Source organism: Melanotaenia boesemani, chromosome 7 (assembly GCF_017639745.1).
Source record: "Melanotaenia boesemani isolate fMelBoe1 chromosome 7, fMelBoe1.pri, whole genome shotgun sequence".
In the NCBI taxonomy this organism is placed as follows: domain Eukaryota; kingdom Metazoa; phylum Chordata; class Actinopteri; order Atheriniformes; family Melanotaeniidae; genus Melanotaenia; species Melanotaenia boesemani.
In genome coordinates, this window is record NC_055688.1 from 30,747,608 (window position 1) to 30,809,404 (window position 61,797).

General features: G+C 38.7%; 3 protein-coding genes across 5 annotated transcripts; 2 read left to right on the forward strand and 1 right to left on the reverse strand.

Moving 5' to 3' along the window:
- The first annotated feature begins 26,442 nt into the window (after nucleotides 1–26,442).
- On the forward strand, nucleotides 26,443–40,904 carry sncb (synuclein, beta). Of its 3 annotated transcripts, none has more exons than XM_041991008.1 (6): nucleotides 26,443–26,536; nucleotides 28,426–28,559; nucleotides 31,730–31,759; nucleotides 32,032–32,117; nucleotides 38,514–38,600; nucleotides 40,098–40,904. In XM_041991008.1, the coding sequence occupies exons 2-6, from the start codon at nucleotides 28,439–28,441 to the stop codon at nucleotides 40,125–40,127; spliced, it is 354 nt and encodes a 117-aa protein (XP_041846942.1). In that variant the 5' UTR covers nucleotides 26,443–26,536; nucleotides 28,426–28,438; the 3' UTR covers nucleotides 40,128–40,904. The 3 variants fall into 3 exon arrangements, with proteins under 3 accessions (XP_041846942.1, XP_041846941.1, XP_041846940.1); XM_041991007.1 differs by lacking the exon at nucleotides 26,443–26,536 and adding an exon at nucleotides 27,371–27,522 and having other exon boundaries at nucleotides 28,429–28,559; XM_041991006.1 differs by lacking the exon at nucleotides 26,443–26,536 and adding an exon at nucleotides 27,373–27,522.
- Nucleotides 40,905–43,120: 2,216 nt separating this feature from the next.
- LOC121643712 lies at nucleotides 43,121–47,443 on the forward strand. The gene is made up of 2 exons (XM_041991268.1): nucleotides 43,121–43,600; nucleotides 44,046–47,443. The coding sequence occupies exon 2, from the start codon at nucleotides 44,076–44,078 to the stop codon at nucleotides 46,206–46,208; it is 2,133 nt and encodes a 710-aa protein (XP_041847202.1). The 5' UTR covers nucleotides 43,121–43,600; nucleotides 44,046–44,075; the 3' UTR covers nucleotides 46,209–47,443.
- Nucleotides 47,444–47,591: 148 nt separating this feature from the next.
- Nucleotides 47,592–58,728, reverse strand: cdhr2 (cadherin related family member 2). Its single transcript, XM_041991269.1, has 30 exons — nucleotides 58,674–58,728; nucleotides 58,527–58,586; nucleotides 58,299–58,438; nucleotides 58,157–58,207; nucleotides 57,984–58,073; nucleotides 57,721–57,810; nucleotides 57,502–57,624; nucleotides 55,790–55,936; nucleotides 55,514–55,589; nucleotides 55,328–55,437; nucleotides 54,912–55,121; nucleotides 54,659–54,811; nucleotides 54,386–54,544; nucleotides 54,221–54,282; nucleotides 53,854–54,097; nucleotides 52,133–52,372; nucleotides 51,956–52,025; nucleotides 51,292–51,876; nucleotides 51,090–51,161; nucleotides 50,410–50,459; nucleotides 50,153–50,304; nucleotides 49,930–50,026; nucleotides 49,746–49,834; nucleotides 49,571–49,646; nucleotides 49,121–49,243; nucleotides 48,863–48,984; nucleotides 48,563–48,676; nucleotides 48,387–48,470; nucleotides 48,168–48,228; nucleotides 47,592–48,079 (listed from the first exon to the last, which is right to left on the reverse strand). The coding sequence occupies exons 1-30, from the start codon at nucleotides 58,726–58,728 to the stop codon at nucleotides 47,930–47,932; spliced, it is 3,855 nt and encodes a 1,284-aa protein (XP_041847203.1). The 3' UTR covers nucleotides 47,592–47,929.
- Between the last annotated feature and the right edge of the window lie 3,069 nt (nucleotides 58,729–61,797).

Below are 61,797 nucleotides of genomic sequence, written 5' to 3' on the forward strand. Positions count from 1 at the left end.
TACCTAGACGTTTAAATATTGCATCTGTTTGTTTTTGGCATGCTTCCACTGCCGTGCATTCAAACTCTACTTTGCAAAAGTGCATTTTTTGCAATAGCAGATCTCAGCTGTGTAGAAAGGTGGGTTTACGTGACACCTCATTGGCTGCCAGGTTTTAAAAAATCTAGATTTCTGTAGTGTAACATATTTTTCTCTTAAAATATTTTCATTGCTTCCAGTACAACAGCCTTCAAAGCAGCCTTATGATAGGACTTCCAGTATGTTTTTCTCTGTGTATGGTTTTCTCTTCCTTATTTTTCTGACTATAAACAAACTGAAGCACTACATTTCCAAAGAGCTGTATTTTGGTTTATTTTGTCTTTAGAGTATTACCAAAGAAGGATAGCTTATCTATGAAAGCATCTGCAAACACTATCTTTTTGTGCATTTCCTTCAAATGCTGATGTCCTCCTTTGCCTTCACTCATGGGGCCTTAGTTCAATGTGCAGCATGTGGCATGGGCAGAAACCACCACTCCACACTGCTCCAGGTCAGCCTGAGGCTTTTTATGTTTTGCGTGCTGCTTTTTCCTCCAATCAGCACCAATGTTCACAGTCTTCTCCCATGGGTTTGACTATGCATCGTGCCTCTGTGTCTTCTTAAAAGTTTTTAAACTGTAAAAGTTCCTGATAATATTAAAACACGCTGAGACAGGGGTTCCAAGAAAAATGAGTGATTCCTTGTAGCCTTTGAAATGTTCTTTTATAAAAGTGTTTCTGAATTTCGTGGACATCTCTCATCTTCACCATTAAGAAAGGGTGAAACAATCAGCCCCTTTCGATGCAGCAAAACTACAGGTTGATTCAGGTCACCGCAACTCTTCAATTCAGCTGCATGTAGGTTGTTTTTTTTTATTTACTTATTTTCTAAGTATGTTACGACTGATGATAATCCCGGCCACCTGAAACCTATCATCTATGTAAACCACTACTTGTCAGTGCCTCCAGTGGATTGGTCAGACCAGACACACCGTCTATTCCACCCATCCTATTGGATCCGGAGGGACCAATCACAACTCCTGAAGGCGCTCCTCCAGAAATAAAGCCTGGAATCACCATTCATTCGAGGAGCAACTGTTGACACAGGCAGTCTGCTCCCAGCCTTGAGAACTGCGGTGTTTGTGTGGATTAAAGCAGTGTCTTGGAATTTAGTGTTACCTCGGTGGTTAGTATTTGAATAGTTAGACTTGAGGGTTTTGTTTTGCGTGGAGTATTGGAATTGCTGACCGTTTGTCGGACACCTTTTGTTCATCAACCTTACTGGTTTATAGTTTTTTTTCTTAGAAGATGTTTGGTTCTGAGGATTGTTTAATTTAGTTCTGCTCACGATCTCTTAGTGATAACTGGTAATCATCAAGCCCTTTTGGCTTCGCCTTAAGTTGTGTATTTTCTAATTAGTATTTAGTGGAAAGTATTTAGTTAGAGTACTTGCAGTATATGCTGGGATAGATAGTTTACCTGAATTTAGGAGTTTATTGGAACTGCTCTCGCAGTTTTGTAGATTAGTAGGCCAGTTTATTTCACCTGTTTCAGATCACCTTGGTTTTGTTTTTTTACTGGCTGTGTTTGTGTTTTAGCGAGTGCTTGTTTTACTGTGTTCTTTGGTTTGAGCAGTTTCCCCGAACCCCGGCATTTGCTCTTTACTACCTTAGAGTAAGCAGAAGTTGACAGATTAAAGTTAACAGTTTAAAGTTTCTCCCTTAAGGATGGATAATGATTTGCGGTCTCACCCACCCTGCAGAGGACAGGATGTGGGGGTCACTGCTCTGTGTGATAAGGGTCATAAAGTGATGTATGCTGATGTGTTTCCCTGTTTGAACTTTGCTTGAACTTTGTTTGCTCTACTGAAGTGTGATAGCTGCTCAATAAAGAGGCTGCTCTGGGGTTGAGACTTCGGAGTTGACACCAGACACTCTCTGAGTGCTGAACCACCGTCTCTCCCCATCGCGATGAAGCTGACTTCACTCTGAGTGTGTCTTATTTTATGATAGAAAAATACCCATCATTTTTGGTGCCGTGACCCGGATCCCAACATACCCTTCGGTATTGTTTCCAGGTTCTGGTTGAGACAATAAAAGTCCTTGCTACCTTTTTTTTAACAACCTGTCTGCAGTGCATTTATTTTGTTGCGCCCTCCTTCATACCCCTTGAGAGTTGGGTCGTAACAAAGTTCATCAAATCAAAGGCATGCAAAATTGCACATACATTGTACATAGTTTAAACATATAGTTTCCAATCCATCATTTGAAAGCATTTTTGTTGTTCAGTCATTTTTAACCTTATGTAAACTGTCAGATTGCACAAACTTATCTAATTTTATGCATTTCTCTAGCTATTCGGAGTTCTGTACTTAGGAGTCACTGATGCTGATCAAGAATCTCTACATACACAATACTTTGCAAATATCTTGGGCCCACCTAATATCTTTATTGCCAATAAAATGGAAAATAAGGATACAGCTATTTAGTATGACATTGGCAAACAAATGAAAGAGTTTTTGCTTTTCTTAAGAGCTTAAAATTCAATCATTGGTATGAGCACCTTTATTCTTCAAAGTAGCCTAAACTCTCTGACAGAACAAATATTTTTTTAAAAAAAAAGCTTGCCAAAGTAGGTTCAGGAATATTTTTCCAGATTTCTTGAAGGACATTTCAAAGCTCTTCTTTGGATACCTTCTGTTATGTGTCAAGACGATACTTCACTGATTCAATAATGTTGAGGTCTGGGCTCTGGGGAAGACTCATCACTCTTTAAAACCTGCTATCACTGATTTTTGGTTGACTTCTTGTTTCATGTGGCATGCCTCAGCCTTTCTCCCTGTAACCCTTCATTAAAAATGGCTTCTTGACAACCATCCTTCCGTGGAGACTGTTTCTCATGAAGCTTCAGTGAATGGATCAACTAATGGGGCAACTGCATTTCTCAGATCCTGTGCCAGGTCTTTGCTGGATTTTTACCCCCATGTTGTCATGGACATTATTTTCAAATGCTTCATCTGACGAAGATTTTTTTTTATAAGCCAGCCACTTCGTTTGCCCTCCAGTTGTCCACTTGGCTCAAATTTGCTGCACAGCTGTCTGCCCCTCAATTTTATCATTTTTAACTGCTTTATGAACACACACCATCCAAACACCAGGAAGGGTGGAGGGCTTCTTCTTACACCCTGTAGGCAGAGGAAGGCCACTCTGGCTGCGGCCTTCCTCTGCCTCCTTCTGTCTTGACGCATTACCGGTCCTGCGGTGGGCTGTTTAGGTTCTGTTCTCTGCTGGTTGCCCTGGGCTTGGGGTCCTCTCGGTCTGCCTCTGATCCTTGAAGGTAGCGCAGTTGCATTTGCACGATCACTCAGCACAACTCACCCGTAACACCTACACATACACACATACACACCAACACACATACTAGTTACTGTTGTGTTTGTTGGTGTTCATGGTTTTTACAGTTTTTCTTCTCACAGGTGCCCCTATAGATCATCTGTTGTGTTCCCTGAGAAGACTTTAGGATGTTTACTGTTTCTTTCCAGGTGTTGCAGCTGTTTAGTTTCTATGCAGCTTTGACTGCAGTTGTTGTGGTTTGTTTTCTACCTTTTGTCTTGTTCTTCCCTTTTCTATCTTTTTCTCTTCCTATTTCCCCTCTATCCACCTTTTTCCTTCTTTTTCTCCAGGAGTTAAAAGCAAAAACATATTTTAAAATAATGATGATGAATAACATTTAGATTCAAGAGGAGCCCCATATCCACAAGGATTCTCTTGGCAAAGTAAATTTGTTTAGCACAACACGGCAGCCAAGCTATCATTTTCACGATGCTGAACAGGACAGGTTGAATAAATAAATTGTGGCTGTCTCTTTAGGAATTACCTCACTGACCCTCACTGGTCCTCCACTTTGCCTCCACTGGCCCTCAATGGGCCAAAAACACACAATTTTATGTCTGTCAAATTGTGTTATCTTTGGTATTATATTGGCTGCAACTAAAGAAAGGGGAAGAAATAAGGCATCTTTGTGTCAGGTTGCCAGAAACAAAAGTGGCTAAAGATGTCATGTAAATAGATTCTTTATCTGTCTTGTGTTAACAACATTGTTTCATCACTTGAGCTAGGTGTCTATTTTTATGCTCAAATAATTCACAAGTTAGTTCTCAGTGACTTAAAAAACAGACAAATAAAACATTATTTTATGAGAACTGGACTGAAAATGATTGAAAAATCAATAAAAGCCCAAATAAAAAATGTTGAAAGAGCTCAAGAAAACCTGGAAAAACATTGCTCAAGACCACTTAAAAAGATTAGAAAGGTGCTCTTAATGATGACAAATGAAGGAAAGCAAACATATGCTATTTCCATAATGTAATTCAAATTGTTCAGTGCTCTCATATCTAAATCATTCACACTCTGTCACACATCTCTTTTCTTAAGTGCTCTTCAGAAATATCAAGTGAAGTACAACACGGCTGAAGGCTGCTAGGCTGTGGTATGACTGACAGCACCAATTCTGTTTCTTATTCAGATTCACTTTTTCTCTTTTCCCTTGAGGTCACAGTGCACCATTTCTGCATCATAAATCTAAAATGTAATTTTATAATGAAATTTACAGTGTTATCATTTGCATTATACTATAACATGGAAGAGTACTAAAGGCAAGATAAATGGCAAAATAGGTTTAGTGTCACTTGGGGAGAGTAAAGAGTGGAACAACCCAACATTTCTGAATAGATGCACGCTTCGTCAAATTTTAATCACTCCCAAGATGTGCCCTCCTCCGATCAAATAAGCCCTTTTCCAAGTCTGTAAGTAATATTTATTTACAAAGCACCTTTCAAGATCACAAAATGATTCACAATAAAAAACAACACAGGAAACACAAAAACAAACAAAAACTAAGCAATGGCAAGTTTAAATATATGCATTTTTAGCTGCTTTTTAAAAGAGATCACCGAGTCCGCTGATCTCAGGCTGAGAGGAAGAGCGTTCCAGAGGGAGGAAGCCACTGCTGCAAAGGCTCAATGTACTTTACTTTTCAGCCCTGTTTCCTTCACAACCAGCAGACCCTGGTGCCTGATCATTTAGAGCAGTGGTTCTCAAACTAAGGGGGTAGCAAGATCATTTCAAGGGGTCGCCAGATAGTTGTAAAAATATATAGCCTACATTTATCACATAAATATGGGATTTTTACCAGGGCTGTCAAAATTAAACCATTAATGAAGAAATACATTTTTAACACATTAACACATAAACAACAAAGTTAGTACACATTAAATTATATTAAATTTATATTAAAAAAATGTATTAAAAATATATATAGGTATATAGGTGCCTTGTCACAGCGGTGAATCACCAAAAAACACACACAATTAATAACTAAGTCGTCAGGTGGGGAGGGGGTCGCAGTCACTAACATATATTATCTTGGGGGTTGTGGCTCAAAAAAATTGAGAACCACTGATTTAGAGTACTATATGTTAAAACAAGAATTTTAAAATGCACTTTGTAATGAGTGAAGCTGGATTAATAAAAGGGTTACTTGAATACTTAGAAGACTTTATTATTAGCCTTGCATCAGCGTTCTGGTCAACCTGAAGACGTTAAAGAGATTTTTTATTCAAACATGAGAAAATAGAATTATAATTGTCAGGACGCAATAAAATGAAGGCATGAATGATCATCTCCATCTCAGATTGTGGCACAAGTGGACTCAGCTTGGCAGTAATTTTAAATTCTATTCTACTATTCTATTCTACAGTCATTTAGCAGACGCTGTTATCCAAAGTGACTTACATTTGAGAGTAAGAACAACACAAGCATGAATTCAAACAAGATGGGACGTCATAATTAAGTGATAGTCAGACAGCTTTGAGTCCAGTTGGACCCAGGTGCTGTCATGATAAAAACAAAAGCGAACCAGCAATTTAATACGAGCATCCAAAGATAGCGCAGGGTCAAAAAAGTTACCTTAAGGTTCCTAACTGAGGCCTTAATAAATGAAGGAGGTGTCATGCCTGCTGAGGAGGCATGACCACCAGCACACCTGAGTCTCTTTGTCACGATCCCAGCAGCTGCTATTTAAGGAAGGGGTCTCCTCTTACACAGCACCAGATTGTTGTGTAGCTGACTTTGGTAATGCATTCAGGCCAAACTTGCACATTCCTGAATCTGTTTGACCAAGTCTGTCCTTTCCATTTTTTTATTTATTTATTTATTTTTTTGCACATAGCAGCATTACCAAAGATATTATATTTAAGTATTTAACATTTTTACTGGCCAATTGTGTCCATTTCTGACCTGTCAAAGACCATGCATCATCATTCAACAGCAAAAAATGTTTAGAAGAACTTCCTTTGACTTATTGTGATCTGTGTAATGTTCACGTTACCTGTAGGCCTCAGCCTGCAGAATCTGAGCAGAGTAAGAGGATTTAGAAGATGGGAGGATGTTAGATGTCCATGTGCATTGATTTGATATGTATTGATTAAATCCTGGAGGAGCTAGAGCTGCCATTCCTGTAAAGGACACAACTCAGATAAATCTGATAAAAGTTGTTGAGCACAAAGGGAACGTGACAACATAAGAATGAACTATTTCAAAGCCTTAGTGCCCTAAAGTGTTAAATATTCTTCCAATATTAGCAGAATGTCTTTTAGTAATGTTTACTTGTACACAGTATGTATTTAATCTATTTACTTCAAATATAAGCTTAGAAGAAACTGTGTCATTTTTCCTTAATTAAAGTCAGCAATGTTGCCTTTGATTAAATACCAATTACAAAACAGAAGATATTACAAAATGTAGATTAAGCAAGTGTTAGCCCAAACTGTTATCATCTGTTACTAGCATCACAAAGATTAGAAAACACACCAGACAGGTCAGGTATACAACTGTGAAGGAGTTTAAAGCAGTGTTAGGTTATAAAAAAAATATCCAAAGCTTTGAACGTCTCACAGCAGGGGTGTTGCTAGACATAGAGCTCTGGGGCACAGGCCCTCATTACTCAGATCACATTTTTTTTTAATCATAAACACCTGCTATGTTTATAAAATGAGCATGATCAATGTTCCATCTACTCCTCTTTGCTAATCTAACTGTTACAAATGAAATAATAATAATAATAATAAAATTGTAATAGACTGTGAAAAGGATCCTCCTTTTTGTGCGTTGTCAACCCAACGTGAAACACACAAATAGAGGCTTTGATATCTAATCAGATCAAATTAATATGGATTCACGTTTTAAAATATGTCTTATTGATTATCAGATTGTTGTGATAAATGCAATCTGGGGATGTAATTTTGATCTCGCTCCCTCTCAAATGAATTTGGAAGTGTGCTTAGAAAAACCAGCATAATAAAAGTCAAATAGTCAGACTTTACTCATATTTATTTATATTTTCAGAAAAATATTTTAGTGTTCCAACACATATAGTATGTTTAAAAATTATGATGGAAACTATTCTCTGGTAAATGTCCACAGAGTTGTGTTTTGTGCTGAACCTGCGGTCTGAATGGGAACTTCTTTTACACTGTATATTATAACATACAGGCTAAACACTTTTCTTGTGGAAGGTACGTCCTGAATCAGGTGAATATATTTGTTATATTTTTTAAAGAATATGGACCTAGCAGAGCTCAGGTCAGCTAGTCCAGACCAGAGTCCAGACAGAGTCAAGTGAAAAATTAATTTCTGATTGTAATTAATCAGTGTTGTCCCTAATTAAACCCTAATGTGCTGATGATATCAACTCAAAGTGTGTTTTTCTTTTTTTTTTTCTTCTTCTTCTTCTTCTTATATTACAGTCATTTAGCAGATGCTATCTAAAGCTACTTAGTGGTCAGGCAGTAGCATTAAGACCAGGTGTGCAGTTCATCTCCCTTCTCAAAGAAACCAGGAAGCAGCTGCTTCTCACTTCATTTTCTATTCTTTCTTTTTTTGTTTTGGTAGCCTGGTTTTTCTTTTTGGGGGATAGACATGACTTTTTTCTGCCTCCTGTGGCTTTTCATCGTAGGTTACTCGCAGACTACGTAACTCAGTTGAAACAGTCATTGCAGGTGAAAAAGCCATTTTGCGCCATTTTAAAGGGGTGAGGGGTTAGTTTAAGGTAACAGTCTTCTGTCCTTTTCACTGTTAAATCATCATTTTCCTCACTGCTGGATGGTTAACTCCTGTGTTAATTCCTGAGATTGCACCAGGTGCAGACCTTTTTTTTTTTTTTTGTAAAATAGGTCTTGTTTGGTAAGTCTGCACAACTGCAAATCAGGACACCTTTTTAAAGCCATTACATACTCTGCAAGAATAATCCTTTATATTGTTCTTGCAGGTATAATTTGGGAGTTCTCGACACATCAGAGCAGAAGTTTTTTTTCTTGAGTGGTGTTCAAGAACCGTTTGATTGATCAAAAATTTGAAGTGGATGTAGTAAATGTGGAGCAAAAGTTCTGTTCTGCTCTTCCACTGATACAAAAACCCAACAAGGCTGAATGGATAGTTTTAAAGAAAAGGGAACTGGCCGAGGCAGCCTTGTGTGTGTGTGTGTGTGTGTGTGTGTGTGTGTGTGTGTGTGTGTGTGTGTGTATATATTCTTTGCACCCATCAGTTTATTTTCATATGAAAGTCCATGGTTAAAGCTCTGCTTTAGAATCGTTGGCTATAATTAATAATGTAAATATTATTAATGAGTGTGCATTGTCAGAGCTACATCTCTGTCGTTTATAACAAACCAAACCCAAAAAATCGCTAAGAAACTGAGCAAGTTATGGTTATTTATAAAGTGCATGCACCATTAAAACAATGTTATATGTGAGCGAGCTGATTGTGGCAAGATGGCCACCAGTGCGGACAGCGCGGGTTAGTCATCTAGCCTATATTAAATATATCTATGTGTGGGCCCTCGGCAAGTAGATATAAATGGCTCGTTCTAAGATATTAAAAAGACAAGTTATTTTAGTTAGGTGATTAGATACCAACAGAAACAGTTTTTGACAATATATTAAATTCTTTTGACATTGATCTATGTTTTTGTTTTGTTTTTTTATACACACTGCACCTTTAAAGTAACTTTTTTACAAGAACTGTCATGCAAGTGTATTGGAGTAAATGTTCAGTACATTTGTTTCAAATATATGTGAGTAAAATGCAGTTTTCAAAAGCATATTGGTAAAATTTTCTCTCAAACCCTCATCTGATTTGTTTTTGTTTTTTTGTTTGTTTTGGTTTATCTTGTTGTTTTGTTTTGTTTTATTTATTTATTTATTTATTTGTCCATATTCTTTCTCAATCAATAAATGCAAAATCTAAAAGAAAAGAAAGAGAAGAATAAGCCCTTACAAACTGTGCTGTATTTAATTTTTGACTTTGTCTTGTTTTCTGAACAGTTAGTGTGCACCATGTGGCTGTCACTTGATCTAGAATACAAAACAATCTTTTTGAATAATTGTTAGTTGTGTACATCTCCTAACTGACAATGAGATGAACTCTCAAGACACAAAAACACAAAATTGACACTCAAGTGCTTCCCTGACCCAAGAAAACCCTGCATCCTGCCACTCAAGCTACACCCAGGAAAATGAGCCACATGGCCACTTGTGACCATGTAGCCACATCATACAATGTCAACAATCACATCTGCATTATGCAAAAAGTGGATAAACAACAGACTGAGGGACCCAAATTGGCTCAACACCAGCTGTCTAATTAGCTTTGTGCTGCTCTTGAAAAGCAAACAAACACAGAAAGCGGGACAGTCTGAAAGCCGGCCAGGCATTGGTTTTGATTGTTCTGTTGCCTCCAAATCAGACAGTGTTCAAATTCTGCTTGCACAGAGAGAGGAGGAGGTTTCAGATAAGACGCAGAGATTAGATCTTAAGTTAAGCCCCCATAAGGCCTTCGCTGTGTTATTTTGGAAGCACTGTAAAGACTCATAAGAGGCATGAGTAGAATTTACATTTTAATGAAGCCTTAGCTGATTGCTATTATGTAGAGTTCTTCAGAACAGCCTAGTAGTAAGCACACACATATACACAGAGAAACCTTTTAAAACATGTTCTCGCACTGGCCTGCAGATGCAAACACGCCCCACTAATTTAACACACTCCTGCAGAGAGGCTGTTGCAGAAACAAATTGTCCTGTATACACAGGGTGAGAGCAGAGAGGACACAAGGCTCTCTCATGACTAAAAATACATTCTCACCCAGCTCAGTGTGTCTGAACAAAAAACATTTACAATTATTTTCTTACAAATAATGACACTTTTGGAGAAGATAAGGCAAGGCAGAAAAAAAAGGTTGGAAGGGGGTTGGGTGTTTTTTTTTAATGTAACAGTGACAGGTATATAGCAGTGGCATCGTGATGAGCAGCAACATGAGGGGCGTTACTGACTAATTTTGTGTGGCAAAAGGCAACATGTATCATGTCAAAATCGTCACTTCACTGTCATTTTGCAAAGCATGTGTGGGAGTGAGGACAAATCCAGATTCCTGTGTCGTTATCAGGCACACTGCAGTCGGAGTTGTGAATAATGATAACTCATGTATAGTGGTTGCTGCTATTCACCACTCATTAATGAAACTACATATTCATGCTGGTAATGACATTTTTGGTGAGTTGCATCAAACACATGCTGTGAGAAACAAATCCAGCTTGTGTTGCAAGAAACCTAACAGTCCTAACTCTGCTTTAGAAATGATCAATCCCTCCCTTGTAAATGGCAGGGCCTCCTGGAACATCCAGTATAGGAGACATCTTATCTGCAGCACCCTTCTTATCGCTGAGCCCCAGTGGAAACTATTGCCAGGTAGCAGGTTGTCATATGACACACAGCTCGGTGACAAGCCACAGCTCAGCATAGTTTCCCACACCACTCACAGCTCCCATGTGATAATATACAGCAAAACAGTACTGTGGGTTCTCAGATAGCGCCGAGGGGAAATGTGAGCCCAGTGATGATTTATATCTGCCTTATTAAAGAGCTGACCTTGACCATGGGGAAAACTGGATTAGTCTGTTTAAAAATAATAATAATAATAATAAAAAAAAAGACACTGGATGATGTCATGCTGTTGAAATGAAGAGCCCCCTTCTTTTCATGCTATTTATTTTCCCCTCACTTTGTCCCCTAGCATCCAATGCTCATTGTCCTGTTTAACAAAAGAAAGGGCTGATGCAACGGTCCATGGACAGGCAGCCCTCCCTGGCACAATATAAACACAGCACACAATGACTCGGCACTTACCGTGGTGTAACACTGCTTGAGGAAACAACACTCATAATGCCACCACCACCTCAGTTACACACAAAGCTCGATAAAAGGATCCTGAGGATGATTGAAGGGATAACTACATCCACCAAATTGCAGCTTGTGGCAGGTATACATCCAGTCTCCCTTTCATACAGAAATACAGCAGCATGTAATTTTTTGACATTTGGAGGACTAGTGTGAGGAGGCTTTTTATCCAAGACTGTAATCATGTTGCTATCCTTTCAGGCATTTCATAAACATAATTAAATCTGGCTAAAGGATTCCCTCAGCTCCTTTTGACACCTTTGATTTGCAAACAGCTTCTACCAGCAGTAACCTTGGTGATGGTAATCCAGGTTGAGTTAAAATTCATTCGGAACAGAAGTAATTGCAAAGTAAGAAGTTCTTGAATGCATGAACTGCATGATTTTTACATCAACTGTGGGACACTGAATTGGCCTTTTATTATGTTACGTCCCACCTTTCTGTTTTCCCACACCTAATATTACTGCTCTTTTCCTTTCACCCTCTTAATATCCTTTCTTCTCTCATTTTCTCCTCTGCTGTCTATACGGCTCGCTTCTTTTCCCTTACCGTTAGACGTTATCTCAAAGACTGGATCACCATGGCAACAATTAGTCACATCGTCATCGCCCACACTTGTATTTGATGGCTGTTTTTATTTTTGAGGGTTTCTTGATGCACCCCTACCTCACTGGCAGATTGCCAACTAACCTGTTCTTCTGAAGAAGGAACAATGTTGCCATCTGTTGGATCCATGTGTGCACACTAGCAAGCAGCACTGAGAAACACACCAGCATCCCCGTGATGACTCATGACAAGCAATCACATGCCAATTAAGACCTTCAACTAGACCCAGAATCTGTGGGGCTCAATCGTAAATCACAAGTTGGCAACACATCTAGTCTTTCTTCTGAAAGGTCAACACACACCATAATATCTGTTTTCATTAATAAAATTGGAGACTAAAAACAAAGATGCTGACTCCATCCAACAGCCTCACACATGCACACACATTACGATGATATGATACAAGCCTGACTTGGATAAAAGAAGTAGTAGCTTGGTGACAGCTTGGTTAATTAAACATGGAGAATACTTGGGCTTTCAACCAGGATTTATTCATCATGCCGGCCATATTGTATATCTCCAAATGAAAGAGAGCTTTCTTGCAGCAGGATACCAACTAATATGAGAGATAATATATTGGCTGAGATTTTGGCCGAGTGCTACCCTTGAAATCTTGGACTCATTTCTATTCTCTAGAGGCACTAATTAAGTTTTTTGTTGTTTTTTTTTTTAACCAAGTCTTACAGTTAAGTGATGTGATACTTCATATTCACAAATAATTTCCCATTTGGGAAAGATCATTGCACTTATTTATTTTGCTAAACCAAATACTTGCCAAGAAGATCATTTTTAAATGCTTGCCTACAATATTATAATCTTCCTCATCAAACAAAAGGTAAGAAAGATATACCTCAGCCCTGAATTAAAGAAGCACAGAGTGAAATGGTGCAGTGCTGGAAAATGAGCTAAATTCTCTTACAGGTATTTCTACACTGGTACTCTGGGTGAGGACCCCTGATGAGACATGTCTGAGGCTACATAAATCTGTTGAGATTCATGAAATCCCCGGGCTTCATAGTCAGATTTACAATATGGCTGAAGATAAAGGTCCATGTTGCACTGACACAACAACTGCCACACAGCTGTGTTTGCTTTCAGGTCTTCATCAAGAAAAGACAGCAGCTTTCCAATTCCTGGACCGTGAAGCTTTTCTATGGCTTGACAGACTCTGGCAAAGAAAAGACAGAATTGGTGTGCAGATGCTCACTGGTCCCATGTAGAATGACTATCTTCTTTAGCTCTGCTCAGTGAATTTCAACATAGCTGTCATAAATAAATATGCAGCTTTGCAGCTACAAATATGCAAAATATTGGCAAAAAAGATGCAAGATGAAGCAGAAAATGAACACGTTCCTTCAAAATGTATGAATTCCCATGAATTCCTATTTAAGATTCTGCATCCTGCAGTTTTAATCATAGCTTCGTTGACATTTGGATGCAACATCACTCTTTAAAAAAATACATAAAAGATTGAAAATTCTTTCATTTTAATATACTGTCAAGTACACTGCATTTTTTTAAGTTTCTCACCAAATGCTGCTATTTTGGGCTGCCCATTGTAACACCCTGCCTTGAGAAAATAATTCCCCCAAAACCTTGGCTTTAAACTCTGGAAAATTCTGTATCTTTTGCTTTGCAAATTAATGCAAGCACATTGTCTCCCCTCATTATTAATTCATTTGAAGCAAATGTTTTCCTCTGTCTTCACAAAGAAGCTTAATTTCCTCTTCAATAGACAAAGTTACAGTATTCCAGGTGTTATTTCCCAATGTAAAAAAAGAGACACTTTCTCATGTTACATTCCACTTACTGCCTTGTCAAATACCTGAGTAATAAATCTTTACCCAGAAGAATCATAATAGTTTTCAATTGTTGTTGGGTTTTTTTCTGTGAGACAAAAGAAAAGTGAGAAAAAAAAAAAGAGTAGAGCAGCTGGTCCTCCACATCGAGAGGAGCCAGATGAGGTGGCTCGGGCATCTGGTTAGGATGCCTCCTGAACGCCTCCCTGGTGAAGTGTTCCGGGCACATCCCACCAGAAAGAGCCCCCGGGTGGGATCGCTCGGCTGGCCTGGGAGCAACTCGGGATCTCTCCAGATGAGCTGGTGAATGTGGCCGGGGAGAGGGAAGTCTGGGTTTCCCTGCTCAAGCAGCTGCCCCCGCAACCCGACTCCGGATAAGCGGAAGAAAATGGATGGGTGGATGGACAAAAAAAAGTTGGTTTTTTTGTTTTTTTGTTTTGTTTTGTTTTGTTTTGTTTTGTTTTGTTTTGTTTTGTTTTGTTTTGTTTTGTTTTGTTTTGTTTTGTTTTGTTTTGTTTTTTTCATGAAAATCTTGGAGATTACCAAGATTACCAGCACAAAAGTACTTTTACTGTTGATCACTTGTCAGTCTGTGCTATTCAGGGACCCACCTCAGATATCTTCAAATATCCAAAATACAATGCAGGGTTATATCATTGTGATATAAAATCTAGACAGCTTTTAGTTTGATTTTATTTAGGACCCAGTAGGTTGCAGATTTCTTTAATGTGTTAATTTAAAGAAAAAAAATAACATAAATCTTTTGCAATACATTTTGTTTAATGTGTAGAAACTTTTGTTCAAGGGCTCTTGATGAGCTCTTTGTTAAATTTGCATTCCTAAACACTCTTGCTGTCACCAATTAGCTCAAATAACACATAACACCATCACCAGACTTGACACAGCTCCATTTAATTAATCTTGATCAAGATCCTGACAGGCTGCACTCATTGTTAAAGCCTTTCCAGAACCGTTAAATGTCTGTCGTGCTAGACGTCCTCGAGATGCATTGATTCCCTCAGGTACATTAACCTATCAATGCAGCAGGTAGTGTGCATTATGATTAAGCGCATAGAAAATATCCACGCTCCTCGTTCTGAGGTCAGAGAAAGGCAGCTACAGTAAACCACAGCACAACATGAAGTTGCGTCCTGGCATTAATATTAATGAGATGGAGTCTCTGCTGTGCTGTACTTATCATGAAGCAAAGATACTCTGATTAAGTGTGGCCAGCAGTATTGTGGGGGCTATAAAGCTGATGGCACATCTGGATTATATGAGTGCATCCAAGGTATTGATAAGGACACATGGTTAGGTAAGCGAGGTAAGTGGACAAGGAAATTGCCAGTTGCTGAGATGCGGCATAATTAAAGTGCAGGGGTGCGCTTCGTGACACTGGTGGGCTCCTTGCCACATTTCCCATTGACTTTCAAGTGGACGAGGAAGGTCAGCAACAAGGTGTTTAGAGCAATCTCCACAAATTGTTGGACTGAGGCTTAATAATCTCCAAGGCTTTAATGGATCTCAGATCTGTTTACTAAGTGAGTGCACCTTACAAAGTCATTTGGCAATTGTTTTACCCTCTAACACAATAATAGAACTGGAATTGGATTTTTGATCAATGACATCAGTGGTTAAGTTGATATATTCAATAAGCACGACAACCTTGAGCCTCATAGAATTTCTCTGTGTGTCTGTGTGTGTGAGAGTTAAAGGCAAATGTACTGTACTCTTTAACTGTGCAAATGCATAAATTTCATTCAGGAGGCATTTGTTTTATTTTTTATCAGTAACTCGTTGAATTGTTTAAGGTTGCTCCTCTTTAGAAGAATCACCCATTGAACACTTGTTAGTAAATATTTCTATACACAGCAGAGTGTAGAACTGTCTGCTCAATGCTGCAAGTTTATCTCAAACTACCCAGACATGCAGGCATTATTTCATCAAACGTAACCATAACTGAAAGGCTGAGGGTACAGTATTTGAATGGTGAAGAGGAGGATATGGAGCGTTCTGTACTGTCTTGCCATGTGTGAGAATGACTGAATTTCCACCAAAGCTGGGCAACAGAAGCAGGGAATTTGCATAGGAAGAGGGAACCCGCATGGTCTATCTGGCTGAGAGCTGATCTGAGGGCTGTAATGTTTCCTCTGGTTTCCTCCCAGGCATTAATGGTTGAATGGATTGGGTTGGACATGCCCAAAGACTTTACCAGCCTCTAGTTTAGCTCCCAGCAAATCTCAACAGTCTGTATCATAAGCTCAAATAAGCACAGTGGTCACTGCCCTGCCGATAATTTGAACAACTCCCAAGAAAGCGCCTCTCTCATTTGTAGCTCATTTATCTGATAGCCAAGCTTGTGGTTCACTAAGACAGTGGCTGCAACAGAGTGAGATGACAACTATACAATCACCCTTACATAATTCCACTTTCACAGCAACAAATTAGAGCCTAAAATACACATTAGACAAGAAGCCTCATATTTAATACAGATGGTTATTGCCTATAAAATTGCAAAAGTTCAGTCTCTCAGGCGGACACATGGAGAGGACGAAAGAGTAATGAGCAATATGGTTTTAGAAGTCTTTAAAAAAAAGCTACTTATGACTTGTAACGCCGCATTGCAGCTCAGATGCAGTTGTGAAATATCCAGCCTTTGGAGCCCTTTTTAAGACAAGATCCTTTTTTCCTGCCATTCCTTTATCATTTTAATTTCACTGCAGCAATATCCATAATTCACAGTGATTTTCCCAGTCTCCTTGTCTTTCCCATGTGAAAGAAAAAAAAAAAAAAAAACGAGATGGATTCCCCCTAAGTTTCACGAAAAGAAATTGTCACATTCTCAGGCGAACAATGAGAACACTATTACAGGACTTGGCACAGAAAAGCCTCAAAGGCCTTGGCACAAAAGCCAGTACAAATTGAGAAGATAGAAGTGCAAACTCATTAGCTTACCAGGTTTCCAATCACAGCATTTTTTTATATGCTGCATGTCTTGGTCTGCAGAGCGCTCATCTGATGAGAGCTGTTTTGCATGACTTCAAAGGATACAGCTCTGCTTCAGAACTTCAAGCTGATGTTTTCAGCACTTATATGTTTTGTCAGAACATGTATGGCAATGCATGTTGAAACTTAGAAACTCCTCTGTGATTGTTGATGAATTTGTCCCAAAACTTGCTTGAGTATGAGTTCACTTCTTAATGCACATATTGTGTAAAACAAATAAATAAAAAGAAGGCCTTATCTGAACTGATAAGTTCACTTGTTTTATATTTGACCTCAGAATACTTGCAATATTACATGCCAGGGCTATACAAAACAAAAGCTATGTTTGTTGAAGTAGGTTTAGTAAAACAGATTAATGACATGGATAAAGACCTTGTAGACTCTTCCAACTTATCACATCATAGCATATTTGATATTTGCTCTGATCTTTGTTTGCTCGCTGCTCCATTTATATCATGTATTTAATCTGCAGTTTGAATATTATGATTGCACTCAGTCCTGGATTCATTTACGTAAGTGACTGGATTCAAAACTGCATCAACACGCAGACACATTCATTGCACCCCGGCAAACAGTGTGCTCCACTTTTACCATCCCTCTGGGTACACCATATGGAGAATATTGAGAGATATACCACTGTCATTAATGATTTTCTCTTCTTTTTTTGGAACATGCTACCTTGTACAATTACAGCATAGGTGAGATATTACCCAGTTATCCCATTAAGATGCATACCTTATAGTCTGCAGTGTTCATTTTCAAACAGCTCATCTCCTGCACCATTTTCATTCTGCTCTGGGAGAAGCTCCTCCGTGATGCTGCACTACCATCTGCTGGGGGACCAAAAGGAAGAGTCCATTGCAGCAAACTCTCAGCTGTCCTTCGTCCTCTCAGCTGCTCTGTAACAGAGATTGATCTCTGTCTGTCACTGATGACATTGTACAACTGCTGTGTTTAAATTAGCAGCAGCCTGATAAGAGAATATAAATTAATCAACTCTCTCTGGACTTAAAATCTTACAATTCATTGAGAAAATATATTTAAGGGCTGCAAAGTCTCCCGCTGATATAACTTAAAATGGACAGTGACCCATAACAGCTTTCCATTTATGATTAAACTGTTGTCTGGCACTGTACTAGAGGAGAGAGTTTGACTCTGTGCACAGCAGAAACAACCAACAGCCAAAGCTGTTTGACTCTTCTAAGAGGTAGCATAACATGTTATGTAATGCAATTATGCATAAAATTAATAGCAGGCAATTGTGCGGGCAACCAGCCAGCTGTGATGGATTTATACAATTCCCAAAATCTGACATATAAAAAAAGGCAACCTTTTCCTACAAGGAGCAAACTGCAGACACATACACAGGCAGGCACACAAAACACATAAGTCATCCTTCAGTCTTGAGACAGTTTAACAAATTGCCATGTCATAATATAACATATGCCAGTATGTCATATTGTTAATCTGTATCGCTTGGTTTATTTTCAGGTGCCGGATATCGAGTTCAATCATTGGTGAAAGTGCCTTCACAAAGATTCATTGAATTAAGCCTGTATGCATAAAGAAGATGGAGAATTGCTTTGAGCACTTTGTATGTTCAATTTACATAATGCCTTTAATTTCAGTACATCCGCTATTAGACCCAAAGGATAGTTCGATCAGCAGACTATACAGAGCATTTAATGTTCTAGAGGATCATTAACACAAATATATTAAGAAATGTAACATAAATTAGCACACATTATCTAAAGCGCGGGGGTGGTCTTTAGAGACATGCAAAAGTCACTGCAGCATTTTTTATGACAAACACAGATGTCTGTGATAAACAAAAAAATAAAAAACCAATAGAGCACAAAACATCTCCAGGGGCTTCAAAAAGAGCCAGTTATGACAGGGTTTCATTATGTGTGATGAAAACAGCCCATTCCAGCTGAAGAATGTGTTTTCCTTCCTTTCCCATTTTGATTGCAGGGTGAGAGTTCATCTTAAGCCATTCTGGATGTCGGAGATAAACTTGCTGGTCTGCCACATGCATAGAAACACAGAGAACCAAGAATGCTCAAGGTGATGGCATCAGCATCCTGCTGTGCCTGATAACAACAACATACTCAAGCTCCAGAAGAGTGTCATAAACAGGTAAATATTTCATTCTGTGGAACGGTGGGTAAGCATTAAATTAATTCGATCCATGTATGTCTTGAGTTGCTCTCCCCTGCTTACAGCAGCCAAGAGTAATCGCAGCCCTTAAGATGATACACAGTCTCTGCTGCCACCTAGTGGTGGTCAAAACTACTCTGCTTTACTGGTATTCATATTTTTAAAGACAAAGACTTTTTTCTACTCACAGACTTGCTGCAATCACACCAAATGCAATCCAATGCTGTAAATGTACCCAATCATTCATGACTGCTTCACAGAAGGAGTAAAACTCAGAAGTCTTTCTTAGGGCAGGGTTTTTTTTTTTTTACATGCAACTCTACAAGGTAGATGGAGTTTGTTTGCACACGCCACAGGAAAATGACTTGCAGTCTAAACAGTTGTAAATTTCTGCTGTGTGGCGGCGTCGGCTTACGTCAAGATTTTATAACATAGATTGATTGGAATTACATTATGCTTGCTGTGACTGACTGACTCCACTCAATGGATCTGTAAAAGGAAAGGCATCGTGCACGAGCTTGGGTCGTAAAGAGGCCATGATAGATAAAGGCAGGTTCACTGAGGGCTGAAGGGACCGTTGCCAGCTGAGGCTGAGAATCTGGCTGTGCTTGCATTTTAGGAACTGCATGCAGAGAATATTTTATTGCACAATTTATTTCCAATAATATAACGCATAGTGAATCACCTTTATTTTTGGCTTGGTTGTGTGTACACAGTCTACTTCAGATGTACACAGCCACTCATTCACATAAACTAGCAGGCATTAACCTGTGCAAAAACAATGTTCAGCTGTGCACCAATGAGCATTTCTTCAGCAACCACTGAAGTGAATAGTTAGATGTTATTCCATTCTGATGATTTTCAATTTAAAGAAACTGCAGCCAAGGATGAGAGTTGTTTTCATCATGGGGATGTGCAATTTACTGCAGCAAAGGGCATTTGTTAAATGGATTGGAAAAGCAAGTCCTCAAAGGCAAAACACTGGACCCTTATTAGCAGCAAACAACAAGCTCCTTGGATTCAAACAAGGTAAATCAACTGAGAAGTGATTTTATGTATTGCTCTTAATTAAAATCCCATTAAATTGAAAAGTTTTCTGAACTTTTTGACTGAGGGGAGCCAGTCAGGACCAAATCCAAATGCAATGTGTTAACTGGAATAACACTGAGTCAGGCTGGATTACCAACCAGGCAAAGTGGGAATCTGACCTGGGCCAAGCTTCCAACCGCTCCAAAGTCCATATATGCTCTCCAAGCCTTTTTCTGGCCTTGTTGACTTGTTAAAAAGTTACTCCACTGAAATATGTATGAGGAAGGAAGATGAAAGAAACAATGTTCACTGTCTGTTCAAAAAACATCCAGATTGCAACACAGACCATGATAAACACAGTCCACGTAACTGACTGATGCAGAAGTGATGAAATGTAAGAGTCATATAAGTAGTGTTTGCTCGATCCACTATAAGTTGAGGTGGTGAAAAATGCACACTTGCGGTGCCCCTCTTCATAGTACGCTTATCTTACTCTTCCGGAAACCATCTAATGGTCTAAACCAGGGGTGACCAACTCCAGTCCGCGAGGCCCTCGAGGTCAGACTTTGAGCTCCCCTGGTCTAAAATGTGAGGATCCTGACTGCAGTCTCCTGCACACTAATAAAATGATTACTGGGGCTGAAACTTAAAATGGAATTATTCGATTTAATTGATTACATAAAATAGTTGATTAAAATTCCAGTAATCAAAGCTTTGTTTAACAAGAAAAAATAAATTTGGGTACACTGTGCAAAAATGTCCTCTAGTCAGCTTATTGAAATACCCAACAGTGATAGATGAGCTGGGTGTGTATATGATGTACATCGGTGTGCATGGAGCTCTGCTCTGGACGTTTTCTGACACCGTTGTGGCCTCTGCCGCCGTCTATGACGTCGTGTGCTGGGGAGGGAGCAGCATAGACAGAGACAGGAAAAGACTTAAACTGGTTAAGAGGGCTGGATCTATCTTGGGATGCTCACTGGACTCCATCAAGGAGGTGGCAAACAGACGGATGTTGGCCAAGTCAACATCCATCATGGTCAACTCCAGCTACCCAATGCATCCTGCTGTAGTAGCTCTGAGCAGCTCCTTCAACTACACCCCCAGTGCAGGATGGAGCTACCGCAGGTGATTCCTTTATTCAGCCATCAGACTGTATAGCAGCTCAGTAGAACACTCAATGTACAGTTCAATTCCTGTCATCCCATCACCCTGTCTGTCTGCCACCTCATTGCTTCCCACCACTCAATTATGTGTAAATAACTTGTGTAAAAAAAAAAAAACATCTCTGTAGAATATGTAGTAACTATTGCTGCTATTGTTGTTGTTGTTATTAAATTGCTGGTATATATTCTGGTGTGTGAAGTATTTTTAAAATGATAATATGCACAATTTGGTATATTATGTAGAGCACGTGTGTTGCTTTGTGGATGAAAAGCACTTTATAAATAAAATTTGATTTGATTATTTGGTTTGACTCCTAATTTAGTATGATTTTTTTTTTTAATCTAACTGCAAAAAGTAATAACTTTGTAATATGGTAGAAACAAGTAAATCACTACATTTTGTAGTTACACTGGTCACGATATCAATATATTATTTACAACTATATCAATATATTTTAGATTATACTCAATTTATAAACTTTGAGTGTGAAAAATAATAATTTCTATCTTTTCCATGTATTAAAAACTCTAAACAAATCAGTTGAGTATACCAATACACACACAATATTTTCATCCCACTTACTAGCCCCATCACGATATACACAATTATATAAATCCTTATGTAAAGACAATATATAGTACCTAATAATATACCAAATCCTGTATAAGTAAATAAAATGTGAAAAAAAACCAGTCAAATCCTTCCAGTCTCCATGAAAAACCATGTTCTTATGTTGCTTTTTGAAGTGGGTAGTGCAGAGTCTGTCTCTTGTACAGTTTAATCTACATACAAAAACTTTTTAATGTTGTATGGACATTTACATGTTTGAACTGTAACTCCCCCCTCTGATTACACCAACCGCCTCTACTAAGAACAAATGTTGAATATTGCCAGAAAGTAGGTTTTGTTTTTTTGTTTTTTTTTAGCTTTTTGGTGGGTTAGGAGGTCTAAGATGTAGTGTCACCCCTAACTCAGTAACTACTGATGGGTCGCGCTTGATTTATCTAACTCAGCACACCTGCAAATTTTGGTGAAAATGGGAATTCCGTTTAAGAAACGTGTTCCCGGAAATCCAGTTAGACACATAGACCTGAAATAAAACCTGTAAACCCATGTGGGACGAGTTTCTGCTACAGTATATCTCTCTTGCCGAACATATTGTTGCTATGAAACCAGAGTCGCTGCTGTTGCTGCTGGTAAAATTGCCTTTGTTTCTGAAGCACAAGGTTGTGCTGCACATTAGAAAAGGGAAAAATAATTATATCCTTATACTTCTAAAAAAAAAAAAAAAAAAAAAAAACACTGAAGTAGTGGACCTTTACTATTTGATTTTTCTTGAAAAAAAGTAAAGTAAGTAAATAAAGCATTGAATAATAAAACTGGTGGCCCAGCTCATGACTAGAAAGTTGGGCTGTTCATTTTTGTATTTTTTGGTTGTTATTTTGTTTGAACAATAACCAAAAAAAGGAGTTCACTTCCCCTTATTCAAGCTAATACAATAAAAAATTGTAAATATGTAAAACAAATCAAACTAAGCTGCATCTTTGTCACCTTGACACTCGATTCACTTTCATTAAGCTTTTAAGGGGTAGTCCAACCCTCTCCCTTGCTTTTTTCTCAATACCTAACTTCAGTTTATTGAAAGTAAAAAACAAACTGTCAAATTTAAACTAATCATGCTAACAAGTAAGCTTTTTAAGATGAAATCTTTAGTATATTATAAAAAGATATATAGTAAGGGGTAGATCTGAAAAAGAACTGGAATTAAGGAAATTATTAAATCAAATCTCAGAAGAAATGTATACTTTTCCCCTTACACATTACAAGTAAAACTTTGAAAGTTAAATATCTCAAAAATATGTTTGTTTGTTTTTTCTTGAACAGGTTAATTGATTAATCTACCAGTTTTCTCAGTTTTTGACTGTCTTGAGCAAGAAAACAGCAGAAAACAGCAGTGCGTTTTTTAATATTATATGTTTTTATTGTTCAGCTTGCTGCATGTTGATCAACTACTGTTTGTCATGATTGTGCTTCTGGAATAAATTGTGACTTGGTCTGAACTGAATTGTAAACAAATGACAAGGCCCATTCCAGGGGCTATTTTCTCCCATAATCAAGGCCCTATGTGATGATGATGTTGCTAATGATATGAGTGTATTAATGCCACAACACAAACTGCATTGTTTATGTTATGTATAAAACATGATGTACTATATCTTCATATCCTTCTCAAGTGAATCTCTATCTCACCCTGCCACATTCACTCCAGCCCTGCACTTCAGCCAGTCACTCCCCGGATCCCTAACCAGCCACACCTGCCACACCACACCAGTCACACAACTCACTCAGTCCTATATACCCCAGCACCACGTTCACTCCCTGTCGGAGCTGTCCCTTCCCAGCTCAGTGACTCCAGGATGATCCGTTGACTCCACCTTGTTTTCTCCCAGTCGTGAGCTCAATCTTTCTATTATTTTTTATGCAAATAAAGTCTGCTAATCCTTATCCTGTCACCACAAGGTCCTTCCATAACAGAAGGCCCGACCTAAACAGAAAAGAGTGAACCAGCCGACCATGGAAACCACAGACGGAGATCCGGAGCTGAACCTGGTGGCCCTCCTCTTTCCAGAAGACTTCAGGGCAGTGCAGAAGGTAATCAGAGACTACGTGGACACTCTTGCTGAGTGAGCCCAAGGAGAGGCTGCGGGTGGTGGTTGACCTGGTCACAACGCTTGACGCCAGACCTGGTCTTTCATCTCCGGGTGTGGCTGAGCTGATGGAAGAGGCTTGGGTGGTGCCAAAAAGTACCTATCAACCTTTTTGCTAGGCAATATCTTCTCTTCTTTAAATGAAGTTGCCCACTACTCAAAACTACATCCTACTTGCTGTATCTAATTCATCACTGTGTCAAAAGGCTGGAGTAAGCCTGGATGAAAAAGATTTAACTGCAGTGCATTCATTGTATATATGAAAAGTATTTAACAGGTTGATGTGTCATGTCAAAATTTGATTTAGTCTTGTCTTTCACTTTCTAGTTTTATGAATGATGATATTACTTGAGTCTAAAATAAAAATGTCCCGCTTTAGTAAGGGATTATGTTGTTTATCCTAACATTTAGTATTATGGTATTATCTCATACTGTGTCAGTGTAGCACCTTCGTCACTGTCATACAGAAACACATGCCACTGGACCAGTACTAGGCCTGGAAGGAGTGGTAGCACAATCAAATCAAAACCAAAGTCAAGACTTATATTGTGTTTCTTAGAATTATTTAGACTTATATAAGTTGGCAGTTTTTAGTAAACACAAACACTAAATACAATGCACATCATAAGCCATAAACAGCATCCACACTGTGCTGAAGTCAGTACCTGTAACACCTTTGTTTAACAACCAATAAGGTCAACCCATTTTGTTGATCAGCCAAATTGTTTTAATTCTAGATTAATCTATTAGACCAGTCTTTGAATTGAGTTTGGCCTGGAATCGAGTTTAGACTCAATTTGTTCAGTTTAAACTGTGCTCTAGAGAGAGCTTCTGTTATCTCAGCTAAGCAATAAAGAAAATACAATATTTCTAAATAGTTGAACACAATAACCCTATAAGTTCAAATCACAATAAGTGGACACCTTTAAGTTAACTTAACACTATTCAAGTTAAATGGATAAATGGATTTCAGAATCGCATTCAACTTAATCAAACACAATCAATGCCGGAACAAAATAGTATTTATCAGTAAATCACAGTCAGTTCAGCTCAGACCAAATTCAAAGAAAGGTAAGTTATCCTCAATTCCTACAGCAGGAGGGATATGATGAAGGAAGAGGTCATTTCAAACCTTGACTTGTTAACTGTTGGAATCCATTCAACATCTATTGGTCAAGACTCAGTGGGTTGGCTTGCCATCTGATGTCTTGTTTGTGCGCTCTCCGTGGCAACTACTCGAGTCCGGGAGAAGAGAAACAAAGTCCAGCCAACGAGGTTGTGACCAAAACCTCCTGTGTGAGGGGCCGTTTGAGATATTATTCAGAATTACCTTCTCATATACACGTGAAATTTAAGTCATTCACACATTATAGTAAAACCTCTCATACACTATACTGAAATGTTCTGAAATCAGAACACCGTGACAAATGTCAGCACAGAATCTACTTGCTTAAAGTCCTCAATGACCTGCTCCTCTCCATTGATTCCGGTAACTGTGCCATCCTCATTCTCCTTGACCTCAGTGCAGCATCCCACACTGACACAGATCATAAGATATTAATAGACCATCTTCATCATGGAGTTGGAATAAATACCGCTGCTCTGAACTGGTTCATATCCTACATCAACAATAGAAGAGTCTCAGTAAACATTGGCACAATTTCTTCCCCCTTAGCTCTTCTCTCCTACGGAGTCTCTCAAGGTTCAATCCTAGGTCCTGTTTCTCTTCTCCATATGCATGCTCCCCCTTGGTCGAATTATTAAAAAAAAAAAAAAAAAACACATCTCCTTCCACTTTCTTCCACTGGGTGCTGACAACACACATGCTGGACAAGTTAAATAATAAATAAATGAAATACTACTGTTCTTTTTTTCTTGTCCTTGCTGTTTACATAAAAGAAGTGTAATAATAATTTAGTTGTGAGTTGTTGTTGGTGTTTTTGTTTGTTTGTTTGTTTTTACAAAGGCGGCTCAGTTGAAGTAGCATGTGTATGTAAATAGCCTATAAAAGAGTACCTAAAGTTTTAATATTATAGAACATACAGTGTGGTCTCAAAATGATCTTTCATTTAATGAGCCATATACAGATGAGTTTCCTGTCAATACCTAACATGCTATTTTCATAACATACCACAAGAGGGCAGATGCGGACTGCAAGTATAAGCAGTCCAATGAGGAAACCCAGATATAAATATATTCAGCACCTCTAGGCTCAAAATAAATATAAAAGACAACTGTACTAAACGCTATAGGCACTTAATGCAGTTTTTTTTCATGTGTTGGTGAAACACTGGAGGGGGGAATGCAACCGCATCCTGCTGAAGTATACAAGGGTCTGATCAGCACCATGGACAGAGACACATATCAGCACAATGGTCAGCGCCCGACAGAACCCACTGGAAGATGTGAATTTTAATTACAGACAATTGAATACAAACGAAAGAAAATGGGAAGGGGGGTGTGCGCTCATGTTGTTTAGCCGTGGCTTTCAAAGCCAGGGGATAAAATTTCTTTCCTCTGTTGGTCACCTTCTTGGGGACATTCTGTTCGGATCCAAGAGGGGTTGATACCACAGTCTGCCCACTCATAGCTGGGATTTCCTCAGATTGGAAAGGGAGTTGGGGGTGGGAGAAAAGATTTCGTAATCACTCGCCCCTTACATCGAGGATGGCGTCACTGTACATTACGTCAGAGTGGGGGATATATAAGGGAGGGGTGGTATCAATTCCTCAACGTTAAAAGACGGACCAATAAAAGGTGAGGCTACCATTTTACCTCTGGTTGATTATTATTAGTCTTAACGGGTTTTAGTAAAGTCCCTTAATTCATGAGCTGATAAGATGTTTGATGTGTTTGAAAGAAATCGTGATTCCATCTGAGGTCGGTTCTGATTGGCTGAGGCGCGTAAGCTGCGGCCATAAAACAAGCCACTATAAACTCAAGTGGTCTTTACTTCCAAATAGTAGTCCGGCCTTATGCCATTATTAACATTTACAAAAGGTTTCAGGAAATATGTGAGTGAGTTTCTTTTCAGTGCATCAATTAAGCTAACTTAGTTTGAATAACCGGGTAAAATAAGCAACCAAAATATTAGCCTACAGCCTGGTTCCACTACCCATCTCTTCCAGAAAGCATTTGCATCCTCTTCAAGCTATTGCTCGCTCTCTTATTGAACTAGAGTTCAATCGCCCAAAGGGGCTAACGTACAAGTTTAACTTAACTATAAAATATTATAATTACATATAAATGACAAATATGCATTTAATTGGATTTAGAACATATGCCCTTTTGCTGCTGTTCGTGAAGTAGAAAGAAAAAGTTTTGCATAAAAGTTACCTGATGGAAAGAAATAATGGCATCCAAACCGGCTATAATGTTTAGTGACAGGGGGCTTGTTTCTTTACATAAACTGAATTCTGCTGTAAATACTTATCTTGGTTTCCCTTTCTACAGTGAAACGAGATACGCGAAGTGGCTCTGTTAAAATTACGTTTCTTTCTGTAAAAGATCTGGAGTGATCAATAGAAGAGGGAGCTGTAGGTGGAAGGAGAAGACAGGAGGGGAGGGGAGGGGTACGAAATATTCTCAGCCGCACTGTGAAAGGGGCCGTCCCTGTTAGTGGAGATCTGCTCGTGGAAGGCCCACCTAGTGATCATCTGAAGATATCTTCCATTTAGAGGATAGTTTGACTCGAGTGTCCGATCGAATCATAAGGGGACAGTTTGAAGGCTATTTGTAAATAGGTAAGGATGCATTATTTTCCTTTGCATTTATTTTATTAATGTCCATTTTAAGTATATAGAGGTCACCACCATTTGAGGACCATGCCTGTACGCGTCGTCATCCACTAGGCTACTGGTTTGCACCGTGCCTACAGTAATCCACGGCTCGTAGCTCGTCTGTGAAAGCCGTTCCTTGTTTCTTTTCGTTATTATTTTGTTTACAGAATATAACCCAAAGGCAAGAAACAATCGACATTGTGTAAATAGGCTTGACCATCCGGGATGGATTGGCACGGAACGCAGGAGTATTATTCGAGCTGCTTTAGTCTGCAGCTCATTCTGTTTTCTCATAATATTCCCTGCGTGTGGTCGATCGGACACCCCGTTCCTACATTATTCGATGCTGAATACGTGATGCCTGCTGATATCATACTGTTGCCTACATCCTGCTTCCCTTCCCCCAGCAACGTAGTGTGGCTTTTAAAATAAATTTCACCTTCTAATATAATATCGAAGGATGCATTCCCAAGTCCTGTAATCTCGCTGTCACCGAGAGTAGCGTTACAAACGTGCAATAATTAATGAGCGCCTCAGCGATTAACCATTTCATTGATTTTTTTTATTTGAATATTTCAAAAGGGGACTGAATGCATGAGTGAGCAGAAGGTTTTTACTACAGCCTGATGGCTGGACTGCAGCAGTCACGATCCACCACAGGAGGCGGTGCTGCCTCCTTTCAACACAACCTCTACATTCTACACTTAGACTGAAATACATTAAGGTTCATGAGAATGGGCTGACATAAAATGATTCAGGCCTCCATTCAAGTAATATGAGCAATTAAGATTGTAGTGAACATATTATGAGTTGAAAGTTACATGTATGGTGCCTGTCACTGACATCTCATGGTTCATCTCTCTACAGTAGCTTGGCCAAGATGGATGTGTTTATGAAGGGTTTGTCTAAAGCGAAAGAGGGGATGGCTGTAGCTGCAGAGAAGACCAAGGAAGGAGTTGCAGTTGCAGCTGAAAAGACCAAGGAAGGAGTTATGTTTGTAGGTAAGGCCACATATTTCTTTCTGTTTGCAAGTTATTTACATGCAAATCACATATAGGTCCTTTGTGACCAATAATATCTCCCGTTACATGCAGGAGTGACTAAGCAAAGGCAATGTTTAACAATTCCGCAGTATAGTCCTTAAACAATTTTTTATATATATTATATGCTTACTTTTTTCACTGGGTCAGTATTGAATCCTGCTTCTTCTATACCTGAGAAGCTGCACATTGTTTTTTGTTTATTTTTACCTCTATGCAACATTATCATACAAGTAGGGGATAATATTACAGGTATTTATACTTTTTGTTTAGTACTATAAGCTAAAATGTCTTCCTTTTAGTATCACTGTAAGTGCTCTCCTTTGATAAAATCGGCGTTCTTCGTTAGAGCTGCAGAGATATGATGAATCACTCTGCCTATCAGCTGATCAATATCTTTGTATTACTAATGCATGCTGATGCAGTACACATTTAAATTACAGTCATGCTCTTCTAACGAAACCAGCAAACCAAGAGTAAATTTGATTTTTTCACTAATATTTTAGGATTAATAATGATAAATGATAAAGAATAATATTGATGTGTGTGAGGCAAGGAATACGTCCATGTACCCTCTTACTTGACTTGAGTGTGTTACAGGCAGGAGATGAAAGTGGGGGTGGGGTGGGACAGCAGGATGGTGGGAGCAGCTCCTGCCACATGTCTGCACATTGGGCAAAAGCAGACTGTAAAACAGTCTGAGGCCACGGTCACCTCCTGTGGTCCAACAGGCAAGAGCGCTCGTGATTTCATCCTTTTTAGCACAGCCGTTACATGATAGATCTAATATATTCCAAAACAGATCATTTCATTTAGATTACAAAGCACATGTTGAAGGAGATGGATGAATACATGTAGAAAAGAATGGCAAGCAGCCACCAGAAGGTAGAGCAGCAAATGACATCTAAAAAAAAATCAGGCTGTACAGATTTGGCTTTTACACATCAGTTATTTCCATTATCTGTTAATGTGAATATGTATTTTATGTATTGTTATTTTAAATCTGTGACACAAGAAGTCCATGGTGGCGTGTGTAACCAGCAGTTCTTAACCCAAAGATTTACTGGGCATCGTTACATAATAAAAGCAGTAAATCCTCTCATGTGAAGGATACATACAGCTGGCAATGTTTGCCTTTTTGTTTCTACTTTACTTGATAAATGACTTTGACTACTAATAAATAATCAAAGTGTTGCTGAAATATCATCTGCAAATCTGAGTGTGTGATGATATACATTTCAGGAACTACACAAAGCATCTACTAGACTAAAATCTGCCTGTTGAATGTGATGAATAATTACTTATGAATCGTTCAGGTAGCTGGTGTGACTCAGGAGAACCAGCGCACACCTGCCAGGAATTTGCTTTGTCAATTGCCTAGTTGTTGCTTGAGAACCCAGATTTCCGGTGACACCCCTGCTGCTTGTTCTGTGATCACCCGTCTGTGTTATTTCTGTTTAGAGTGAATTTAGGTGATACTGGGCATTACAGCAGCAGTTATCAGATGCGTCAACGCATACATGTGGATGGAACTGTACTACCCGATCTCTTTAGCGCTGTGTCCCCATCATTCTTCAGGACTCCCAAAAATGTCAGACTGTTCTTGAAACATGTGCAGACTAATTTTCCATCTTGTCCATGTTGCATGTGGTGTCTCTGTCACTGCTTGTTGTTCATGGCGGTGCCCTAGAAAGCTGCATGTGTTATGCTTGAAGGATCCTCTTGGAGGAGGGATAACAGTGATTTGATAGGTCTGTGGCCCACCTTTTGACAGCTGCTGCTACAAGAGACCACCCACCCAGCTGAGTAGTCAGACTGAGTGAGGCAAGGAGAAACAAGATCCAGTTTAATGTTGCAACAGATAGGTTTATTCATAGATCATTTGTTTCCCCTAGCATGACTTAATAGATAACTTATAGTGCAGCATTGAAGCAATATTCTTTCTTCACTAAATTCCTGCAGTCTAGTCACATCAAACTGTGACATCTCTTATCTGCTGGTCAGTTTGAATAACTATTCATGAGCTAAAGCCATATCATAGTAATCTTTTTCATTTTTTCATTACCATATTGCTTTTGCATCTGAAAACTTTTTCTGTTCTTTTCTTTTGTTTTTTTCTTGCTGCTTGTGCAGGTCTTTTTGCTCTAATTTAAAGATCAATGGTACAAAACTGATCAAAGGCAGTTGCTGGAGAGGACAAGAGTCACCAGCTTTTATTCACAATAAGGCAGTTTGTGAACTTGGAAATGTCTTTCAGACTAAATTCTCAAAAAACAAAATGCTCATCAAGTTTTTTGTTTTTAGTCATCACAGGCAACTGTAGATGTGTCTTAGAGAATTCAGTGCTTTAAAATGCAGAATATATGAATATCAGAACTTTTATTTCATCTTGGGACCACAACCGCATCTATTGTTTATTTGCGTTAAAACAGACTTTGTGTAGTAGCTGCACTTCACCAAAGCCGGTGCTTAAATGGAGTCATGTTTTGCTTTGAGGCTTGCCTTTTGTAGAAAGAGTTACTGTACTGTACTCTCCTCAGTGGGCTTTTAAGGGCCCTCAGGGACCTATAAGATGTGTGCGTGCTGCACATATGAGAGGCTGTCAGGGCCTGAGTGATCAGCAGTAGGCACACAGTAGATTGCTCAAAAAGCTTGATGGAGTACAGTCTGGATGGATGAAATGTGAACAGTGCTTTTGGTTGTAGTTTAAAGATAGAAAGTTTAATAGTGTCTTCTTTTAAAAAAAGACTGAAACCTAGAGGGCTGAAGCCATTTTTGTTTTCCCAATACTTTGGGCTTTCAATCAATAATAAATAAAGACTATATTGTTTTACATATATTAAAACTAATTGTTTGTCAATGACACTTCATTTGTAACCACGGTGATTAAACTTCAGTTATCTTGTGAGAAGCTCTGAAGAGGAGTCTGGAAGTTTGAATTACACAGAAATACAAGGCAGTGAGTCCAGACTACTGTAAACCAAAAATGTTTTAATTCAGATATTTAAGTAAAGTGTAATGTTCCAGTGTTTACACAAACTCACAATGAAAAGAAAATCATTCCTGAATGCAAAAAAGCTCATGATTTACATAACATTTTCTGATGCATTGCCTTTCTTTTCTTAACTCAGGTAACAAAGCTAAGGACAGCGTGGGCACAGGTGAGTTTTCCATCTGCTTCTCAAGTCTTAACACACTTACTATCACTGGTAGAAGCTCAGTTGAATTATATTACCAAGACAAAGTCCTGAGTATAAAATGGTGAATTCATTACAGCAACAGACAGGGTTGTTGAATGGGATCATGTGTGAGCGGGCACTCTGTTCAATAATCCGTTGGAAAACATAAGAGGACTACTATTGTGCTTTTAATGTGTCTGTAGAGCCTGTTGAGATAATGCTACATTTGTGTGTGTTTGTGTGTGTGTGTGCAGTGGCTGAGAAGACCACTGGAGCCATGGGGAACATCGTCGCTGCCACTGGCCTTGTGAAGAAGGACGAGTTCCCAGCCGATATGAACGTGAGTTAAGGCTGTAAAAATGTTGTTGAAGGATGTTTAATTACCCTCTATGATTATGTTTACATAGATTCTCCCCTCAGTTATAGTTAGAATTGCTGTGATCACATAATAAGTTTTTAAAAAGGTTTCCTGCATGTAAGACCTGTCAGTTTTACTCAGGGCTAAATAATTGTCACTGTAGAAGTGATACAAGCTGGATCTGCTACATCAAAGCTTCCTTTATGGTGTTGTGCCACCTCTGCACCCCTGAAACTTGCACAATCAATCATGCTTTTGGTTTACTTAAGTTTGGAAAGTTGAGCATCCTGGCACATTCATGCAAAATTATGTTAGACTGTTGGACAAAACATTCTCCTATTCGTTTTGCAAACATTTGTATTGAAATGCAAGAATTTACAGTAATGCACAATTTGCACAATGTCTTTAATTTGAATAACAGCAACTTTGAATTGTTATATTTTCTAAGCACAAAGGCATACATGTTTTCAGAATTCATAGACTGTGGAGTTTCTGGTTACATCCGTCAGCACACTGAAAGTTTTCTGCAGAACCAGTCAGGCCAGTTTTAATATTTCAAGTCATGAAGGAGTTTGTGGAGTATTTCAATAGTGGAACTGATGGAGGTGGATCTCAACACATCAGGCTGCGGGATTACTGTCACTCATTTTCTGATTATTTTCCAGGTTTATGGATTCAGAATATCAGAAAATAATATATTGCCCCCCTGAAAGACCAAATAATAATGTTTGCTTTATATAAACAAAAGTAATGGCCAAGAATGGTGGAAAACTGGTGCATTTCAGCTGAGAATTTATTCATTTTTAAGTTGCATAGTATTTTCATAAGCTCCACATACTTTGCATGCCTCATTTTAAATGAAAATTGTCAGATGGATGAAGTAAGGTAAAGAAAATAATCTATCCCTCTGAAAAACATTGGATTAGAAGAAAGTTTAGTAAATAGGTATAGCCATTGGTACCACAACTTTTTAATGAAGTGCAGCTCTTGTTTTGTGATGTATTTAATTAAAAGTGACGAGTTACATTCTGTCATTATAATCTGTCACCAAAAATTTCCATTCCAGGATTTTTTTTAAATTTTATTCTGGGAGGGAATGACTCAAACATCCCAGAGCTTATTCAAGCTGACAAGTGTATGCTTCATATTCTGCTTTAATAACCAGTTGCCACTGAATTAGAGTCAAGTGTAATACAACCCTTTATTTTCTGCAGTGGGTTCTGGGAACAAGTAGAGGAGAAACAGAAAGTGTTGTTTAATTACAGTTGGCAGTTTGCTCTGAGTTGTGATCAGTGGGAGCCTGGATCGGTTTGTTGTTGTTGCAGAGCCAGATTTAGAGAGCAGGGGATAAATATAGTGAATCTCCAAGTTATTTGCTAGAAGCAGAATTTCTAGTCTGAATTTCAACTATTCAGTCCCTCAGCTGTTGGCTCAGATGTGTACTGTACTAAACCTCTCTTACCAGAGGAAAATAGGATAAGTTTGCTTGACTTCAAGTTAGAAGATCTATCTGCGCAAACCAAATATGAACCCCTGAAAGGGATTTTTTAAAAAAGAATAATAAAAAATAATAATAATAAACAGGTTTATGTTTGACATTGAAATAAGATACACATAATCCATGCTTTATTTTTCTTTTATTAGATAAAGATAGTTGCATTTTTATTTTTTCAGGTGCCTTCTGACCTAAACAATCTTTCTGTGGGACTGTTAGATTTCTACAACACACAACTTTTCCATTACTATACCCATCCCCCTCTTTATGCTTTTAATAATTTCATTGATGTGAAGCACATTGGGAAACAGGTTTGATTAGGGAACAATGGGGAAAAATCTGCTTGAGGTCACATTTTGACATTTGAGTGATGCATTTTATGAACAGTTTTCATGTGTGCAGACTTCACCTTTAATGAAAGGCTGACTCGCTGTCAGCAAGCTGACATTTTGCCTATCTGTGTCCGACTGTCAGTGAAACAGCGAGAGGTCCTCATCCTGCCCTAAGCCTTCCTCCTTTAGACCTGGACCCTCTCCACCCATCTTCAATGACTCACTAATTTAGTAAATCTGACAGCCTGCTCTAATAGCCTTCTCAAAGGCACAATCAGAGTGATAAAACTTCTCATTCCAACACCAAGATAACAGACTGTTAGACTGTTGACACGGTATTAAAGGTTTTTGGTTCTGCTTTAGCTTTGCCAGTGCCATATATCCTCTCTCTCTTCGACTCTATCCTGCAGAAACACCTATCGACCAAAGCATTAAAACCACTGAGTGGTGAAGCCAGTGTGACGGACTGGGTAGCAAATGAAAAGTCAATTCTTGAAGATAATGTGTTGGAAACATGGACAAGTTTAAAACTGTGCCAAACTTTGAAAGATTTGTCAAAGCATCACCAACAAAGCTCAGCTGTGAGGTTCTGCAGTTGTTGGTTATTAGTAGATTTTAGTCTCATCTGATGTGTCTGTGGAAAACATGTCCAGTCCAGCTTGTTTCCCACAGACAGAGACTATGTTTTTCCTTTGCTCATTGGTTCTCCATTTGTGGGATGTAAAACCAACAAACCTCTGTCCGAGCCCTATATACACACAGCTATACAGGCAAATTTGTTGTCATGCTAAAGTGAAAGTCTTGTTATATAATTATATATTATAATAATATTATATTATAATATTATATGATTATAATTACAACATTATAACAAGAATATGATGATAAGTTAATATATTGTGATATATGTGATAAACACACATGCTCACAAAATGACAAATCAAGAGAACTTCTCACTTAACAGTAGCAATAACTAGCTAATTTTGGTTGTATCTGCTCTTTTTCCAGCAGAAAAATTTAATTTCATGTTCATTCTTTTCTCATGTCTTGCTTTTATGTTACCACTTCTGTCTCAATTCATCCCATAGTGTTGCTTTGCTGCATCTGCCACAGAGTTGTTTTTTTTTTTCTTTCATAGTGAAACTTTGCTGTTTTTTGTGCATGACATAGTACCATAAGGCAAAATGATTGTCGTGCAGGGCCAGAAACCATAGTCGTAAACTAGGTTATCTCAGCTCCAGGCAGACCCGGTGCTACCGAGGGCCCCCAGTGGGCAAGCCCCGCCCATTCGTAAGTCAGGCCCTCCCATCCAGCCTTTTCATTGTAATTTACATACTTTTCAATATCATTTTCATTTGTAATTATTTAACAGTTGTTTTTATTGTGGTACTAAATCATCAAAAGTAGAATCAGCTCCCATATGTGCTTTTTTGCATTGACAATACTTATCTCTCGAGATATTTGGAAGTTGTGTGTGTATGTGTTAAAGAAAATAATGTGTTCTTTAAGTTATTGCGATAACTGATGTGAAGTCATTAACTAGCTTCAATGAAGTAGTAGCAGACTGATACCTTCACACCAGTGGTGTCCAAAGTTGGTCCTCGAGGGCCTCTGTCCTGCAGGTTTTCAACACACCTGTGTCAAATTGCATAGATCCAACAGCCTATTAAATTTTGCACAATAACTCAGTAATTTGAGTCAGGTGGTTTTGGAGCAGGGACACATCAAAAACCTGCAGGATTGTGGCCCTCGAGGACCGGAGCTGGACACCCCTGCTTTACACAATGTACATGAGAAAGTGATCCAATGATAACGCAAAGAAAGGAACATGTGTCAGGTGTCACACAGCAAGAATCAATCTCTTCCAGCAGTTTGGATGATTCCAGTAATGTGACGAGACCTAGCAAGATAGTAACCATAGCAACCACAGGTGCCTGTCTCCCATCTTCTCCTCTGTCTCTGGAACATCATCTGCAGCTGGATGAAACGCAGCCCGACTTGTCCTTATTTAGTGTAGTAAGTTGCAATTACATGTTTAGTATGTCTGGTTTCTGTCTCCTGCAGATGTTTCCTGATGTTTTACAGAGTTGAAGTTGCACAAAATAAACCAGGTTGAGCAGTAGTTGCTTTTCTCTAAGACAAACTTATGTAAACCTGTGCAAGTTGGTAGCTTACTGAGCGTTCCTCCACAGTTCCTCTTTGGCTGGGATGGAAACATCTGTGTTGTGCTGAGTGTTTATGTTGTTTTGTGTAAAATTTGATCCGCGGATCCGAAAGTCCCTTACATAATTTAACTGTTTAGGTTTTTTGATTAACTGATCTCGACCTCTGACAGCCTGTCATTTAATTCTAAAGTCTGATTATTGGTTGAAATTACTAGATTGACTTTGTTATTCATAAATTAAATTTTCTATTTCTGTTAAATCTCTCCTGTTACTTCTGATATCTGCTGGATCTGATTTTAAGTGGCGGCAAATTATTGTTTTTTTTCTCAGTAGTTGTGGAAAAGAAACTTATGTATTTCTATACCTAATCAAATATTTGGGTCAAATATTGAATTATTCAACTGGAATTTGGCCTTTTATTAGGTAAAGATTTATTTGATAAATGACGCTCAGTGAGCAATTGCCCACCCTGGTACTCTGGCCTGGTGCTGGGACTGGCTCCGGGGTTTTCCAAGGCAGTTTCAGGCCCAAGACATTGCATAACAAAGACTGATGTACTTTAAAATAAGTAAGAAGCACTTAGTTTAATTTTCATAAACTTCTCTAATGTTGCTTTAAAGCTTTTAAGTTCTTGTTGTCTGTTACCACACGAAAACTTTAGAGATCTTGTGCAGCCCATGCTTTGATCAACCTGAGATATTTTGGCAGCTCATGGAGGTCTTACATAATATTACACTACACAGGAAATGTAAGTAAAATTGCATAATGACTTTAGTCACACATAATTTCCTTTATCAAATTAATACCTTTAAGACCTTAAAAACTGAATTTAAATATTTCTGTTATACGGTCTTAACATAAGGCATTAGGTCTCAGGTGAATTCAAATGTGTGACAAATCAGACACAACTTATCTTTCCACTCTGCTGCAATTTCATAGACAGTCATTTTCATGGGTTTTTCTCTTTGTTTTCTCAGGCAGTTATCTAGCTGATTAGGTGTGTCTTTGCCGTGGTATCCCATTGTATAACCTCTAAGGACATGCTAATCTTATTGGTGGGTTTACACCAGTAACACTTGCTTGATAAAGCACACAGGATTATGGTCTGTTCTTGTGTGACCTAATTGACTTAATTAGTGCTGGGTTTAAAAATAAATGGCTGGCGACCCACTAGCTTTGTTTTCAGAGCTCACAGTAGTTGCACCAATGATAGAGAGCTGTTTTCTTTTTCTTGAGTGCTGGAGTTGCAAGCAAAAGAGGTGCAAAGAATAAGCATCTGATAAAAATAAATGTATCTGTTTATGGCAATGCCCTTTCATTACATGCAGATAATTAGCTAGAACAGCACCAGACTGTGTAATTAGTTGCAGAACCCAGCTGTTTTTGAAAATTCCTAAGTAAATACCCTCAAAAGGAAAAGTTGTTGACCCATATCCTCTCTGTTATTTGTGATGGGACATAATAATGTATCCAAACAAACTGAACAATCTTCTGTTGTAGTTTAACACCTGCAGGTAAGACATGAAGGCTAACATAATCTGATTGTGTTCTAGTACAGCCATGAATTAATGATAAAAAGGTCAGGTCTGTTATCTTTGCTACAAGAGCAAAACACCCAAAGTTACCCCTCCTCACTAGTTCTCTTTTCTTCTTACCTAACTTGTGCTCCTAGCTTTTAGTTTTATTGCATAAAAAACACACAGGCCTATCAAAATTTAAAACAAAAAATATCTTAATGAGGCCTTGCGATGTACTGGTGTCCTGTCCGGGGTGTACCTTGCCTCTCACCTGCTAAAATGCGTGGTTAGGCTCCAGCTTCCCCGCAACCCAAAGCGATACAGATAATGGATGAATGAAATATCTTAATGAACATGGTAATATTATATTTATTTTAAGAAGAAATAAGAAATTTTTAAGAAGAAATCAAAGTTCTCTGAAATTCTTGCTAACATACAACCATAACAATGCTAACACGCTAATGTTAAACACGTTAGCCAAGTTAGCCATTTTACTCAAGCTTCTTAATAGCCTGCTTACTTTGCAAGAAAAAGCAAAAATGCACAGCTGAGTCTGATGGGCTTTTTCTTACATTCTTAGTTATTAGTTTATAAGCTAAAGTATTAGGCCAGTGGAAATGTTTATCCAAGCTCTGGTAATGACTCACTAATCATTCACATTACTGATTGCTTTTTCAACCAAGAAACCACGGTTTCATGACACTGTGCCAGATAAAATTATTCGAAGGCCAGGACCCAGACAGCATTCCTAGGGTCTCATAGATAGAAAAGTCTTAATTTCAAGAGCGGGTCAAAAGCCTACAGTAAGAATGCTTACGTCTATTCTTTCTTTCACTCATCTATCGATTTCCCTCTCACCTTCTTTGTAGCCTGAGGAGTATGGGCAGGAGGCCATGGAGGGCCAGGGAGAAGGAATGCTGGAGCCAGAAGGGGAGACATATGATGAGACCCAGCAGGTAATCAGCCTACATGACACAAGCCCATACAAGTCTCTGTCTCTAAAGTATCACATGTCACCATGCTTAAATGAAACAACAATTGGACTTCAGGTAGCTCTAAAGAGCAGTCTGGGATGGGTTCATTCACTTCATTCTGATGGAGGCTTATCAGTATTCACAAGCTCTGGATGGTTACACATTTCATCTGTATTTCATTTCGACAGCCATCTACACTTGCCCTCCACTTATGTCCCACACAAACACTACATTTCAAGCTGAGGTCATTCTCCTTTTCACTGGAAAAATAAACAAAGAGACCAACAAGCCAATTGCACACATTGTACACTAAGTACAGTGAATTTAGCACCACCTACTAACACTGAGTGTGTGTGGTTTTAAGCCTGCATGGAGGCAGGATGTGAGTCTGACACAGATGGTTATTTTTGGAATTTGACTGTCAGGGGTAAGACAAACCGCAAAACCAATGGCTTCAAAAGCATACTTTTAAACAGCTATAATAATGTATAAAATATTACACAATACATTTAGGATTTAGATGAAACTATATATTGTATATATAGTCAATTGCCTTTGATAATATTAGTGTAGGTTAAAAAAAAAAGATTGAAGTCAGAATTTGCTTTAGCTTGAACATCTTATTTGAGATTTTGTACAATGTCTCTCATATTCAATTTTCAGGTCATTTGCATAGATTTTTTTTTAATACCTGCTTCCAGTCTTTAAATGTGGATTATGTAATAAGCAGTGAAAGTGAATGAAACTAAGATATTTCCTGAGATCCAAATGAAAAGTGATTTTCTCAGCGGCAGTAGCCTACATCATCTGTGTCCTCCTCCATCTCTCTTCCACTCGTCTGCATGTCTTTCCCCTCCCCCATCCTCTGTTATACCAGCGATGTGCAAGCTCTGTCTGAATGGGTGTGGTGATGACGCTCTGTGCCTCCATGCATTGTGGGTAATGTCAGGGTCTCCCTGCATTGCTGTAAATATGGAGTCTGAATGCTGCAGAGTAAACCGAGCCTTATCAGGGAGGAGCATTTGGTTTATGAATACAACGAATAACTTAAAACAGCAGGAGATTGAGTGTCTGTGTGTGTGAGAGAGAGAGAGAGAGTGTGTGTGTGTGTGCGTGTGTGTGTGTGTGTGTGTTTTTTTTTTCTTCATAATTATGTGTATGGTGGAGATGTACAGGGTAACACAGATATGAGGAATGTACTCACGACTCGTCCTTGAGGCTCACACAGACTTGTGCTGCCCTCTGCTGCCCAGATAGATCTGCTGAACCAGCAGAGAAGCTCAGCTGTGATGGAGTGACATCATTACCTTCACCAGCAACCTGTCGTGTGCTATCATGAACTCCATGTCATTAATTCTTCTTAAACAGATTAAGATTGAATTTCATGCTACTAGGTTTTAATTAAAGCCTTAACCCGAAACCTCACTCTGCTGCAAATATGACCTACCTGTCATCTAAAATCTGTTCTTCTTTTCCCAGGAGAGCCAGGACTACGAGCCAGAGGCATAAACACATCATTCCAAGCCACCATCCAACCAGCAGCACAATAATATTTCTAATAATTAAAAGGACAAATGCTGAAACTATTACAATTATATCCCTGTTGCAAAAAAACAACAAAAATACAAGCATTCCCACTGAAAAATGTTCTTCCTTCAAGACAAATCTTTTATTATTATATATTGTAAATGTCATGTTATTAATGTAATGTGTTGGGTGTAGGTATTTATTGAGATGTAGGATTTGTCCTCTCAGTCTCATTTCCTTGATTCCCTCCCAATGAAATGAGACTAGAGTCAGGGCTTGTGACTTTGTACTTGTGTGTATCTGTATTTAGAAATGTGCAATAGATGTTCATCATCTTCCAATGAGACATTGGGAGTGGGAAAAAATTAATATGACCAGTTGCAAGCAGATATGAATACAATACTATCCTCTTAAGTGTCAACAATGCCTGTTTGTGAGTTTTTTCTTTTTTCTTTTATGCATTTCTTTGGAGATTAATTTGTTAATGAAGTGAGAGTTTTTTACATTGTATCTTTATAGTTGCTTGTGAAATCATTCCAGTAAACTATCTGTTAGAAACCGACAGAGTATACATGTTTGTGTGTGGGTGTGTTTGTGTGCAATGAAGATTTTAAGAAGTTCAAGTCGATATATTATGTCTTGGAATCATAATGGTTGTCATATCAATATGTGCTTTAAATTACAGGACTTGTCTATATAAAGGTTTATGTGTTAAGCCAGACATGCAAATCCTCTGTAAATAAAAAGTTAAAAAACAAATTCTCTTGTTAAATTTTTTATTGCTCATTGGTGTAAATGGTATATTATGCTTCCCGGTGTGTATCTTTTTGCATACTCCTGTTTAGGGGTTTGATTGCAGGATGTGTAAAATCTGCTGAACAGGCCCTTGGCAGAATGCTGCCATACTTGGGATGCCAGTCTGATCTGGCTTCTTTGGGCAGGTTTTGTTTTGGTTAATCCGGCTGGAACGTGCAGGCTAGGTGGTGTCTGGCTTGAATGGGGGGTATTAAATGGCAGCTCCCATCGATGTCTGGTCAGATGGATGTGTGGAGGCTGCAGGGACAAAGACGGGAGCTATGGCCTCGTTTATAAAGTCCATTGAGACCTTGAAAGGGACGAATCCCTCTGCTACAAAAGGAGTCACAGATACTGCAGGTACAGAGATTTTAAGCATCATATAGAGCACAAAGTTTTAAAAAAATGAAAGGATTTGTCTCTTTTTATTGCTTTAAATGCAAATTTTCTTACCTTCACAATAGCTCAGGTTGAGCATTTAAGAAACAAGCTTAAACCCTGTGATATGTTTTCAGTACAGGTAGTTCGAGATGCTGTGCAGCAGGTGGCAGACTCCTCCAAAGAAACAGTCAGCACAGGTAAAGTGCACATTCCTCTGCCTATTAAAGCACTAAAACATTATAAATAACACATTTTTTGAGGAAAGCATGTTTTAGAGTGCTGACACCAGCTAACCGAATGTGCTTCCAAATTTTATGTTTAACAGTCAGTAAAAGCTAAGCACTTGAATGAAAAAAATGACTGAAATGAAATCTTGGGGGAAAAAAAAGATATCCCCACGTTTGAAAGGAGAAGAAATACACTTAAACTGGTACTGAAACAATGTCAGTTTTTTATGACTTTGTGTTTGTTAATATTATAGAAGTATAAAATATCATTCTCTTCTTCTTTTAAAGCTGAATCCTCCTAAACTGTTTCAACAAGAGACTAGTGGACTAAATAATAATATTTCGAATCTTTCTTGTGACATGGAAATTAAAAGTTCCATTGCCTTTATCAAACCTTCTCAGCCTAGTACAGCTGATTTGTTTAAGTTCCTGATTATTTTTCTTCTGTTTTATCTTGACGTCTTGAAGCTGCTGAAGAAACCAACAAGCAGATTCAGTCAGCCATGGGAAAAGCTGCGGACAAGGTCACAGACACCATCAAGGAGTTTGGAAAGAAAATGGAAAGCAAATGATCCCCAAATAACAGATTTTATTACATGTGATTATTTTGGGAAATAAACAAATACGAACTTCTCTCTCGGGTTCATGAAATGTGATACCCTGCTGAGTACAGTGAAGATAACACCGTTAGAAACTGTAGAAGTACTGTATCTGTGACGCAGGCTGTTTTTGCACTATGAAGAGCACTCATCAATGAATCATCACGGTCATTATTACCAACACATTGCAGAGGAGATGGCCTTTGGCAGGCTGATGGCCCCTGATGAGAGTGTGATCAGAGCTGTCTACCTTGGTCCTCAGCAGCACACCTCCCTCCATCACACTACATGGTTGCTAGGCAACAGAACTCAGTGCTGGCTCAGGATTGGTCGAGGCCTTTGAATTGATGGTGAGACTACTTCTGTTAGTACGCTGTGTTCTGGCCAGGCTCGCTGTGACAGTAAAACTAACACAGGAAAGATTCTCAAAATGTAAAGAAATTTAAACATCCTCTCTCACACATAATAACTAAGAGCGATGCCTCGTACAAAACAAGTAAGGATGGATGTAGGAATGAATATTAAAGACTGTGTTTTACAAGTGTTTGTCTGTGTGGGAGGCACAGCTCTGCCTCCTCCAGGCTCCTTCAGGCTGAATATTTCTGTTGTCTTTCATGTAAGCTGCAGCAGAACATTCACAGTCTCACAAATGTCTCATATGTCCCCCAACAAAAGCATTAATTTGAGTTGGTGGGTGGGGGGTGGGGGGTCCTGTAATAGCCCTGTGATTTTGTGCTTTCACATAAACAGCCTGTCTATTACTATAAGTGATCATTCAGTTGTCAGTTTTTATCACATAGAGTTTTCAGTCAGTTGTGGACTTCACCCCCCCATCAAACACACTCACACACCCACACACACACACACACACACACACACACACACACATACACAGAGATTGCTGTCCTACCTCAAAGCAAAGATTCATTCTCAAGGAGAAGACCCCTTCTTCTGCATCCTTCACCCTCCCTCCAGAGGCCCTTACACTGATGACTTGAAGTGATGGGGGAGCTTTTTATTACCAGTTTGTGCCACTTCTAAAGATTCCTCCAGCAAAGCCACTTCACCAGTTCACAGGTTTATCTGTCTGCTCATGGTTGCCATTGTGTTGCCATGAGAACCTGGAGTTAATTACTATGATTTACTTATGATTAGCGAGCTGAAGAGAGATTTTTTCATTACATTACCACTTGCTGCCAGAGCTCAACCGTGGTTTCCAGGGAAACTGGAAATGTGAAGCTTTTCAATAGACACAGCCACAGCCATAAAGAGCGAGGATTGCCTAAGATAGATTCTTCTGGAGACAAACCTGTAGCCAGTGCAATCAGAATCAATCAAACAGGGGAGCTGTACAGAAAGACGTCGGTATCAATCAGTGGTGAGATTTGTTATTTTTGAGACTAATCTGAAGAGCAGTTGAGAAGAGGCTTCAGTCTGACTTCTGGCTGCTGAGGTATTTGTCTTTTATTTTCCATAGTTTGTTTTGTTAGCTATGTTTTTGTAGCTTAAATCTGGATTCTTGTGCATGTTATTTGCTGTTATGTGATGATAGACTCAAACAGAATTCAAATATGAGTTATGCCAATTGATTCTTTGGGTAAAAAAAGGCTGGACTTACAATTAAACAGTAAATATCTATGGTGGCAAGAGTTTTCAGAAAGTATTGATTTTACTTTCCAGCATCTTATGATGCTGAAATAAGCATGCAAATACATTTCCATCAAGTAGTTTCAGTGATGTTACTTGCCTGAATGTGAGTGTTTAAATGCTTGATATCGATGTTACAGAATTTTTTTATTTATAAAACAAGCTGTTGTTTTATCCTCTGCTCATGCATGGGCCGGTCTCTGATTACATTTTGCACAAACAGCATGTCTGTACTGTGTTATGCCCTGCAGGTTATTCTACCACTTTAATGCAGAGACAGAATGGGAAGTCTTAAGGATGAAATGAGGGGTCTGAGAGAGGACTGCCAGCCTTGTGAGAAAACAGATGATGGAGGACATCCAGTAGGCTCAGACTGCAGCGCTGCAGCTGAAGGACATCCACTACACACAAGTCAAGAGTCAATGACTCAAGAGGACTATCAGCAAAAAATAGACATGAATGTCAATTCCGTTGAGAGGAGAGACAAAAACCTAATGCCTAAAGATCAAGTGCTTTCAGGAGTGGATTGTGATAACACTGCCCAATGTGACTGCAACCAAGTTAAGAACTGTACACAGACTGATGCCATGCCTCTGACACCTCAAACTCAAGCTCATGAAACAATGACTTCACAAAATGACACAACAATCACTATCAGCTTCCCAAGAGATGAAGATCCTGCAGATATAAACGTTCTTAATACAGGAAAAGAAGCAGGTATTGAGAAAATCTTGGTTCCTGTGCCATCAACTCCTGGCCCTTCTGACCCACGCTCACCAGCCCCTTTTGGGCAGCAGCACATGCGCACACAGGTGAGCCTGGAGGTGGTCCAGTGCTGCTCAGCGGCCACCAGCCCCATGACTCCTCCTGAGGGCAGCCATTCCTTTTTCTTTCCAAGCACTTTTGGGAAATCGGGAGCTACTAATGCTGATACCAAAGATGCAGAGCTGCAGGTGGGTCAACAAGTGGAGTTCTGCTCAGTCGCCACGTCTCCCATGACCCCAAAGACCCCATCGACCACAGCTTTCCCAGAGCTCATTGGGACAGAAACAGTGCAGAAGGAGGAGCAAGAGAAAAAGAGAGACAAGCAGAAGGAAAGTGTTCAACAAGAAGGTTTCACAGAAATGAAAAGTCCAGCAGAGGTTGAGTTAGAAATAACCAGAGCCTTTAAATTTGCCACTTCAAAGGAGACGGCTGAAGGCTTCAGCTCAACCATGTCCCTGGAGTGCTCTGAGAATTGCCTGGCTGCTGAGGTGAAAGATTCACAAGTGACACTGGAAGACAGGAATCAGCAGGGTAAGCAGCAGAGAATGGGGAGTTTGGATCAAGATATTACAATCTTGGTGACAGATTATGGCAATAATGAGGGGGAAGAGGATGAAAAGCCTGAGTCATATTTTCAGTCCATTGAACCGGAGATGGGGAAAATAGATGAATATGAAGAAGTTGGAGAAAATAACAGCAATATAAAGAGAGAGGATGAAAAGGGAAATACTGCCATGGAAACTCCTGTTCCAGTACAGGACACATCAAACATGAGCTATCCCCAAAGACAAGCAGAGGATATAAACGTGTGCGTGGAGGCTGAAGGTTCAGATGTCACAATAAACAAAGATGCGTGTGAGAAGCTGACCAAAGTTTCTGTGACAAAACCTCCTGTTCCTGAATCCCCAGCTCCCTTTGGCTGCCACAACATCCGCACACAGGTGAGCCTGGATGTGGTGCAGTGCCAGTCTGCAGCTACTAGCCCTATGACTCCTCCTGAAGGGGATCAAGCCTTCTACTTTCCCAGCTCATTCGGGAAATGCACGGCTGTAAGCGCAGAGACAAAAGATGCTGAGTTGCAGGTGGGTACGCAGGTGGAGTTTCGCTCAGTTGCTACAGCACCCATGACCCCAAGAACTCCAGTTGCTACAACCTTTCCTGAAATCAAGAAGGAGCTTAGCATAGAGGAGAAGATAGTGGAGGTGGAGGAGGATAAAAAGGAACAACTGAAGGAAGAATGTAAAGAGGTGGAAGAGGACAAAGAGGAGGTTATAAACTGTAAGGAAAAAAGTGAGGAGAAGTGTGAGGAGCCAGTGCAGGAGGTGAGCTGGGATGAGAAAGGGATGACGTGGGAGGTGTATGGGGCTGTGGTGGAAGTAGCTGTGCTGGGCTCAGCCATCCAGAAACACCTTGAGAAGCAGGTGTTGAAGCAAAAGAAGCAGTCCTCCATGCCTCCCCCACCTCCGCTCAACCCCTCAGCCACACCTCTCACATTAGAGGCAGCACAAGGGGGTTCAGGCAAGGGCCGTGCAGGGAAGATTGGGAAGCGTGATGGGAAGGTGAGAAGGCGTAGGAGAAATCCCTTCCGCCTGCTGATGGAAAACATGCAGCAGCCACATTGTTGCTCCAGAGCTCATACCACTGAGTAACAGGAGAAATGGCAGCAGCTGGCTGGAGTAAATAATCTGTGCTGGAGGAGCACATCTGAAACACAGTATGTGGCTGTGATTTACAACAGCGTGACATTGTGTTGACAGGGTGAGAAGCAAATCGCCTCCTCACACAAGACAAATAAGCACAAAAGCATGCAGAGTTTGTACCATGAAGCATTAATCACACAGAAACAGCCATGCTGTTTTAATTTAGTTGTTTTTTACTGCCTAAAATTTCCTTTGGTGTCAATTTGCACAGACTAACAGAGTAATGGACTAAATGTTGCAAAAGTGTCATCAGCTCAGCTACTCTAATGTTTTCATATTTATTCGTCCATTTAGTCATTTTAGCCCCCGTTGCTTTTTAATGCACTTCAGACAACATAAAGCCATGGCAACCAGCTCTCCTCCTGGTTGCCAACAAGCTTAGCACATCTGCGACTGAGTGAGATGACAGATTTTGGACCTTGTGGTCTGTCGGTGCAGGGTAAAGGGGATTTTGATGGGATGTAACACAAGTTTAATTGCTTTAAATGTTAACTTTTTGTGTGTAAGAGGAGTCTCAGTCATTATTGCATTCTTTTTGTATGTCAGATATGCTGGTCTTTGCTTCAACTCAGTTGTATAATGAAAAGTTTTAATGTCATAATGACCCGTACAATAATCAGAAAAGTAATGACTTTTGGTCATTACTGCTTACTGTATTTTGATGCCACGAGAAGTGGTCCAGTTGTAAATTGTGTGATGAAAATAGTTTTGAAACGTGTTTTATTTGAGGTTTTGTTGCAGTGTCAGTGATGTTGGTGTTCATTACTCACATTCATTAAACTCCCTAAAGTCCACATTTGAAGAAACAGATTTTATTCACAGATTGCACTTGTGATACATTCATTTAGTTGTCAGTAAACAATGAAATAATCTTTTCAAGCAGCCACTTGCATGAATCCACAAAGACACTGCATAAATTCTTTTTTTCGGCAGCAAGTGCATCAAACACAATGCAAATACAAACAAATAAGATTCTGGCTGACATGCATTTATTACACACGGACACTACACAATATCCTTGTAAATTCCTCTCTTTTAAATTTACTTTCTAGTAGCATTTGTTGAAATACAAGTTAGCATTTGTGTTGACATTACTTATATACAGTTCATTTAAAAAAATGTTTTAAGACATTGCTTAATACGTTAACAGAAATAAAGTGATTTTCATGTGCAACTAACAATTGCTTTATTTGCTGTCCCATTTTTGTAGTTTTGCAACTTTTATTTTGCCTCTTTAATTTCTTACCACAAGTTGGATGAGAAATTTCATATGAACTCTCAGATATGAAACTAAAAGCCTGCATCAACTGAACTTAGTCAAACTTAAATACTAAAAAAAGGGTAAAAACAGCTACCTTTGCTCTCTGTTTTTGTGTGGATTAAAGAACTAAGACAAGGACTAGTCTCTGTCCTCTGCCATCCAAACAAATTTCTTGAACTTAATACATTAAGTCTTACATCATTTTTTATGTACTAAATGTCTCCAATTTTCTTTTTATATCTTGAAATAAATGTTTTATTAAATTAATTCATCACATACATATACATATGCCTAGTAATACATTACCAATGGTCAGAACAAAGGCCTATTTGAAGACATATTTGATTTGGTTTGTATCAAAGTGTCCGTCTGAGGCTTATAGTCTAAGCCTCACTGTTTGTGATGCATATCACAGGTCTGTTGTGTCAAACACAGGGTTGTTAAAACCAACAGGAAGTTTGTCGTTGCCTTTTCTCTGTCCCAGCTGGGCCAGTGCTGCACCCAGAGGCTCACTGTACTCTGGTGGACCATTGTTTTCCTCCTCTTCCTGGATGCTCTGCTGCAATGTAGAGAAAGTTTTAAAGTTAGACAGCTTTGTTTCATTTTCATAAATCAAAGTAAGGATGGATTTTAAAATACAAACTTACCATGGAAGATTTTGTGCCCTTTTCATTGTTCACATCATCACTGTAGTCCAGGGAGCTGAGGCTTCAGTGGGAAAGGAGAAATAAAATGTAAACACTAACTTGTGATGCCAAAATATTCATCTCAGAATTTTTTTTCCTTCTAATATGAGTCTTGATTCAAACAAAGGTCACATGGCATGAAGGGATTTCAGAAACAAAAAACCACAAGCGTTTCCTTACCTGACTTTGTCTACATCTGAGTTCTCCTCATCCATATCAAGAGCTAAAGCTGAGTCGATGTTGAGGTTAAGCACTGGATTAGCACTGCAAAACAGAGATTTACATAAGAAAACAAACAGTTATATGTTGTGTGAGTTATACATTTATTAACTCTTTAGTACAGTTTGTCTACTCACCCTTCCATTGTGTATTTGTTGGTTCCAGGTACCACTGGACCACTTTTCTGGTTGTCAGCATTTACCATGGATGCAGAGTTCATGGCTTTAGCTGCCTTCAGCTTCCTCCTGTAGCTGTGGAGAAGAATATAAGCTGATCAGAGAACTTGTAAATGATTTTAGATCAGAGCTACTTTGAAAATGAAAGTGTTGCTTTTAGTTGGATCCACAGTTTTACATTTGACTAACCTGCTTGGTGTTTTTTTTTTTTTTTGTTTGTTTGTTTGTTTGTTTTTTTATCCTTATTTCAAAATCACTTACTTTCGGCGGGTGCACAACAATGAAGTGGTGAGGACAGCTAGCACAATGATGAGACCTCCAACTATCCCCAGCAGGGCGTACTGCACAGGGTCTGCTCCTGTTTCAGTCACAGGAACATTCCCCTGAAAGAAAAAATAAATAAATAAATAAACAACCTCTTGTATTTTATCATCTATATAAATTTAAGGTTTCATATTCCCTTATCTTAACTAAAAAAAAAAAAAAAAAAAAAAAAAAAATTAAATTATCCAAACTTACAATATTACTGAGGCCAAGACCTTGCAGTAAAAGAAAATGTGCAGGATCAGAAAGCTTTTTTTCCACTTCACTGGCAGTGAGAGCTGTCCCATTGAGGTAGACAAAATAGGCCACCATGAAACTCTTTGCTGTATCCCTGAGCAACAAATAAAAACACACATTCACAATATAGAATCTATGCAATGTTTTAAGTGGTTCAAGTATAAAATCCTAGTTTCTCATTTGCGTGATGAAACGATCATCTAGTATCATTATCAAATAATATATTCTCTGCAACATTTTCTGGACCAGATCAATGGCACCACCTAGTGAAGAAAAACAGACTGTGGAGAAAAATGAATGGCTTATGGAGCAGCTAGTGACTTACAAACTAGACTATATTATCCATTTTCATGTGTGGTGATGTGAAGTTGCATATGTGAGTTATATCATTTTCAAAAAAAAGGGAACTTGCCTGGTTGCTTTTCCTTTGACAGCTTGAATTGAGACAATTTTAACAACAGAATCAGTGGCAGATGTCAGTGCCCTGAAAAAAAAAAAAAAGATTGGATTTTAGTGTTCAGAAAATGCTTCTAATCAATCAGACTCAAACTATTCTAGAACAGCACTGGAATAAGAGCCGCACCTCTTGATTTCATCCTCCTTTTCTTTTACTTCATCTACGGAAATGTCAAACTGCAGTTCAACTTTGTAGGTTACGTCAACTGTGAAAATCTGAAACATAAAAAAGTACAACAGCGTCAAAACAGGCTTCACCATGCTATTTGGGTCATGACTATACAGTATATCCATAGATTTTAGTCATTCACCTCCACTACGGTGCTGGTAGAAAGGTCACCAGTATCAGTGGCTGTTACTGTCACCAAGTATCTCCCTTTCAGATTCAAATCAAGGCTTTGAATAGTTCTGTGGATAGTTGGAAAATTTACAATTAAATCTGGGGTACAGACATGTATAAACCATAACTTCTACACTAGAAAACAAAGTCAATCAGTATTAAGATATGGCTGTAATGGATGACAATATACTCACTGAATAAGCCCAACATAAACGTTGTTTTGTTGTGTAGTGATAGCGTCAAACACTTTGAGATCGGCAGTTGTTTGATCATTTATGTCCTTAAACTCAACTGATGCTACTTTAAACTTAATCTGACTGTTTACTCCAGAGTCTAAATCTGTAGCCTGAGAGCCGCAAGAGAGATATGAGCAAGAAAGTCAAGACATCAGGTTACGTTTACCATTACAAGCAGAAATTCTATCAGTAATTTGTTTTTTATATATACTTACAGTGACTTTTGCAACTGATGTCCCAATACTTGCACCTTCTGACACCACAACTACAATTCAAGGAAGAAAGGTTAGTGTTAAACCTATGGAGTGAAAGCTTGAATTTTTCAAGTAAAAAATTATTATTTTTGCTATTTGGGCACTTTCCACAAAGAAAGAAAGGAGAATGTTGTAAGCTAGGTTTTCAGGTGAGTAAGAATTTGGAGTGTTCTCATGTTTTAGTGCTAAATCTTTCCCTGTTTATAACTGCAATTATCAAATTGCTAATGTAATTTACTTATGGATGCAATACACAATTTTAACAACCACTACTGCAGATAACATGTTTCATAATAAATGTTTTCTTGCAGTTCCTGCAGCACAAGATGGTTACACAGGCATGTAATATACCATCATTGTGCTAAATCAAATAAATAACCCAGTTTAATATTCTGTCTCTTGTTTAGTTGTGTTCTCAGTATCTATTTTATCACATTTTAAATCCTTCTAGTGCTACTTCATCCATCTCTCCATCTTTAGCACTACAGAACAAATTGTGTTCAGCAATAAGTGATGAGTTTAATCTTTATTCATTGATAATATGTCACAAAAAAAGCCTTTGTTACACCTGTTTTAAAGGACTACCTGTCAAACAAAATTAAAATGAAATTATTTTTGATTATTATCTCTCAAAGGCTTACCAAATACAGAATCTGGGGCACTGAATTGTGGAGCGTTGTCGTTGATGTCTTCGATATTAATCACCATTTTTCCTGAAAATGAAAACCAGCAAACCGGCTTTTGTGAGATGTTTGTTGACTGTGCTTGATACCGTTATGATTCTACGCATTTTTACTCTGAGCTTTCTGTGTTCTCATAATGTGTAAATAGCCCAGTTCTGACCTGATGTGACGCTGTTGTTTTGTCCAATCTCAGTGTTCTCGTCCACCACCTGAGCCTCTACCACAGCCTGGGTACACTCTTCATAGTCCACTGTGTCCTCTGGATTGACTCTAACATCTCCATTTGAGTCAAGGAAAAACCAAGAGCAGGGTTTTGAGGAGCCTTTACACATGCATGTGACAGATTCAAGCTCATAGACCAGCAAATGGTTGGTGTCTTTGTCATTCGCTATGAACTTTCCGATGGCCTCGGTAATGGTGCTGTTCTCCTTTACAGACACAGGTTCCACTGACTCAAACTCAGGCCTCTCATCATTGACATCTAACACGTTCACCTCCACCATTACTTCAGCTTTCTCGCGCTCCAGATCCGCTGCCTCCACCTGCAGTTTGAACTGTTTGTTGGGACTCTCGTAGTCCAGCTCAATGTCAGGGTCCACGGTGATTCTTCCCATATAACCATTGCTCCCTTCAGATGTTGAAATTACGAAACTGCCAAAGCTGCCACTGATGATGCTAAAAGAAATACGGTTAAACTCTGTTGTTTGATCCAGATCCTTAGCGTAAACAAAACCCACAATCGCACCTGATAGGATGAAAAAAGTCAATCATAAACCTGAAACACAGTTTGAACAACTAAAAGCTTCGCAAAGGGAAATACTTGCCTTTTTGTCCTTCTTTAACAGAAAATGTGTAAGATGAAGCATTAAATTGCGGTGCATTGTCATTGATGTCCTGCAGTGCATCAAAGGGACAGACTGACAGTTAGATTCCATACCAGGTATGGGACCAATGGCTTTAACATAATTATTTAATTATTAATAATTTATTAGAAGGCCTACCTTCACATCGATGAAAACTGGGACTGTGCTGGACAATGATGGACGTCCCTTGTCTGTGGCCATTACACTAAGCACAATCCTCCCATCCAGTTTTGGATCAAGAGCCTCCCGATCCAGTTCATCATTATTTGTTAACATGCCAGTGTTAGGGTCGATGGTGAAAATGCTGCTGTAGCTGCTCGGTTCAAGACTGAATACAATTTCACTGTTGGGTGTGTTGGGTTCATCGGCATCCGTAGCCTAGAAGAAGAAGAAGAAGAAGAAGAAGAAGAAGACCTTTAGTAGTCCCTCAGTGGGGAAATTGTTGTCACAGAAGCATTTCATAATTCATTTGCAAGCATGTTGCACTGGCAGAAGTGTGTGGGTTTTCTAAGAGAACATGTAAACCGTGGACATCAGCAATCAGAATGTTTCGGACCTGACTTTAGATTTTGCTCAAGTTCCATCACATCATCATTCAGCAGACTATGTGCTCTGGGTTGCAGTGAGCATTCCAGTTTATCCTATATTTAATGTATGGAGATAAGGAGGAAATCTGCAGAAGCCACTATTGCTCCTTCTCACTAAATCTGAGAAACATTAGCAAGAAGATTTAAGCAGGTATTTCTATTCATCCTTCAATCCATCCATTCTCTTCTGCTTATCCAGCGTCAGGTGGCAGGGGCATCAGCATAAGCAGAGAAGCTTAGTCTTCCCTTTCCATGGACACTTCTTCCAGCTCATCCAGAGGAATCTGAGAGACAGCATCTCCTTGCTCTTCCACGGAAAACTCACCAGGGGGGCATCCAAAAGGCATCCTAACACTATGCCCGAGCCTCCTCACCTGGCTCCCCTGGATGTGGAGGAGCAGTGACGCTACTCTGAGCCCCTCCCGGATGACAGAGCTTTTCACCCTGTCTCTAAGGGAGAGCCCAGCCGCCCTGCAGAGGAAACCTGTTGATCTCCAGCTCCGTCCTTCCCTCACTCCTGAACAAGACCCTGAGATACTTGAGTTCCTCCACTACAGGCAGGGTCTAAATATAGTTCACTTATTCAAAAAAAGCCTCAAATCTTTTCATTTTTTTAAACTATATTTGTCAAATTTCACATCAGATATGTTGACTGCATTTCAGATTTAATCTTTTGCTCTTCACTCTAAAGCAGTCATTTCTTACAGATTGTAACACAGACTCTAATACCTGGGGGGGTGACATGGCTCAGTGGGTAGAGTGGTCGTCCTGCAGCTCAAGGGTTGCCGGTTCGATGCCAGCCAGGAGAGCTCATGTCGAGGTGTCCCTGAGCAAGACACCGAACCCCTAATTGTCCCTGATGGGTCGTGGCTGAGCGCCTTGCATGGCAGCTTCCGCCATCAGTGTGTGTGAATGGGTGAATGTAACGTACATGTAAAGCGCTTTGGATAAAAGCGCTATATAAGTACAGACCATTTACCATTTACATGACTGTGTAAAACAAACTCCCACAAGAAATAAGTTTTTTGGGGAGTTTATCAACATCTAAGACCAGACAGTGTGTTATGTTTACTGGTAGTATGGCACCTTGTGATTGTGATTTTATATAGATTAATACAAATCAAGCTGACTTGATATACTTACTAGCTTTGCAAAAAAATAACTTGCCAATGTAAATAAAATGATCAAAACAACTTGAATATGTATGGGAATGAGGGACTCACACGTTTAACACAAAGTTAAGTAATTTTTTTAAGGTACGCCCACACTTACGTCTATCTTTCGTTGAAACTGATCGCCCTCTGCAACAGATTCCAGGTAAGAATCTCGGTTGATGACTGGAGGCTGGTCGTTGATGTCGGTCAGAGTGATCTCCAGCACTGTGCTGCCAGGATTGTCATTTGTGTCTCTGGCCTGCAGAGTGGCTGAATACAGAGATCTGGCTTCGCGATCCAACAGAACTTGATTTTTCACATAGATTTCGCCGGTGGTACGATTAACATCAAAGTATGTCAGTCTGAAACACAGGGATGGCTTGTTCAGCTATTTTGCATGTTTAGGTAGCACTATAGCACGAGACAGAAAACAGCTGTATTCAGGCAAAGAGAATTTGTGAAGTGTGATTTAAATGTAGGCATACATGCTCTCTGGAAGAAGCACATAGACGATGTTGCCTTGATCCATTGTGTCTGGATCATCTGCCTGTGGAAATCATTTTTAAAAGATACACTCTTGTAAATGCCGTTCAAAACTTTTTTCTTTTTTTACTCAAAGTGACTAAGAATCCAGATTGTTAAAGACTTACCGTAATGGTATCCACAACTGTGTTCTCAGGAGAGTGCTCAGCCACACTCAGTTTGTATGTGCTCTTTGGGAATGTGGGATAGTTGTCATTGATATCCTTTATGTTTATAGTAACTGTGGCAGTGGAGCCAGCGTTGGTTTCTTTATCTATAGCAATCACCTGTACCATGACACATGTATAATGAACGCCATCAACATTTAGAGCATCAAAAAAGGAAAATAAAAAGATATATTGACTGAAATATGAGTGATGATCTGTTTTGTTTTTTTCTACCTGAAGAATCATTTGCTGCTTTTTCTCAAAATCCAGATTTTGGGACTGCCTGACAAGCAGCTGAACTACGCTTTCAGAGATCTGAGTGAATGAGGGTTCCACAGAGAAAACATCCTTGTCCACTCCCTCCAGGCGTAGCTCAGTGTTGGCAGTCTATAAAACCATAAAACCGTAAATCATGATTGATCATTAATGTGACTCTGACCTTGCTGGCACAAATGTATTACAAGAAAAGCTCTTATTTGTGTCTTACCTTATCCTGATCTATGACCTTCATATTGATGGGAACAGCACCCATTGAATGTTCAGCAATCTCTCCTGTGAATTCAGTTGCAATCACACAAGTGTCTTCTTCACACTTGTAAAATTCAGGCTTGTTGTCATTAACGTCAATGATGTTGATCAGTACATTTGTTGTGGCGCTGGCCTGGACCCCATGGATGTTTGTTTTAGACTCTGTGGCCTAAAATAGAGCAGAAATGAGGAATCTTAAATCTTTCTAGGTTGCCTGACAGTGTCCAATTTCCAGTATTTAATATCCAATATCTAGCTTGACCAGATTTCTAGTTCTCATGCTAAGATAAGCTAGTCACCTGCTAGCTTAAGCTTCATATACAGTATGGTACAAAGTAAAGACATGAGAGACCGGCAACAGACTCTGTTTGTTACCTTCACAGTCAGGGTTACAGTGTCACCAACAACTTCTCTGTCAATCGCTGACAGTACAGATATGATGCCATCATCCCTCGAGATTACAAACAAGCCATCTGCTGTGGATTCTGAAAAACAGTGCATAAACATTACTTACTCCCAAAGAAACAACAAGTTTTTCTGATTTATTTTGCTGTAGCTCACCTTCAATGGTGTAGATCATTTTATCTAGGATGCCTGTATCCGGGTCTATGGCGGTGACTTGGAACACAGATGTACCCTGGCAGAAACCAGAAGTGTTAGCGTGTCTTACTCTGCAAACGAACTACACGTGCTACATCACAGTGGATGTGATGAAGTGTTGTGATGTTTGTAACTACTTGATTGACAAGCACATTTATTGCCCTGAAAGTGACAGATTCACTTTATTTACACCGACTCAGGTTAATCAGCACAGTGAAAAGAACCACTGACACTTACCACAGGAGAGTTCTCCTGAACATTTCCCACAAAGGAAGTGCCGGTGAACTGTGGGTCAAGATCTGGGACATCCTCAACCGTGATGAAGGAGAAAACAACGGCTGAGTTGTAAATTGTTTCCTCTGAGGCACATTTTCCTCCGCCGTCCTGTAATGACACACACAAAGTCATTTAGGATATTAATGCATATTTTCAGTTTTGGTTGGCTGTTTGCCTGCAATCATACTAAAAGAAACCTTAAGAAGTCGTATGTTTGTGTTTGACAAAAACAGCTGACAAGAATTAGAGATAAACTGCCTTTTCATTGAATTTAAGCGCAAGTCATTACATTTAAGTGCAACTCTGGATCAATGCCTTAATTAAAATTCCTTTTTTATGACAGATATGGTTTTGGCCTTGGTGGAGGGCACACAGTGCTCTCTGAAAGGATTTCTTGTATTTTCATTTTTACACCTTTTATTCTTTTCATTGTAAGATTGAAGCAATTTCACATGAATTGACTGTGTTGAAAATGGATATTAAGCTCCAAACATTGTGCTGTATGTATTAGTCAGCCACAGTGTGTAATCTGTATTACACAGAACACAATACGGGTGTCATGGTATACTAGTATGAAAATATGATATAGTATTTCTAGATGTAATACATTAGTCATTAAAAATAATTCAATTTGGATAATTACACTGACACAGACTGACACATGTGGTGTTCTCTTGTTTCAGCGGACATGGATGATATTCATTTGATACTAATGTTAGGTGTTGTGGGGTTTTTTGTTTGTTTGCTTGTTTGCTTGTTTGTTTGTTTTAGATTTGTTTAATTTTTCTTCAGTTAATCTGATTGCTTTTTAGCTGCTAGTTATACCGTTTTTGCATAACTAGTTTTTGTCCAGTTACGATTAAAAACTCCTTTTCCTAGACTAAACTCACAATGATGCAGTTTTAAGAATCAGTTTACTGAAAGCATTTTATTAATTTGTTTATTTATTTATTTATTTTGTTTTATTTATTTATATGTTCACATATTTTGATTAAATTGCTATCACAAATTCTTTTGGACAAAATAATCTTAAAGGGGAAATCTGATATTGTGTCAACACTCATCACACATGTAAATTTAAACAACAACCCATTAACAAATGTCTTCAGTTTTAATGGGAAATATGATCATTAACTTTCCTCTTAAAGAGAAAAGTTCTATCACTTTTACATCTATCTGTTGTAAACATAAATGGATGAAGCTGGTTTGGATGAGCTGGAAAATTCCCCCAATGTCAAAACCCGTGTTGTGTGAGATGCCGTCTTGCGACCCAACAGTGGTTTAACATTTGATGTTGGATCTAATTCAGCATTTGGCACTTAACTGAACTCAACATTTTATGCATCACCATCTTCATTTGTCCAAGCATCACAAAGAGTTGAGATATTTATATAGTCATTAATATTATTGTGATCAAACAGGACTCAGATTAAAAGTGAGAAAATCAGCAAATTATAGCATCACAAAAACATTTAGAAGAGTATGTTTCATCCATAGACAATCAAAGTGTAAAAGCCATATGCTGTGGTTTAACAACGACTATGCACTCCTCCACATTTTAATTATTTAATTGTTATGATTTAGGAAGGAATTTAGGTTTAAAAGCATTAATTAATTTCAATTGTTGCCTGCATCATAAAGAGTATGTAGAGTCATTTCTAGAGCATACTTACCGTTGCATTAATCTTCAGTCGATAGAAGGAGCTCAGTGAGGTATAATTCAAGCCTTTTACTAATGTCACATGCCCAGTTGTTGACACGATGCTAAACGGATTCTCTATATTATTAGGAGATACCTGGTGGGGGTGGGGGAGAAGTCAATGATATTTTGTATTTCATGAAACATCAGAACATTGTCATAATAAATAATGTGGTTTACAGTTGGATCTCACCTCATCAATGCTGTATCTAACAACACCAGCGAGTGAAGTGTCATAATCTATGGCTTCCACTCTGAACAGAGTTGAACCTAAAACTGTATTCTAAAAGAAAAAAAAGAAAGGACAAGAGCATTAAACAAACAATGCCAATTGAGCTAATCTGACAGTGACTTAGAGAGCAGCCTTAGATCGACATTATAAACTAACAACGTAGCATCTTGGAGAAGAAAAGTTATCTACTGGTTAAAATGATTATTTCAATGCGTTCCACTTACTTCTGGGACCTCAATGTTATAAGAAGATTGCTGAAATAAGGGTTTGTTGTCATTGGCATCCGCTAATATTATGGTTAATTCCTCTGATATCTGAAAGAAATGACACCTTATATGAATAAATTAAAAAAACCCATATGAATTAAACAACTAGCACCACCTTTAGTGTCACTTACCACATTGAAACCATCAGTGATAGTAACTCCAAGGGTTATGACATCCACATTCTGGAATTAATAAAGTCATTCAACATTTGTAATATTCTGGTAAAGAGAAATTATTAAAAAGTAAAGACTTTCTAGTTCTGGATTACTGTACCTCTCTGTCAAGTGCATTTCTCACTGTGACGCGCCCAGTGCCGCTGTTTACTGCGAAGAATAATGCATTGGTCCCAGTGAGTGTGTAAGTCAGCGGGTCATTTTCTGGATCTGAGGCGTCTATATCAAACGCATGGCCACCTGTGTAAATGACACCAACACAGCATATAAAAACATGCACTGAATGTAAAAGTTTAAAGAAAAAAATGTAAATGCCACACATAAAGACCTATGGCGATGTCTTCACACACAGTGTAAACACGAGTGCCAAGTGAGGGACTGTTATTGGCTGTAGAAACACAGAGCATATAAATGTTAGATATCAATTTAAATGGAAAAATAATGGAAAAAATATCTGTCAAACCTGAGTACACACCTTTTACTAAGCTGAGAAGGCACAATAGTAGAAAACCTCCTGTAAGCCTCTCCATGCCTACAAATGCAAGGACAAAAATATGACTAAATGTACAAGCATTTATTTAACTTACTTGGTAATCAGTTCAAGTCATTAACCAAAACAGGCAGATAGAAATTTTACTTCACCACTAAATACAGTCTAAAACTGCCTTTCAGCTAACAACACCCAGAACACAAGGAGCTGTGGGCTTTATTTTCAAGGAGATAAAAAATAATTTCAAATACAAGTCATTGCATTTCAACTGATGTGTAAAGTAAAGGGTAAATTAACTAAAATAAGTCAAATAAAGAGAGTTGCCCCTTTCTCACAGCAGCAGTAACACTGCTGGACTGAAAATACTCAACCAGTTACAAACGTTCAATATTGAAAATCCCATTTGGAATGTTTAAAAGGTCTAATTTCAAGATCAGAATCAGAATCAGAATACTTTATTAATCCTGGAGGAAATTGTGTGCACAGATACAAGATCTACAAAGATCCAAGATTATTTAACATTACCAAAAGTCATGATACAGAAATACTCAATGTCAGTATGGAATTGAAGAAGCGTAAGTTATTGAATGATCCAGGGTGGAAAACAGAGACTTTATGAAATAAGGTCCCAAAAGTCCATGTGGCTCTTTTCTGGCTCTTAACAAAAATCAATTTCTTTGTTGGTCCATCAGGAAATTACCCTACCTCTCACTGGATTTCTTATTCCAGCAAACATCTAAATCAGTCTGTAATACCATGTTAGTTTCAGAGATTTAATACAACATGACATTTATTTAGTAAATTCTAATCCCAAATAAAACGAGGTTAAAGGTATGGCTTAGTTTGAGGTTTTCTTCCTGATACTGTTGAGGCATTTCAATTTCTGTTGGTCACTCAGAATGTTTTGTTTCACTAAAGAAAACACTGATGAGTCAGCAGTTAACTTCTTTTTCACTAAGTTAACTGAGCTTAAAGTCTGTTTTTCATAAGCCAAACTTAACATACACCCATAAGTAATCAAATACAGGTGCACGTTGGTAACTAAGCTAAAACGAGTAGCTTAGCTTAAAACTTAGCATTTGCTAATGGCTCACTGATGGTCTCGAAGTCTGCCTTGTTGGTAACCTGTGTTTATCTGATAAACAGTCTAGGGTTCTCTATCAGACTCACTGCTCATTTCACCACAACTCCACCCTTTTCTGGCTTCAGAAACCAAGATGGCGTCAATCAAAAATTGCTAACGTCAATGCTTCAGAAAACAAGGTCACAAACCACTGAGTGACATTACAATAATTATGTGCACTTCCTTTATGCAGTCAACAGCATGAAATTGCCCTTGTCATGATTTATATGGGTTGAAATTTAACAGCAACTTTCATGTCTGGACACACCCAATACATGGCAGAGGATGGTGAGAACACCTGGAGTTTCGAGCACACAGAAAGCGGAACAACTCTGAGCTCCTCTTAAATAAAAGTTACTGAAGACAAAGCTGTAGTTTCAGACCAAACAAGCGAAATTATATTAAAATTGGAAAATATATTACCTTTAAAATTTTATATGTCATAATATATTACCTTCAAAAATTTCAATAGACAGATAATAAAGAAATGTTTATTTGATTGCCTGACATTCACTACAGAAACAGAAACCTTTAATCAAAGTTCTCTTTCATACCATTTCATTACAATTAAGGTACACTACATAAAAAATTATGTATTCCAAACAAATAAAATTAATATTTCGAAGGTAGTATCATTATTTGCTCTTGAAATTGGTATAGAACAATTATTTTTAAAGCAGTTTCACAGAATTAATAGTGATATGTTGTTTTATTTTGTTTTGTTGCTTGTAGGTAAAAAAAATAAGCATAGTTATGACCACCTTATTAAGTTATAACACATAAGATACTTTACTACATCAGCTTGAATAGAATAATACACTTGTTACTCAAATTTAAATCTATTAAAAGAAATAACACACTGAACTTAGTAATGTAGTCACTGAAAGCAGTGCATTAACATTATTAATGTAAATGGGATTCAAATGCAGCAGTCTGACTTACCTGACAGAGGGCTTCTCTATACTGACGTCTGGATGAGACCTTTGGTTCTTGTTTCTCCTGGTGATTATCGAGGCAGAGTTGTAAACATAAATGATTAACGTGCACAGAAATGTTCATCCAATAACACAACACTTAACCACCTCCCAGTGTCCAACAACGTTACATAAAAGAAAGCACTTTCTGACTGGAAAACATTCAAAGGGATCAACTTTGTAAAACCCAGCATGTGCCCTCTAAATGGATTTTTAAGCTCCACTAGTGATGAGTAACACCATCTACGAAGGAAGTTCATCACTGACTGGCCAGCCCTGTTACCAGGAATTTGAGGCATTGTGCCATGTTGGGCCACCAGGGCCCATACCAGAACCACTAGATGCATCTGAAATACCCTTTTGTCTGAATGGGTGCCTTTGTTGTCATGGCAACAACAATAGACTGCTTGCTTGCTTCCATTGAGTAAATCCAACGTGACCAGGGGGCTTTCTAAAAACATGTCTCATCAGATCCAATCAGTGGGTCAATGTCTTGTTCAGAAACCATGCATCCATGCTATAATGAGCTCCTCCTCCCCTTTCAGCCCCCACCAATTAAGGGCCATCACACAAAGGAAAATAATCTGTTGTATCAATCAGCTAGATTCATAATCAGACGTTTTTCCTAAAACAAAAGTGCAGCACTTCAGCTTTTCACTAAAGAAACAGGGATTTCAAATAAGGATATGTATGAAGAAACATTTAAAACAATGCTAACATTGGAAGAAAGTACTTAAACTGTATTTTTTGAAGAACACCCTTATGTTGTAGGGATCAACAAGATTCAGCCTTGTACGCTATAGACTGACAATGCAGTCACTGCCATCAGCATATAACAGATGGTCGCCCACATTTGAGGCTGCCTTGTTCCTAAACCAACCTTATCTGAAGATAAGGCCTGAAGATGATACTAGAGGAAAAGTCAGTGGAAAACTATTAAATATATATTTGCTGAAGCATTTTACTCAGAGTACCAATCAGAAATCCCACAGTGATGGCAGAAAACATGACA

Bases quoted from the DNA above. Each gene is read 5' to 3' on its own strand.
- LOC121643712 (XM_041991268.1), top strand. From the start codon at position 44,076: ATGGGAAGTCTTAAGGATGAAATGAGGGGTCTGAGAGAGGACTGCCAG.
- cdhr2 (XM_041991269.1), bottom strand. From the start codon at position 58,728: ATGGAGAGGCTTACAGGAGGTTTTCTACTATTGTGCCTTCTCAGCTTA. The intron at 55,937-57,501 runs GTAAGTATGCTC...GTGTCATTACAG, and splicing joins GACTGAAGATTAATGCAACG to GACGGCGGAGGAAAATGTGC. The intron at 49,835-49,929 runs GTGAATGACTAA...TTTATGTTTCAG, and splicing joins CTACCAGCACCGTAGTGGAG to ATTTTCACAGTTGACGTAAC.
- sncb (XM_041991008.1), top strand. From the start codon at position 28,439: ATGGATGTGTTTATGAAGGGTTTGTCTAAAGCGAAAGAGGGGATGGCT. The intron at 31,760-32,031 runs GTGAGTTTTCCA...GTGTGTGTGCAG, and splicing joins TAAGGACAGCGTGGGCACAG to TGGCTGAGAAGACCACTGGA. The intron at 32,118-38,513 runs GTGAGTTAAGGC...CCTTCTTTGTAG, and splicing joins AGTTCCCAGCCGATATGAAC to CCTGAGGAGTATGGGCAGGA.